Raw genomic sequence first — 66,227 nt, 5'->3', positions numbered from 1 at the left:
TACAAATGCCATCACATTGTGTCTTGTGAGTTACCACTCCTTCCTATCGATTTAGAGTAGGCAAGAATATGACTATCTTCCCGCCTAAGGATTACTTATGCTATTTTCACGAAATAATATTCATGATGGCAGATTTGACAACATGAACACGGAGACTATAACAACCAACACATGTAATGTCAGTTTGGTTATCTAAAGAATGTTTTGCATAGATACATGTAATCTAATCTGCGGCATAATGTGAATCAGCAAGGTTTATAATTTGCTACCAAAACTTGTATCTAAGATATGCTGAGCATGACATAGGGCTTGAATGAACAAATTTATGGACTTTACTAACGCCTGCACATGCAAGATTTGGGGCGACCGCATGCACAGTCCACGTTCAATGAACCCGGACTGCCCCGGCTGCTGGCAATGGCGCCGCCCTCCACCCCGCCACTGGCTGAGGAAGCCACTCGCCCCCGCCGTCGGCCCTTCCTGCCGGTTGTAGTCTGCCGCCTCGCCTCGCTTCACCACCCTCGATCCGCCATCGCCGGCCATGGGGCCCTCCCTCGACAACCCCGAACCTGAAACCTAACCCTAACCCAGCCACCACCAATGCCTTTGAGAGAGGGAGGGGGACCCGGAGGAGGACCCACTGATAGAATCTTGACAGGAACTCTAGGTGTACAACTAGCGAGTAAATCACTTAACTCAAGAAGTTACCGTGAGAGCGGCGACGTAGTATGGGTCGGTGTAGTCCAGATGATGGCGGCGCGGCCGGCGACTCTTCCTGTCACTATAGCTTGCCCACGATCGGAGGGGCCTTAGGGTATCTTTGGTGGGTTAGTGGTGGCGGTAGAACTCGTATCATGCCCCGGCCCCCACCTTTCTCCTTTTATAGCACTGTGTGACAGGGGCCGCCGACCAGTGGTCGGTTGAGAGTCCCCGATCAGGACGCGGTCAAGGGGCCCGACTCAATCGTTGGATAGAATCATATGAGATCAATCGTAACAATCCCCCCCTTGATCTAATCTTATACTTTAAGCTTAGTCTTAAATTTCAAATACTTAACTTGGCACCCATTTCATTACAGATAAGTGTATGGAGCATTCCTCGTCATAATAGTCAGCACTATCAGATTAACAGGCTACAACACACCTTTCTATTTTGAAACAAATCTTTAACTTGTTCTAGGCCCTTAGTATCCATGAATCATAGGCTTTCCCGTAAACCCATGTCGACTGTGTGTTCTCTGAACACATTGGGTGGTAAGCCTTTGGTAAGCGGATCCGCGAGTACTTGCTCGGTACTTATACGCTCAATGCTTTCAAAATGATTCTGGATTTTCTCCTTTACAACATATAACTCAATGTCAATGTGTTTGGCAGCACACTTGACCTATTGTCATAGGAGTGAATTACTTTAAATGGTTATTGCCGTTGTTCACCATTGTTGATTCCGGGTACAAATTCCCTTAACCACTTCTGCCTGTCCTTGAAGCCTCATAACAAGCTATACTATAGGTATGCATCATTGATTATACCTCAATTGTTTCTTTGGAGCTTTTCCACAACAAAACTCCAACTGCGAGTGTTAGCAACTACTGTGGATTTTACTACACATCTCGCCGAAATTCAACATTTTGTACCCACAACTATTTGAGAATACTTATTCTTTCTTACTCATCATGAGGCCTATAATACTTTGCAAAAATTGCAAGACATTCTTAACTCCATTCCAGTGATCTATATCTAGACTGGACTTCTGCCAAAATATCCTGGATATGTGAGCTACGTTAGGGTAAGTTCTTACTTATGCACTCATTAAGCTTCCAACAGCTGAAGCATATTGAACCATGTACATTTGATCGATCTCATATTGGTTCCTAGAACACTGAAAGTTCCCAAAACTATTACCCTTGACTATGGGAGCAGGTGTAGGTTTACTCGCATGCATACTTTATTTCTTTAGAATCTTTTCTAAGTATGCATTTGCAATGGTCCTAATACCCCTTTTTCTTCTATCCTGGTGAATTTCAATTCCTAGAACGAATGACGCTTCACCAAGATCATTCATATCAAAGTTTGAGGACAAGAACTTCTTCATCTCCAATAGTAGACTAACATCACTACTAGCAAGTAGGATGTCATCTACTAGGAAATGAATTTTCCATTCTTGAACTTTGCATAAAGGCTATTGTTCTTCTCATTCTCTTTAAACCCAAACTTCCTTATTGTTTCGTCAACTTTAAATTCTGTCCAGAGGCTTGTTTCAATCGTAAATGGATTTCTGCAGGCGGCATCCCATACGTTCTTTTCCTTCCATGACAAAATCTTCTAGTTGTGCCATGTTAACATTTTTCATACAAATCCCTATTGGGGAATGTCGTCTTTACATCCATCTGATGTAACTGTAAATCGTAATGTGCCACTAACGCCATTATGGTTCTAAATGAATCCTCGCATGAGACTGGAGGAAAACTCTCATTGTAACCTATTCCTTCTCTTTGCGTTACTTCTCTTTGCGTAAAGTCTTTCACCACAAGTCGTGCCTTATATCTTTCTCTATTCCCTTTCGAGTCACATTTTGTATTGTAGTCCCATTTACAACCTACTGTTTTGACTCCATTAGGATTTTCTTTAAAGTCCCAAATATCGTTGGTACTCATCGATTTCATCTCATCTTCCATAGCCTCTTGCCATTCAGATGAGTGAGCGCTTCTCATAGCTTCTTCAAATGAGGTGGGATAACCCTCCATTTGAATTTCTTCACTAACATAGACTTTATAGTCTGGGGCCTCAGCTACTGGCACTTCTTACATATGGGACTGTTGTTGCTCTTAATTGTCAAGAGACAATTGATTCTGCAGTCTCCTGTATAACAAGATCCTTGTTTACATTATTCATCTTCCTTGAAGAGCTAACAACAAGTGTTGTATGAGTCATACAGCATCAACAGGTATTGAGAAATTTGTTGCTCTTGAATCATTGAATCATTGGAGTGGCATGCAGTCCTATTTCTCTTCAAGTCTTAGGTCTCTACATATCATGCTCCCCCAGATTATCCCATCTTCTATAAAGATGGTGTATATTCAAATTTCTTATTTGGGTTTAAGCTGTTTAAACCTCGTATGCTGCCTTAATGTCTTTGAAGCTCATCCAGTATGAATACTAGATGACTACGCTATCTTTCTATCGGAACTGTGAAAAGTCCAGGAATTTAACTGTTTCTTTGCTTAGGGGTATCATTATTATAACCGTTGTACTTTGCTGACAGTCACATTCATCTTTTATAGATCTCTTTTGCTCTCAATGCATACTATGTATCGCATTATGGGGAGAGTATCTTTCTTAATTGATCTTACAATTCTTCCCCTCGAAATATGGCATGAACTTTTCTGCCATAATTTCGAAAACTATTTAGAACTCTTGTGAATGAGAAGACATTTATGACGTACTTCATTCACATGATAGTACACTTTCCTCATTCGACGTCAAGAACTCAACAAAGTCCTTTATTAGTATTACTTCTGCAAGTCATGCTTGCATGTTTTCCTTATCTTTGGTTCGGGCTTCCTTTTGTCCTTAAACTCATTTCATGTCAAAAATAATACTACAAGGAAAGATTTGAACTATTTATTTTCTAATTGATGTGCTCAGCTCAGTTGATAGATTCAACCTGTCAAGCCTTAGACTTTCCCTTTCCTTTCGATCCACGTCTAATGACTCCATCTTAGTGGCCATATTATACATTCAAAATGTGCATTCCACCATTACTAGATTACTTCGGAATGAGCTACTCAATTAGAGTGCCCACATACGACTGCAAAGAGTTAGTTAATCGACTCTCCACCTTCTTAGGATTTAGCATTGGACTTCTCTCGCTGCGCGGGATACACTAAAACACATGAGTCATCACAAACTTCTCCCGCTATGTAGGATTTTAATAGCACAAGTACTATGCCAAAACTTCTCCCGCCATGATGGATAATTCCCTATAAGGGACATAAATACTAGAATTAGCTCTCAGGACATAGGAAGTGCTTGAACATTCAATACATCAAATTCAGAAATGAATCCAAATACTCTGTAACACACATGTTTAATCTGACGTTGGTCAAATTAGACATGCATCTTACTTATTGCAACTCTTATCTTAATGATTGAAAATACATATTCTATTTATAGTAACGAAAACTTAGACATGACGATCAAAAATATTCACTTATACTTCATTTTCTGATTAAATCTTCCCGTTGGTTTCAATTTAATCAGAAAATTAATGGACTAACAATAACGGAAGCTTTTGGTAAGAGAAAACTGAATTCATTTTAGCCCAAAATAGGCTTAACTCAAACCTTTTCATTCACATAGCCCAGCATTGCGGCCGAGTAAACACAAGCGTTGGTTGGAATCAACTTTTCCTCTTTGGCAAATGCCTTAATTTAATGTTGGTCAAAAATGAAAACATAAGACTTCTCAATATCAATTCTATATCACCATTGGGCAGAAATAGAATTAATAATGATAAAACAAAACTAATAGTACAACAATTTTATCAACAACGTTGGTTAGTAGATAAAATTATCATACTCAGAAAAAATTCTTATTTTCTAATTAAATTTTCCCATTGGTTCCAATTTAATTAGAGAAATAGACTAAAAACTTCAACTTAATACATAAAATTGGCAAAATTAAGCCAAAATTCAACTTAACTCAATCTTAATACAGCGAAACCTTAAACTGAATTTGTGGATTTTACCCACAGGAAAAACTCCTCAAAACTTATTTTATTTGAGCCACTAAACAATTTCTAGGAATTATAAAAAAATCGCTGGAAAAAAAGAAATAGAAAGGGCTCAATTCTTTCTATTCCATCAGCCTGCTCGTGAAAACAGCCCACTGATGGCCCGCATACCGCGCTGTTTGGGCTGGTCAACCGGCCGTCAGGCCGCGGCCCATCTGTGTCGAGCCGCTCTTGGCCCGCTTCGCAAATGTGGCCCGTCCTGCTTGCTATTGCTCTTCTAGCTCGAGCCATGAAATGGCCCAGACTGAGCCGGCGCCGACGCTTGCTTGCCTTCCCAGGCCACAACCTAGGCCTAGGCCGGCAAAGTTTCCTCCTGCCTGGGCCAAATCTGGCCCGGCGTCTCCTGGCCGTCCATTACATCCGACAGCTCCGCATCGATCTCGCGCGAACAAAACCGCGGATGCAGCTGGCCCTTCGAACCCTAGCGTATTTCTCCTCCCGTTCCTCCTTTCTCTAGCGCCGCCACGCGAGAGCCGAGCGGGAGGGAGCGTCGCCGAGGTGGAGGAGCAGCTGAGGTTGCCGCTGGTGCGGGGCTAACCCCGAAGCCAGACGGCGCGCTCGCTCCCCCCGGCGGCAGGCTCTAGCCCCCTTCTTCGTCGGCGGCTCGAGACGGCGCCATCGCCGGCCCTCTCGCCGACGCGTGCACTAGCCCTAGGGTGAGCGCACCGCCGTCGAGTGGTCCTGTGGTGATGCCTTAGGCACTGCGCTGGCCCCTAGAATAGTGGCCGAGGTGGCGGCGCATTGGCCCGATGGCCGATGGTGCGCGCGCAGGAGCTCCGACGCCTTCTTCCCGGATGGATCTAGTAACTCCCTTTAACCCTCTTTCTTCCCTCTCTCTTCCCGGTTGTAGATCCGGCCGGTAGGTTCTCTTTTCTTTCTTCTTCCCCTTTCATTAGGGTTAGGGACTCCGGTGGCTCAAGTTTCTTCCCGGGTTGGATCCGGTGAGGAGTCCCCTTTCTTTCTTTTCTGTCTTAGGTTTAGGATTTCTTTTAATTTGAACCCTCTCCTTCTAAATTCATTCGGTTACTAATCTTCCCCGACTAGATCTACACCGTAGCACATCTCTGATACCATTGATAGAATCTTGACAGGAGCTCTAGGTGTACAACTAGCGGGTAAATCACTTAACTCAAGAAGTTACCATGAGAGCGGCGACGTAGTACGGGTCGGTGTAGTCCAGATGACGGCGGCGCGGTCGGTGGCGCTTCCCGTCACTGCAGCGCGCCCATGATCGGAGGGGCCTTAGGGTATCTTTGGTGGGTTAGTGGTGGCAGTAGAGCTCGTATCACGCTCCGGCCCCCACCTTTCTCCTTTTATAGCGTTGTGTGACAGGGGCCTGCCGACCAGTGGTCGGTTGAGCGTCCCCGATCAGGACGCGGTCAAGGGGTCCGACTCAATCGTTGGATTGAGTCAAATGAGATCAATCGTAACACCCACCTCGTCGTCGGCCATCTATCACTACCCACCACAGCTGGACGAGCACGACTCGACGGAGGAGAGGAAGAGAGAGCGGTTGAAGGTTTCGGCCTTTGGGGTGCTCGGTTTTGCACATCAGGAAGGAAAGAGAAGAGCTCGTCATACCTAGTGGATGCTCATCGCCAGCGAAGGCCTGGCGAAGGATGGCGGTGCTCACCCAGCCGTCGTTGCAAGAAAGGAAAGGAGGAGTCGGTGGAGATTTCGGCAGTGCTGGCGATGGCGAAGAAGAGGACGGTAAGAATGATGGAGGGGGCGGCGGGCGGCAGAGAGGTGGCGGCGGGAAGGTGGGCGGGCAGAGAGGTGGCGGCGCCGCGGCGGGGAGGTGGCGGTAGGGAGCGAGGGCGGCAGCGGCCGGCGGGGAGTGAGGGGTGAGGGCGGCCGGCAGGGTGCGGGAGCAGCCGAGTGGGGGTGCGGGCGCGCGAGATGGTAGACTGCAGAAGGATAAGGATATGGATTATATACTTGTACAGGGGGTTCGCATGTCAGGCGTGGGTTTACGGGCACGGGTAAGATATTTTTTATGCCCGTTAATTTTTTACCCGCAGGTACAAACTCAAACCCGCACCCGTACCCGTGGGCATAAAATAGCACCCGTATCCTCGCCCTACCGGGTTTTTACCAGTGGGCACACGGGTAATTTGTGCCCATCTTGTGCCAGAGACACCGTTTTGCTATATTCATTTGACTGGGGTTTCGAACGGAAAAGGGACGCCTAGAGGCTGTGACACGCGTTTGGCATTTTGGTTGTAAAATAAAATTGATTTCAAACTTGGTTTCGTCCCAAATTCCTAAAATATCTTAATTTTAGCACTTACTAGCAAGATGTTCATGCATTGCTATGGAGTAGTTATGTTTTTAAAACTTGTGGTATTTTTTGTTCTAGCTCCATATTTTTGTTACACTTAATGAATCTCTACACTTTTGCTGAAAAATCAAGGAAATTTTGATTAACTTGTTTCTTGTATTCAAATATTCATTACATTTATATAGTTTTTATTTAACCAACAAGTTGCTAGTTACAGAAATAGGTACAACCATATTGTACCATACGAAGGTAACCTATTTTGCAAGAATTATGTTTCTCCTACGGTTTGACCTAGAAAACACTGTTGTTGGCTAAGAGTAGCGTATGGCCAGCCTACAACAACGCTATTGAGTGTCCGACATTACTATCACCATGTGTAACTTTTCTACTCCAGCATGTATTCACTCTCCATACATGTTTCATTCTTTTCAAGCCACAAAATGATCCCTACTATTCGGTAATTAAATAGGTAGTTGTAATGTTATGTATGGGTGCAGATATGTACTTTGCAAGCCAAAATCTTTATATATACCACATATTTATTTCCATATATGACAAGTAGGAGTGGCTGATTTAATCCTCATGTTGATATTCAAATAAAATCAGATGTTATCCTAAGACACAAACAAAGCTTACTTCGAGTGACGGGGAGCTTTCTTTGGAACCTGAATGTCGCTGATTCGAATTACAACGGTGCTTTCTATTTTGAGATTTTTTAGACTGGTGCCCGATGAGCTTATCTAAGTGCAGCGTCATACTCTAAAAGCCGTAGTCCTGTTGTTCAACCCAAATAGCATGTATAGCATGTAATGCACGGGTGATCCATATCAACTCTCCTCTGCATGTGTCGATCGCAAAGTCTATTTCTGATTCTAATGGCCGACCCACATAGGCATAGGTGGTATATGAGACTATTCTCGTGTGGCAATATGTCTTGCTTTACTTTTGAATTTCATGGCATAAAATTTAAAATACATGACCTCCTCACAATTGTCTTTTTAAGCTCTAAATGACTTTGTTGTATCCTCAAATCACCGTTAGCATGAGTCGATTCCTTGTTGTTAGAGAGATATTATCATATCGGTATTGAATAACAGAGTCACTACTTTCTTGCACTGACTGACTTTGTATTTGTTTCTTGCACTGACTGACTTTGCATTTGATTGGGAGATTAGTCCATTCTAATTCTTTTGGTCCAGAGATGAATTTTTAACACAGTTAATCCACTGAAACTCTGTGCTATTTTTTTCCTTTTAATAGCGTCATGCCTATATTTTTATACATGTTGCGTCGCTCCTCAACTCCTTCCGTCTGCACAGTAAAAAAAATCTTTCACCCGTGACTTATCTTATCCAGCCCGCATCACTAAAAGTTCGCGTCGATGCAAGCGCAGCCATCGAGGGACACAGGGAGCTCGCCCCGCAGTAGGAATTTGTCCTGACATTGGAGCTCACCTAATTGAAGGAGTTCACCCCGCCAGAGGACCTCGTGTGGCCAGCGGAACTTGAGCTCCTCGCCCGCAGCGCCACTTGACCTCCCCGCGGCACCTTGGCCTTCTCTTCCCCGGATCCGTTTGCCCTGAGCGTTGATGGCATGATGGCCTCCTCGTGTCGTCCTGGCCTCCTCTTTGCCGGATCTGCCTACTCCAGCAGCCCTCGCCTGCAGCATCGCCTCGAGATTCTCGGCACAATCTCGTCGTCGTTCTTGTCCAATTTTGAAATGCACACGGCCGAGGAAGAAAGGGACTTTTTTTTTTGCAAATCTTCATAACTCCAAGGACAACGGGTTGATTAAAAAAATTTAAGGACTTTTTCAAAACTACCCAACGGCTGGAAGAAACTACCGCACTTTAATATTAGGTAGAGATTAGGTAAAGATTTAATAAGGGAGTACTTTCCTGTTTAATCTAAAAGACCTTAATTTAGGTCCAAAGTAAAGATTATTCGTGAATTAGAGGCCTGCTTAATTTATGTGCCACTCGCCCTTCAGCCTGGGCTCAAAGCCCAGCCCAGCCCTTTCGAGCAACATGCTGTTGTAGGCAAGGTAGTCTTTTTAGGCCCAAACTCCCCCCATCCAATCCCTCAGATCGAATCATTTGCACAAGTGACCGAACTGCGAGTTTGGAAATACCTTATCAGTTAGCTAAATAATTTAGCACGTATTTTTTTTTACTGTCTTTCATGTGCGACTTTGGCCCCTTAGAATATATTTATAAAATGTTACAAGGTTATGAAAGCACTCTTCAAAGCAAATGTGTGTGTGCGTGTTTTTTTACATTTCTAAACTGACTAGGTATATGCCCGTGCGTTGCTACGGGCAAAACAACTATCAAATTTAATCATATCATGCAAAAGGACCTAAATCATACAATGTCAAGTTAATAGACTTAGAAGAATGAGCTTACTTGGTGCGAGATCATTTGAAATGTAATGTCAACTACAATTAAGCATGATTTAAGAAGTAGGAATGGAAAGGCACGCCCTAAATAATAGTCTTTTAAACTCAGTTCCGAAGAGAGAAAAGTATATATAAGTTACACAAAATATTCATGGTTCGGGCAATGCTCTCTGTGGCTCTCTCTGTGCCCCACCCTCCATTTGGCTAGGCAGCTCATCATTGGGAGCACCACTATTGACATGCCATAGTTAATACAATATATGAAACCAACACACTGAACCAAGCCATTTAGGTATGGCCTTGTGAATGTAAGAAAATTCTTTCTTTCTTGACAACATATGAAAACTTGAAAACTGGCATTAATCTGCAAAATCAACAAGATTATAGAAGAAAGGCAGATATAAGTAGAGCTTATGCAACCAGATTATATCCAGAATGTTACCATGAAAGCTTTATGCAGATGCATGAACGTAAGGGCCTAACAGTGCAGTGACCAATGAGGATGGTTCATGAACTAAGGGCAACCAAATAATTTGAGTGATACAAAGTGATTTATGAACAAATACCAATATTTTGCAGATCCCAATTATGCATTAATGAAAGCAATAATTTTAACAAATGACTCATCCTTATGCCTGTGCCTAGCTAGTTAGAATATACTGTAGAGAAATAAGGTTATTAGCAATCATAAATAATAAAAAATTTGGAAAATATTACTTGCAGGCCTTGTGTCCTCCTCAAAGGAGATAGATGAGGCAACAACTTTAAATGGAAGAACAGAAACTGAAAAAACTAAAGGATTTTGCAATTTACATCAAGGAGAGGACCTCATGCAAATGACCATGGTCCTGATTGGTTTAGAAGGATACATGCAACGGAAATCTCATGACAGCCGGCAACTCAACATAGAAATGATGGTTTAGGTGGCAAGCTTCCTTGTAAACTTTAGGTGGAAACAATGATATGGAGATGCAGAGTTAACTACATCTAGGAATTACAAACAACTTTAGGTGTAAGCTCCTGATACAGAGTTAACTACATCTACATGGTAATGATCTACATGTTACCACCACTACTATGGATCAGAAATTTAAACCTGAAAGCAAACAAAATGTAGGTACAATTTGTCCAAGCAACTTCTCACTTCCTTCTTTTCTGCTTGAGACAACATCTCCAAATCCCCCTCAATAGATCTGCAGTAAGTTGATCCATGTTATTTCAATGAGCAAGGTATGCTTTCAGAAAAGTAGTATAGTTTGCCAATGAAAGGAAAATATTTCAGATGCTATTAACATAGAAAAGAAATAAAGTGTAGATGAATCAAGTACCAAAAATCAGTTCATCTACAAGCATTCTCTAATAGGTCAAATGGACACTGGTAATTTTGATGGATGCACCGGAGCAGGACCTGAAGCGTTCCGCTTCAGGAGGAAAATATTATGGAAACACATACCCTAAGTCCTAAGGCACATCCTCATTCCTGATCGCCTCAACGGCTAGAGCTCCAAAAGGTACAACACCCGCAAAAATAACTGAATGGCTGAATGGCTGAACCCACGCATTCTCATTTTACAGAGAAAGGATGCTGTTTGGCTATAGATTTTAAGCTAGGAACTGGAACACAATACATGTATTATGTAAAGCTATTCAGGAAAGAAATCAGAAAGTTACACAAACAAGATAGATAATAAATAAAGTAAATTAACAAGATTTGAAGCTACAATTGCATTCTTTAGAAATCAGAAAGAATCTAAACCTAAGAACATGACTAAGATTAATATTCCTACAACTTTAATAAACCACAGAACTGTAGGAGACAAGAGAAACATATTTATTATAGTCATTTGACAAATATGAAAAAGATAGCAATATATTTCTCAAAAGAATATAGTCCAATCCAACATATAACAGTGAAAGGCACACAAACACTTGCCAAGACCAAAACTTTGCACCACCATTCCAGATAGACAGAAGTAATCAAACATGTTTTTGTTTTTATGAATAAAAAATAATTTATGCATGCTCAATGCACCTCAAGAACTGCACAAATGGATGCAGGACACATGCATGAAGCTTACAGTTGAAACCCACAGTTTGAGGAGACTAAAATGTACCACCCGGCCAAATCAGACTGAAAAATAGAAGCTTGTTTTACAATAACTTGGATACCTGAAAGAGGCAAGAGCGGGGTAGCTCTGCATATGCAGGCTAGCTCCACATACCAATTACCTCAATGCATTTTCAGAACCACAGGCAGGAGTGGCATTTCAGAGATAACTGCATACCGGCATTTCCCCTTATGTTAATCTGTACATACAATTTATCCGACACTATTTGTTTTTCTGATAACTCACATTGCATACCGTTGCCACACCACAACCTGATAATTCACAATGCCTACCAGATAATGTATGCACACATTGGTTGAGATTATTGACACAACCAACAAGCTGGTCGGCCAGAAATTTTGAATGGTAACTGTTCTAACTATATGAGCGCTAAGCACTGCATTATTCAGCCAAGCACGCTTTGCATTAGTCAGCCATGCACCTCCAGTCATTCACAACCAGCATGGGCAGACCAAAAGATGCACTCACAATGTTTGGCATGGGGTGGTCAAGTAGTCTCGTTGCTTGCAGATGGTCGGTGTTCTTGCCCTCTGTGAGTCGGTGTGGAAGAGCGCAGGCTGCTGTCGACCTGGGACAGGAGAGTCAGTTGGATGAACGACCACGGGTGACTGGACGATCAGCTCATGATGGGAGAACACGCTCGTCGCCCATGAGGATCTGCATACCTTTATGAATATTTGATGGAAGCACGTTAATCTAACGTCAAGTCATAGCAACAGAAAGACAAAACGACATAAAATTCATTGACATCTACGTAATGTATAGAGGTGAATCAGATATGGTAAGACACAACCAATTCATCTTAATGCACTCACTATATAGTTCCTGAAACCTGAAGGTGATTAAACAGTGGGATAATTGAGTTAGGATGAAATAAACAAATTAACACCCAGGCATAGTCAGAATATTGAATTTGTTGCCAACACCATGTTTACTGAATAATTCAGAAGTTATCACCAGGCATGGAAGAAAGTATATTTGTTTGCTTCCTCCAATTGAATTGGTCCATCACGCACATGACATTAAATTTCACTTGTTTAGATTTGAGTATGTTGCCCTCCAATTCAAGGGATCAATTTCATTGCGGTCTCAAAGCTACGTACAAATTAATAGAGGAACCACCATGACACCTTGGAGACAGAAAGACCAAGATGCTATTGAAGCAAAAATACAATGCTAATCTTGCTGGACTGAGCGTGGTGCTGAACTGCTGATACATATGTATTGTGCCAGAATTGAGGGTGCAGAGATCAACAAGAGACTTTTGTTGGCAACTCACGAACAGTATTGATTTCTTGCATCTCATGAAGTTCAGGTTCATGTGAACACACAATTTGCGAGCAAGAAATGGACACATCTCACGGTGAGAACTACAGACCAAGATCAGCAAGTCATGCTGCAGTTCAGATGACCATAGATCACAAATTTCTTTACATTCATGCGGAGGTAGACAACGAACTGGACTGGATTGCATCACAGGAATAAAAATTTACACGATAGGAGTGTGTTTTCTTACCAGCAAGAGATGGAATCAATCTACGTCCGTCGGTTCTTGGAAGCATGTTGGACTGACAGGGGCCATTGGTGGAGGAGATCTGCCTGATCCCATGGTGCGAGGGAGATGAGTGGTGCGCCTCGAGCATGGGATTGGAGGAGGCCAGGGCGCAGCGGTGGTGGAGGAGGCCTGGGGCGCGGCGGCGGATGCCCCTGGGGGTGTTTGGAAGGAGGGGGCTAAACTTTAGTCCTGTCGCATCGGATGTTCGGATACTAATTAGAAGGACTAAACATAAGCTAATTACAAAATTAATTGCAGAACCTCTAGGCTAAATCGCGAGACGAATCTATTAAGCCTAATTAATCCATCATTAGTGGATGGTTACTGTAGCACCACATTATCAAATCATGGACTAATTAGGCTTAATAGATTCGTCTCGCGATTTAGCCTAGGGGTCGTGTAATTAGTTTTGTAATTAGTCTAGGTTTAATACTCCTAATTAGTGTCCAAACATTCGATGTGACGGGGGCTAAAATTTAGCCCCCTCCTCCCAAACACCCCCAAGCGCGGGGTGGATATCAGTACATCAATCCGTTTTTAACTGTTCGCCGCGTGTGAGGGATGCCCTCACGCCGCGTGTGACGGCGCGCCATCACCCCACCCCGACCTCTTTTCCCGTGACCCCCTCCCTCCCGTTCTCTCTCTCTCTCTCTCTTTTTTCTTTCCCGAGCTCGAGCGGGTCGGCTCTACCGTCGCCTGGGAGCAGGCGCCCCTGGCCGTGCCCCACAGCCAGGCCGAGGACGAGCTCCTCCTCCTCCCCCACGTCGGGCTCCATCTCCCCAAGACAAGGATCAAGCTGCAGCTGTTATTCGCGTTCTTCCTCCCAACTCCGGTGAATCAAGTTAAGGTCCGATCTTCTTCACCCGCTCTACTCCAACTTGTGACTTTCTACATCGTCCTTCCCCATCCTAAGTGAGGCTCCCCTATGGTTTTCCCCCTCCTTTCTTCTCCATTGGAAGCTCCTTCATTAACCTTCCACGGGAGCTCGTTTTCATTGATATTGCATTTCGTCCAAACCTCCGTGCATGTCGCTGCTATGACTTTTTTTCTAGAATACGCAGGAGAGCCGTGTATCATTTAATTAAGAGGAAAAAATAGATGTTTAGTTACCACGCAGGTCATTCACCGGGCGCACGTACACGGATTTGAGTTGATAATTATTACATTATTAAACATACACTCCACCTATCAGCTAGCAACTCCAAATTGTTCACCTAGGTGCTATGAAACATCTGCTCCGAAGTTCCAGCCAGCCATCGCCAGGCATCGTGCTCCTGCAGCAAACCAGTTTGCTACTTCCTCCTGTATCACGGCGAGGAGTTGTTGAGGCGATTGTTCCTATCTCCTGGCAAAAGTCCTGTTGTTCCGCTCCTTCCATATCGTCCAGGAGACCAGCACGAGAGTGGTGTCGAAGCCTTTAACCCTAGGCTGCTCCTTTTCTGCATCCACCATCATCTAATCTGAATTCCCATCATCTAAATTGAATTCCCATCATCTAAGGAAGCTTTAGATCAAACCCCACTGCAATCGGTCGCCGGAATCATCGGCAATACCATTTTCGGCAACTTGACAAGTTATTTACAATTCTGCCTTTGAGGGGAAACGTGAATATATCCTTGTTTTGTGTAGGATTTAAGTGTTCTATCACGTAATATATGCTTTGAACCTTCTTTTCCATGCATCTCATACATCATTTGCACCATCTTCGAGCATTGTTGTTAATTATGCACCATTTCATTCGTGCAGAGACCAAGACGTCGGAGCAAGAGGTGGGTGAGCTCGAGCTGGAGCCCGTTGCCGACGATGCCTCCTTTGTGAACCAAGGCAGGCACCTAAGCATCCTTTTAACCCTATTTTGGATCAATGATGTATATGTGTCTTATATGCGCATAAGTTACTATTTATGTATTTGTTGCTTAGCTCCTACTTAATGCATTATCCATCCTTCAATTAGAACAACTCTTCTAGGTAAGTATGCTTGTGTAGGTGTCACGAAATTAATTGCTTATACATGCTTAGCTTCAGTAGAAGTCGAGAGGTGGCAAGGTCACCACCACTCGCGAGTTATAGGTTGCTTGCTTAATTAATACTTGAGTAGCCATGAATGGATTAAAACTTGAGCAGCTATTAAAGATGAAAATCGAATGAATGGATTAAAACTTGAGCAGCTATTAAAGATGAAAATCGAACTTGAGCAAGTATGGTAGGGTCATATTGAGATTGGACATCACTTGACTTAGACTTGTTTGAGTTGATTAAGTACCACGGCTTTGTTGCTGAGTTCTTGAGAACTTTTTACATGCAAACCACATGCTTAATATAGGAATGGCAAGCCGAGTAGCATAAGTCGCATTTTGCCTTGATCGGATTCGGCGCGAAGTGGGATGAGGTGTGATCGGCCGTGTCCGGTGCACCTATACACTTTCGACCGTTCGCTCATAGTCGGGTGTGGGTATGCGAATGGTCGGGGGTATGAATCAACACTTATCCTCGACTGGGGTATGGTCGGTCTTGCGTCTCGTGTGGGAAAAGTGGTACACCCCTGCAGGGTTATAATCTATTGCAATAGCTGCGCTCTCGGTCATTAAGCAAGCTCTTGATACCCCGCTTTCATAGTAGAGTTATCGAATGGAGTTCATGGAAAATTGAACTCATGTTCATGATTACATTTACTTATTGCAATTATTTGATGCTTGACTTAGAGATCATATAATGTTATATCTTTTGCTTATTATAACTTGATCAAAATTTAGATGCTTTTATGCAAATTAATCACCTATGCCACTCCTTGCTACTTAACCAAATGTATTCTTCTTGAGAGTTGGGCAAGTATATAGCCATATTTGGATAAGTCTTGCTAAGTACTTTTTTACTCACGGTGCCGCCATTAAGTTGTTGCAGGTGATTCGCAGCCGGAGGCTATCTTTGGGTACTTCTACCTCGCGGACGGAGGTGCGGGTAAGAAGTGATGGCCATGGCTATAGGAAGGGCACTATCGGCATATAGTGTTAACCTTCTTATTTTGTGTTGTGTTGTAGCGTATGATGAGAGTAATGATAGAACTTTCTGCTGCAAAACTCTATGAACTTATGTATGTGAACTTGAACCCTTTTATGTAATGTGATGGACTATGTATGGATATGCTTATGCTGTGATGATGTTAAATACTTGTGCTAGTGAGGTGTTTAAATCCTGGGCATTGCTCATGATACATCTTAAGGACGATCTGAATTATTCTCCTTTAATTGAGTTTAATTGAGTTGGTCAATTAATTAAATGGGTTTAATTTGGAGGTTCCTCGCAATATCGGAACAATAACGAGCATCGGTCCATCGGATGGAGATATAACGGCTGAGATCGTCGATTGACATGAGCTCTATTTCAAGCACATGATGATTAGCATCATGACCCATTGCAAAGTCAGCATGGAGCAGGTGAAACTGACGTTGAGGTACAGCGCACGGGGAATGAAACGAAGAGCAAGAATCTAACAGCACAAAAATAAACAAGAGATATAATTTCCTATACACTAGAAAAAGTTACTCATTCCTTCCCTAACCTTCAAAATTTTTTCGTTCCCTATTTGATACCGGGTATAACTTTGGTTCCTTATACGACACTCTGTTAGATTTTTCATCTGATCGCCATTAAATACCCTATGAAAAGACGATTTTGCCCCTATGAAAGAATGTGGGTCCCACCCACCCCACCAAGAATCCACACCCTCCCGAAGTCCCGACTCCACTCGCCACTCCCACCGGTCTCCGCATACGCCCGGCGCCCGCCGGTAGCTAAGTAGCCAACAAGCTGCACCACCACGCGTGCACGCCACACTAACACGCCCACGCACACACCGCACCAAGCAAGAAAGCGGCGATGGAGGAAGGGCCGGGCGCCGCGAGCTTTCGTCTCTCAGTGTCAGTGTCGGCCCAGCAGAGTGCTTTCGCCGCGGTTTCGCCGCCGTGCCGGCTCGGCGGCGCGGCCGGGGCTGCGCCGGCGCCCGGCCGCCAGTGCTGTGGCGGCGGCGACGGGTGCGGGCTCAAGCTCACGCAGATGGTGCGGCGCCTGCAGCGGTAGGGCAGGCGGGCATTGCGCTCCGTGGCGGACTCGCCGCCGCGCGTGCCAGTTTCTCTACTCTGTACGGTCCTATCTCCTCTGTATGATCCTATCTCTTTCTCTACTCGATGCCTGGCTCTTGTTTCATCTGTTCTTCCTCTTCCATGTGCTTTCTCTCTCTCGTGTCTTTCTCTATCTGCATAGGAATGGCTCAGCACATCACGGAGCGGTTCTCGACGAAGCGGGGGTGCGGTGCAGGGAGGGCAGTGTGGCACGGCCCAGCGCAGCGGCGGTCAGGCGCGACACTACTCTCTCGGCGGGGCGACGCGAGGCTGGCAGATGCTGCTGCATCCTCGAGCTCCTGTGCCGCCACCATGCCCTTCCGGATGCTACTTGCCGGTTCGCGCGAGCTGCTTGGGGTAATTGCAGGTCGTGGCTTCCTCGCGTGTCACTGTGGCGTGCGTGCGTGCGTGATGGTGTAGCTTGTTGGCTACTTGGCTGCCGGCGGGCGCCGGGCGTATGCGGAGACTGGCGGGAGCGGCGAGTGGAGTCGGGACTTCAAGAGTGCGTGGATTCTTGGTGGGGTGGGTGGGGCCCACATTCTTCCATAGGGGCAAAATCGTCTTTTCACAGAGCGATCGGATGTGAAACCTAACAAAGTGTCTTATATAAGGAATAAAGTTATACCCGGTGTCAAATAGGGAACGAAAAATTTTTGAAAGCACAGAGGAACGAGTAACTTCTCTAGTGTCAAACATGGAATTATCTCAACAAACAAACAACATGGTCCACCTGGAAGGGATGTCATGGGACCCACCCACCCCCGCTACTGGCTGCATGAAAACAAGGAGTCTTCGGTCTTCCCCTGCCCGCGCGGGCTTCTTCCTCCTTGTCTTCTCTCGTCCTCTGCTTTCTGCTTTCGTCTTCCTCTGCAGCTAGATCATTCTCACCGGCTCCCACCATGGCCACGCCGTCCCCTCCCAGACCCTGAGCAGCGCGTACAGCCTTCGAGAATCGCCGGTGGCTACCTTGTCCGGCCGCCCATGCCATGGCGCTGCCGCGCCAGCTCTTCCTCCCTCTCCTCGCGGTCGTCCTGTCCGCAGCGGTGTGCTCCGCCGCAGCGCAGCCGACCACCGCCGAGGCTGCTCCCGATAACAATAGCACGCCGGGTGCCGGCATCAAGGTCTCGTTCCGCCCCAGCGTGGCCATCGTCGTCGGCATCTTCACCATGATCTTCTCCCTCACCTTCCTCCTCCTCATGTACGCCAAGTTCTGTCACCCCTCGTCCTCCTCGCCCCTGCCCGCCGCGATCCCCACCGCCGCCGCCGCCGCCGCAGGCAATGACGCCGCGGCGGCCGCGCTGGCGCCGGCGCAGGCCGGCGTCCCCAAGCCGGTGATCGAGGCGCTGCCCTTCTTCCGGTTCGCGGCGCTGCGCGGGGCGCGCCAGGGGATGGAGTGCTCCGTGTGCCTCGCCCGCTTCGACGACGCCGACCACCTCCGCCTCCTCCCGCGCTGCCGCCACGCCTTCCACCTCGCCTGCGTCGACCGCTGGCTCGAATCCAACGCCAGCTGCCCGCTCTGCCGGGCGCGCGTCGACGACGGCGACGCCTCGCTCGGGTTCAAGTACCCCTCCAGCGCCAGCATCGTATTCGGCGGCCACGGCCTGTCCTCCGGCCGCTTCGACGGCGACGCCGACGCGGGGAGCGGGCGCGACCTCCTTGACATCTTCGTGGAGCGCGTGCCGTCCGCGAGGTTCGCCGCGGGAGGCGCCGGCCCGAAGCAGCAGGCGGACGAGGAGGCGGCGTCGGCGAGGGCGCCGCCGTCGCCGGAGCTGGACAGGCACAAGCACCGCATCATCGTGTCGGACGTGGTGTTCAAGAGCCGGTGGAGCGAGCTCAACTCCGCCGACCTCATCGCCCTCGACACCGAGATGCTGCGCTCCATGTCCAGCGGCCGCTTCTCCTTCCCGGATTATTCCCCGGAGTACAACGAAGCCAAGCTATCACTATCAGCAGCAGGGGAGGAGGAGGCGTACGGTGCCGTGCCGACGACGACAGGGGAGACGGAGAGGAAGCGGCTGCTGGTGGACGGTCGATCAGGCGGCGGGCGGTGCAGCAGCTCCGCGGCGGTCGACGCCGCCGTGCCGGCTGCGGCGAGGATGATATCCTCCGGGGTGCGGTCCATGTCGGAGATCGTGAGCCTGCCCCGGCTGCGCGGCGCGGCGAGGGAGCGGCTGTCGGAGGAGGAGAACCGGCGGTGGCTGCCGATCGCGCGGCGAACGGCGCGGTGGTTCGCCGGCCGCGCCAGGGGGGAGGAGGGGGAGCCGGGAGCGGCGGGTGTCCACGTCGCCGCGGCGGCGCATGTGTGAATAGAATCGAATCGACGGAATGCATTGAATTTTTGGATGGGAGAAAAGTGTAAACAAACAAACAGTCGAGATCAACCGAAGAGGACAAGTCAAAAGTGAATTATGGAGCCGGGTCAGCCGATTTCCAAAATTTTTACACCTACTGTACATGCGTCGTCGTGCCACATCATGCATGCGCCGGGTCTAGTTGAGTAAGTGGATCTTGAGGAACAGCATCATAATAGTATGCATCATGCGAGAGTTGTAGTTTTTTTTTTACATGACTAATGGCATGGTAAAGTACAGCGTCGTGCACATTGGGATTAGCCTAAGTACCATCTCTACTTATTGCGTCATGCATGATTCAGCTGGTTGGGATTATCCTAAGTATCATCCCGTCATGCTTCTCGGCGCTCCGGCCAAATGCGTGCGGTGGGTAATAATGCAGAGCTAGCTGACGACGCACATGGAGATCGATGTGCACGGATGCCTTATACATTGCTCTCAAGTCTCAACATGCGCGTAGACAAGAACAGGATGGAATTCTATAGTAACATGGCCAAGTGTAATGTAGTGTAATGGGAATGTAGCTCTCAGGTAGTGCTTGGCTGCTAGCACACGGAGATAAAGAAAGCGGAAGGCAGATGGAACACGATAATGGAGCAGCCAGGGGAGTACAATGTTAGCTGCTGGGAGTAGTAGTATACTATTGATGATTCCATTTCCAGTTGGTCTGTTCGTTCATTAGCATAATTGACTATTATAGTATTAACAATAATACTACTGTGGGTTCTGAAGTTCAGAGCGAGCTTGGGCGGCTACCCGCTACCAATACCATACGAAATAATAGTGCCATATTAGGCAGCCCAATGCAACTAACTTGTTCAAGAAGGGCTGCACGTTATTGAATTAGAGTGAGCTGAAGCAGCCTGATTATGCGTGATGTATAGTTAATTAGTTTTTTGTTAGAAAATTGAATTTTTACATCTAACCATTCATTATTACAGTCTTAGCCACCTCCGGCTGATTGACAAATAAAACGACGAGGCCAGTTGCGATCGAGCTAGCAAGCTATCATTATACTGTCAGTCTTAGCAAAGCCCTTTCATTCTATTCTAATGTAACAATAGCAAAGCACAACTATCATTACAATTGCCAATCTTAGGTCAGCCAGCAGAGTATATCATTATATCGTCGAAAACTAAAGGGAGAAAAAAAAAATGCACGGTGAGCTTGGCAAAGCCCTTTCATTCTTCTGTTGTGATGTGGCAATAGCAAAGCACAACTGCCCCGTTGACTCTACCAGCTACTCCATCTTGTATGTACCATAGGGCGGGCAGGCCCCGCAGATGCGTCTACCTGCCCGTCCAAATCGACGGCATATCCTAATAGCTATGCGCATAGGCATAGCTAATCCGACCGCACGGCTGTTAAATGATACCACGTACCAAGGTACAGGAGCTCTCAGGGGAGGTGAGGACGAGATGGGCATCGAATGCCAGGCTGACAAGTCACCAAAGATTAACTCGATCCATCCAGCCTGAGCTTGCGACTGGACAAAAACTAAGCCTAGCTAGCTGCGTCGTGTTTTCGTTTGGCCCGATTCTGATGCATACGACTCTCCTGTTGTTGCCATCCTTTGTCGCCATGGACGGAGGACGTGGGACGTGGCTGGCTCTATGCAGCTACCTGCTCTTCGTGTACTCACCGCAGCCTCATCTGCACGCGGCGAGTGTTGATCGTAAATCGCTACTGCCTGTATAGGCTGTAAGACAAAATTGAATAATAGAGATACACATGAAACTTTCACAAAGAACAGTAGTAAAATGCGCGATGGCGAGTGCTAACAAACGTTCTCGCTCACTTTGAGTTCTAAACTTAGAATGGGTATTTACATTTTTATAAAATTATTTTTAAGAAACAAAGTGTTACTATTTTTTTCACTAGTAGTCGCCTAGCTACGATGAGTCACCACCACTCACCTATTGTGGTTTTGTTGCAAGATTTGCTGAACTAGTCTCTTGGAAGGGCTCATGCGCATGGTTGTTCTTTTTTAATCGTACGTGGTTGGGCCGCAAGCAGGCGCGAGCACGCTCCATTGTTGGGCCGCATCGCCCGGCGGCATTCCACACGTCCCGAGACGGTCAGGCCCGGTCCACCGCGCCCGAGCACGTCGCCGCCAGGTGGCGCGTCGAACGAAGGACAGACGATGGGCCGGAGCGGAGGAGAGGCCGAGGAAGAGGAGGGGACAGAGGAGCCGCCGCGCCGATCGAGGAGCGCCTGCCTGGTCGCCTCATTTAAGCAGCGGCAGGGCAGTGGGGAGGGGACGTCGATGCGCCGGGGACTGCTGCGACTCTGCGAGGAGTAAGACCGCTCCACTCCACCCCACTCCCTTCTCCTCTTTAGGAGCAGCAGACTTCGGAGGCCTCGCCCCGCCCGCTCCCCCCTGCTGCTCTTGTTTTGGTAAGCGAAGGCAATGAAATGCGCCCTGAACCCTTTTCTCCCCTATCACTCCGCTTGGATGCCGTGCGATTGATTTCTTGTCCATGAGGTTCGGAAAATCTGCAATGTGCGTAACCCTAGCTCCCTAGGAACCCCCCATTCATTTCCCTTTCTTTAGATGCAGCCCATGGTTTCCTAGGGTTTTCGGGACCTTTTCTCGTATTCGCAGATTTGTTTTCGTTTTTCTTATCTTCAAATAGAAGAGACGAGCCGGCTTTGGAGTTTTGGGGGTTTCGTTTCTTTTGGTTTGCTTTTGCGGTTGTCACACAGGGTTTCCTGCATCGCTTGGCCTTTTTTTCTCGTCTTCTTTTTTTTCCTTTTTAACAAAAAAACATAAAAGAGCGCGATGCGCTGCTGGTAGGTACTTTCTCCAAAACAATAAAAGGGGGGCATTTCTTTTCGTTTTTCATTTCTTTTTTTTTTTGGAAAAGGTCATTTCTTATCATGGAGCCAATCTGTTAAATGGTCAACTACAGTACACCAAAGGCTTGTCCTTTTCTCTCTTATATACCTGAAACGTTGTTTCAACAAAATATTGCATTTCGTCTTTCCATTGACGTTTGTGATTCTTCAAGTCAACACTACTGCGCAGTTTCTCCTCTCCCCTATGATCTGACAGTCAACTACAGTCACGTGTTTTTAATAAAGTTCTGCGCTTCTTCTACACTGTGGTCACTCCTCAGTCCTTGTGTTCTCCACAGTATAATGCTGCCGCCAAAGGCCCGTGGTTAGACAAGGTTAATGGCTCGTATGATAGATTGTACAAGAGAGGTTTCAGTAGAGATTTATTTTGTGTCCCAAATGTGTCCTTACTACTTAAGGAGGTCATATGGAACAAGTAAAACGAAATTCTGCATTGGCTAACATGCACAAGAGCTGAGAAACGTGTCTAGTGGCGATGAAGTGGAAGTTTAACTAAAGGAGTTGGTAAAAGAATTTGGAGTTGGACATAAGAGCCACAGCTATGGAGTTAAGTTCATGAGTTGGACATAGAGTCATAGCTCTTCCTGTCTTTCAATTTGCTACATTGGCTCATCTTATCTGAATTTTGCCTGATAAAGAAGTAAACAAAAAAAAACGCGGAGCATGTAGTGTTGAAGATGGTAGGGCTAGATGCTGAGTTATAGATTACACTTTGTGATTAAATGTTCCCTAACATGGAATCATTGTTACCCTTGTTTCCTTGCAGAGAGTGCTGCTTGTATTTATCTGAAAATGGGTTCTCATGATGGTGAGGCTGATGAGTTGCCACCACCCCCTCCGGTGCCACCAGATGTGGTGCCGATTAAAGCTGAAGATGTTGTGGGAGAATTGCCACCAAACAAGCCAGTGAAGCCTAAGAGAGTACCAATGGTCAGGCCTGGTATAGGAAGAAAAGGGCAGTCAATCCAGCTCTATTCAAATCACTTTAAAGTCTCGGTGAAGAGTACTGAAGACTTTTTCGTTCACTATCATGTATGTCTGCTGGCCAAGTTTGCCTACTCAAATTTATTGTTGCAGACCCTTGCTTGTATTGTGTATCCCTTGGCTGAATTGATTGTCTCGTTCGATTGAATAGGTGAATTTGAAGTATGAAGATGATCGACCTGTTGAAGGGAAAGGGATAGGCAGAAAGGTGATTGATAAACTGCAGCAGACATATCACTCTGAGCTTTCTAACAAGGACTTCGCATATGATGGAGAAAAGAGCCTGTTTACAGTTGGCGAGCTTCCACATAAAAACAATGAGTTCACTGTAGTTTTGGAGGATGCAGCTACTGGAAAGTTAGTTTTATTCTTCGATCTACTTCTTGCTATTTATGCTGCAGAATTGTAATTTGTATTACCATAAATTGTTTAAATTGTTGTGGTTGTAGGACTGCTGCCAATGGGAGCCCTGGAGGTAATGACAGTCCTGGAGGTGGTGACAGGAAGAGAGTGAGGAGGTCATACCAGCCGAAGACTTTGAAAGTTGAATTAACTTATGCAGCAAAAATTCCTATGAGTGCTATTGTTCAAGTCATTCGAGGCGAAGAATCAGAGAAATCCCTGGAGGCTCTTCGTGTTCTTGATATCATACTGAGGCAGCATTCTGCAAAACAGTATGTAACTATGTATCTTCACGGATGATTATACCTAGATTTAAGTATCTCCTTTGGTCAGGCTTTTATATGCCATTCATCATTGCGGCGGTTAATTTTTCTTACTACATGCAGGGGCTGTCTTATAGTGAGGCAATCATTTTTCCACAACAACCCTTCTAACTTTGTTGACTTGGGTGGTGGTGTGGTGGGTTGTCGTGGATTTCATTCAAGCTTCCGTGGCACACAGAGTGGGCTTTCCCTAAACATTGGTACGTACTCATCCTGCACCAGTACCATGCAACCGCTATCGTGTAGTGCTTACATTTGACCTTTCAGCTCATGTTAGCTTATTTTCTGAAACTCGCAGATGTTTCAACAACAATGATTGTGAAGCCAGGCCCTGTTATTGATTTTCTTCTTTCTAACCAGAAAATTGATCATCCTAACAAAATTGATTGGCAAAAGGTAAGTTAAATTTTTGTATGAAACCGCTTGAATGATCATACTAATGCATTGACATATTATTTTGATAACTCTATTTTGGATGGATGCATACTCAATATAGGCCAAGCGTGCTCTCAAGAACTTGAGGATTAAAACAATTCATGGGAATGCAGAATTCAAGATTTTTGGTCTGAGTGAGAGGAATTGCAATGAACAGACGTGAGCACATATTTTCTTACCATCCTGTTCATTCTTATCATTGCTTTACTTGAAACAAGTTCCCTAGTGCATTAAGCTTGTTTCAGATCATTTTTTGACTTTTGTTCAGCAGATATACTGTTATTAATTCTGTTCCAATATCAATGCTTAGCTTACTATTTCGCTGAGTTATTCTTGTGCTTTCAGCATGTTTTGTAATTCATGTTTGCTCGGTGAATATTACTGTCATTTATTAATTGATTTCTCATTGGTATATGCAACTAGATTTCCTCTAAAGCTGAGGGATGGCAGCAATGGAGATGGTGATACTGTTGAAATAACAGTCTATGACTACTATATGAAGAAAGGAATTGAACTGCGGTATTCTGGTGACTTTCCCTGTATAAATGCGGGGAAAGCAAAGCGCCCAACATATTTTCCGATCGAGGTTTGTTTCAGTTTTGCTTGTGTACATCCTTAAATCTCTTTGTTATTTACTAAAAATATGTTGTACGCCATGTTTTTTGTGCTCTGTTACTAGCTGTGCCATCTTATTCCATTACAAAGATACACCAAAGCTTTATCTACACTACAAAGGACCTCCCTTGTTGAGAAGTCTAGACAGAAGCCTGAAGAAAGGATGACAGCCCTTAATGATGTGAGTTGCTATCTTGATTTTAGCATGCTGCAAACATATATAACTGCATGGCCTTGATTTCTCTGACTGTAATAACTGACAGTTTATGATTACCCTAAATGCTAGGCACTGCAACGCAGTAATTACGATTCCGACCCCATGCTGAGGTCTTGTGGCATTTCAGTTGCTCCAAAATTTACTCAAATTGAAGGAAGGGTCCTGCAAGCTCCGAAGGTTGGTGACAATTCTCTTGAGCTTATGTGTTTTCTCATTCTAAACATTGTACCAGTATGATTGCATCAGCAAAATGCATCTAAGCTAATCTCATATCATGTAGCTGAAAGCCGGCAATGGTGAAGATATCTTCTCGCGAAATGGACGGTGGAATTTCACCAATAAGGTCAGCATGCTTCTTTTTGTATCCTCTAGCACTTTGATTATGAAGGATTTTCTGATGCTTTGCCAATTATTTGCATTCCCCTTTCAGAAGCTATTTGAAACCTGCTCTGTGGATAAGTGGGCGGTTGTTAATTTCTCTGCACGTTGTGATATTGGGAAACTTATCCATGATCTGATCAGAAATGCATCTGCAAAGGGAATTGTATGTTTTAGCTTTCATACAAATTCTGTCACAAATTTCTGTTGCTTACCTTATTTTTTTGGCAGCAAATGGACCAGCCTTTTCATATGTTTGAAGAGAGCCCCTCTATGAGGCGCGCCCCTGTGTCAAGAAGAGTGGATGATATGTTTGAGCAGATAAAATCGAAACTTCCTGGTGCTCCTAAGTTCCTCTTGTGCCTTCTTCCTGAAAGGAAAAATTGTGAAGTCTATGGTTGGTTTATTTCTGGTTACCATTGTTACCCTTCCATATAATTATCGTACCTTTGCAAGAATTATACCTTTTGGTTTCAACCAGGTCCTTGGAAGAGAAAGTGCCTTGCTGAATTTGGTATTGTCACACAATGTCTAGCTCCAACAAGAGTCAATGATCCATACCTGCTTAATTTGCTGATGAAGATTAATGCAAAGGTTTTTGGCATGATTTATCTTCTTTTGCACTGTATTATTTCACTAATCTATAACCCCTTTCCCCTGTTGCTAACCAGCTTGGTGGTATGAATTCGTTGCTGCAAATTGAAACATCTCTTGGAATACCTCATGTGTCAAAAGTACCCACCATCATCTTGGGCATGGATGTGTCTCATGGGCATCCTGGACAATCTGATAGACCTTCGATTGCTGCGGTAAGATGGATGCACTTTCACCCTACAGTTTTTCTCGAACAACTTCTAACTCTACAGTTCTGCTCCGCTCACATGGGGTCTGAAGGATTTGGTAAATTTAGGAAATGGTTCTATGTTAATCAGTCATAGGCATAACTTCGAACTTTGTTTAGGTGGTTAGCTCTCGTCAGTGGCCTCGTATCTCCAAATATAGAGCATCGGTGCACACGCAATCCCCCAGGCTAGAAATGATGTCATCCTTGTTTAAGCCACGGGGAACTGAAGATGATGGCCTCATTCGGTAAGAGAGATCTTCACTCTGTATGTGATATATATATATATATATTGCACGGTGCCTTTTGAATATCCTTGTTTATCTTCATACCTCGGACTTCCAGGGAATCGCTGATTGACTTCTACACTAGCTCTGGGAAGCGAAAACCAGACCACATTATTATTTTCAGGTTTGAAGTTCTGGAATTACTATTTCCTGATATCACAAAATCTTGTTGAGGAAACTCTAAAAAAGGTTACTGTGAAAGTGCATTCTTTGCTGGAATGGATCATAACCATTTGCTGGTTTTAGGGATGGAGTTAGTGAGAGCCAGTTTACCCAAGTCATAAATATTGAGCTTGATCAGATCATTGAGGTAATGCATTTGTTTCAATTTATCCTTTGCACGTTTGCTTAGTTTGCCACCAACTCATGTACTCATTGGTGCTAGGTAAATACTCCTGATTGCACATCTGTTTAATCAATGCAGGCATGCAAGTTTCTCGATGAGAAGTGGTCACCCAAGTTCACAGTGATTGTTGCTCAGAAAAATCATCATACCAAGTTTTTCCAGACTGGATCTCCAGATAATGTTCCTCCAGGCAACATTTATAACCTATTTATAAAGTGTCCTACCATTTACATCTGAGTGGGCAGTCCCCTGTGAGATATGGTACCAATTAATGTGTCATTTTGCAGGTACTGTAGTGGACAGTGCGGTCTGCCATCCTAGGAACTTTGACTTCTACATGTGTGCACATGCTGGGGCGATTGTAAGTCGTCTCTGATTCCTGTATGAAATTGTCTAGAGCTAATTGTTGCAAGTTATCTCTGAATCCAAGATTGTCTAGGCGCTAAACATTGGCTATTTGCTTGTCTGTACCAGGGAACATCAAGGCCCACACATTATCATGTTCTGCACGATGAGATAGGCTTCTCTGCTGATGAAATGCAGGAGTTTGTTCATTCGCTCTCTTATGTGTAAGTAGGGAACTGTGGTAGCTGCATTTCACTGTGACTAATTTCTGGCTATAGCCCCCTTGCTTATACTGTTGCTGTGCCCCACCTTTCAGGTATCAAAGGAGCACAACGGCCATCTCAGTAGGTAGGTCACACGATCCCAGTTTAGTTTTTGCTAAAGCATGATTTCCAGCACAGTAAACAGTAAATGACGGGGGTGTGTCTGTTTGCAGTTGCTCCAATCTGCTATGCCCATCTCGCTGCAGCCCAGGTCGGCACGTTCCTGAAATTTGAGGAGATGTCAGATGCGTCCTCCAGCCAGGGAGGGCATACCTCGGTGGGCAGTGTTCCTGTGCCGGAGCTGCCACGCCTGCACGAGAAAGTCAGGAGCTCCATGTTCTTCTGCTGATGTGCTCGTCGGTCTGGATAGTGAAAGAGTGGTGGTATGTATGTATATGTCTAGTGTAGCAGCCAACTTGGAACCTGAAGGCTTGCTGAACCTACTTAGCTGCTGAATCTGGAGGTCTGTCGAACCAGTCGTTTTGTTGCGCCATCAACATGGACGCGATTTGTCGATCCAGATGTGGATGGATCATGTTGCTATGACTCTTTAAGTCAGCTCTTTGGTTGAAGCTAAGCACTCTTATGGACCATGCCGTGTGTTGCAAATGCTCCCGCATGTTTTTTTTGGGGTCTATTTCAGAGCTTTACAGGTGCTGATAGTGAACTCCATGACAAGCCAAACGGATTTCGGTTCATTTCATTCAGGGAGATGAGAAAAACGTTAACAGTGAGTTTTCTCATTCTGTACAAACTCAACTGCTAGACGAAAGCAGCTAGGGGGACATCACACACTAGACTGAGCTTGTGGCTGCCCTGAGCAATTACATTGGAACAGCTGCAGCCACTTAAGATGCATCACACTAGACTAGCTCCTGGCTGAACAACAGCGGCAGCAGCTGAAGATCAAAGCAACCAGCACACCACTGGGAGCAAGCAAACAAACAATCATCAGAACTACTCATTTCCTTCTATGTTTCAACCCTTCCCTGTGTTGATAAAGGCTATGCTATGCTCAATCAAAGAAAACTAGAGAGAAGAAAATCAAATCAAATCAAATCAAATCAAATTCAATCCTTGTAAAAGCAAGCGGTGCGAGTTGGTCATGGATCCTTGAGTATCTCCATGACCCAATCCCTGACCCTTATGAAGCATTTCATGGAGAACCTCTCGTACACCTTCTCGTACATGCGCAGGTTCAGGTAGGCAAACTTCATGTATGTGTCGACGCATTCTTGGTATTTCTGGTACAATGCCGGGAGGGTCAGAGCAGCCACGATACCTGCAGTAGAGTCACGGTGAATTGAATTCTTTCGAGCTAAAATTCATGGTCAATTGAATTCTTCCGAGCTAAAATTCATTGTGAATTGAATTCTTTTGAGTTAGAGTTCATGGTGAATTGGAACAGCCAGGCTTACAGTTACAGATGATGTAAATAAATAAATTCAGACAAGGGAAGAAGAGCAGCTCACTCGTATAGCAGAAGGTGGGGAAGTCGGTGAGGCTGCCGACGATCGAGACGGCCCACAGGCAAAGGAAGGTCTGGCAGAAGAGAACCGAGTCCCTGCCCGTGGCGATGTCGTGGAAGCCGGAGAGGACGGCGTCGAGTGCGGCGCGCAGCAGCGCCGCCGCCTCGTCCACGGCGTGCTGCGGGACGCGCATCTCCGGGACGGGGGGCGCCGGCCTGTTGAGGAGGCGCGCGGCCTTGGCCCAGAGGAAGAGCACCGTCAGGAGGAGCAACAGCACGTCGGAGGCGACGGAGAGCGCGGTGTAGCCGCGGCCCGCGCCGTAGAAGAGCAGCCAGGAGGCGGCGGTCGCCGCCAGCAGGCAGGCGCTGACGTCGGCGCGGCCACGGCGCCACAGCACCACGTCCCACACTGCAATCAAATCCCGGATTCAATCTCCAATTCATATCCATCAATTCATCGAGATAGAGTGGGAGGTGTAGAATACCAAATTCTCCGACGACGCATGTCCCGCCGCCGCCGGTGATCCGAGCATCCATGGACGAGGGAGGGGAGGGGAACCGAGTCAAATCGAATGGAATTGGAGGCTTGGAGGCGAGGAGTTCAATACAAGAACAGCTAGTGGAGCCGAATCGAAGTACAGGACGGACGATCCATGGGCTGCTCCTCCAAAATTTCCTCACAACCAAAAAATCAGTAGGCTTCGCTGTTGCTGCCTCCCCTGACAGCCAGCCCGGGAGACGAAGAAGAGACGTGCGCGAATGATGAGCTGGAATCGACTTGGCGTGGGTCCCTCAACCACTCCACCAACAGGCAGCAGGCAGGCAGGCAGGCACCGCCCTCCCCAACCCCAATCATCCATCCTTTCCCAGTTTTCCCACCTTTTCTCTACTCCAACTCTTTTCCTTTTTTTTCCTTTTTTTAAAAAAAACTTATTTCTTCCCTACCTAAATTTGAAAGTCCCATCAATTCCAGATTCAAAAGCGTGTTTCGTGTTTGATTTCTCTTTCTTGCGCGCAGTTGTATCTTTCTACTAGCACCTATAACTACTCTACTCTCTCTTTTTCGTCAAATGAACCCAAAAAGGGTTGCTGTGAATGGTATGCCTATTTATTAAGCGCTTTCATGAGCATTTGCAGCATGCTTCGGTGAACTTGCAACCTGCCAACAGTGAGCGTTAGATGGAGGTCTTGGCATTCTTCACAGTGACAAGAGTTTTGCTGGGTTCATGTTCAACCAGGATGAGAACTTCAGAAGCGACTTGCTGCAGTCTGCTGAGGTTCACCGCCGGTACATATACGATGGTCATTTTTGCAAAGCAGTAAAGCAAAGGCTTGTTTCTTTTTACCCATCCACCCATCGTGCTGTTGTTTAAATCTTACATCTTCAGACCTAAAAACGGGGATGTTTCCTGTATTGACTGTAATTGCCCTTTTTTGCTTGGACCTAAAAACGGGGATGTTTCCTGTACTGACTCTGTATAGGTTGCTCATGCTGCTGTTGTAATCCTGGAGATTTACAGCTTGAAGAAGATTTACGCATGAGGAGAGGAATGCCAGGCTTGTTGAGAATCAGAATCCTCTAGCAGTAGTAATTTTGTTAAAACAGTTTCAGGAGCCGTGTCTTGGTTGCAACTCCTCTGGAGAAACAAGAGAGGTTTTTTGCTTGGATGCCCCAGAAAGATATGAGTTTAAAATTCAGAATTTTGAGTATTCCTGTACAGTTTGCTTTGATTTGTTGTGCACTACTCCACAACAGTTCCTGTACAGTAGTACGTTGTGCCGTCAGGCTTGGCTGCCGTGGGCGCCGCACTGCTGCATTAGTAGAATGGCAGGCCTGAAGCAGCAGTTCAGCTCTAACTCTTATAAAGTCCCTCAGCAAGCAGCTAAGCTTGTTTGAGGAAGAACGATGGATCCAATGTGCGCCACATAGCGATGCAATTTGCAAATCTTGGCAAGCAACACATAATCTTATTGGGTTATTGTATCTTTTTACCACAACACAATATAAGCATATAACCAAACACAATACAACATCACATCTAGAGGAATGAGGTGCCCTTCCCTTCCTTTAGTTTGCTTCCTTGCTTTGAGCACCAGCAGCTCCATCATCACCGCCTCCATTCGTGCCATCATCCGGCTGGGCCGCTGTAAAAGCTTGTACCGAGCCATGTCGCAGCTTCAGCAGTGTGGCCTCTGCACCAAAAAAAAAAAGCAACCGACTTGGTTATTGCAGGCCATGAAAAAGAAAGGATGGCAAAGATGAACTGAACACCAATGCATTAGCAAGGAGTTGCGTTGCTGGTTACCGTAGACGGAGAGGGGGTCGTTCTTGGCCTTGGCGGATCTGGACCTCTCGACCTCGTCGTCTTCCTCCGGCGGAGGCGCAGCACGCCGACGACCCCAAACCATTTCCATGCCCGCTTCCTTCTTCCGCATCTCCATCGCCAACTACATCTACATCTATGGATCGGCGTGAGGTGGGGGTTGGTGCTTGGTGACGTGCGTTTCCCGCGCAAAGCAGTGGAATTGGCGGGAGCGAGGGCGTGCGCGCGAATCGATTTGGTCGGTTGCTAGCTTGCTGCTTTGGGCCTCAGAACTCAGCAGTAACTCTATGGGTGACGGCCCACAACCTCTAGTTGTTTAGATAGAAGTCAGATCGTAGGTCTTGTAAGATCGCAATTATAGGATCGTGTATAATCGTATGAACACATAAAAAGCCAAAAAAATCGTAGAATTAGGCTCTTTAATCCATCCAGTAACCACGGCACAACTCACATCTGTGGCCATCGGAACAACCATGGGCAATGGGCCAATGGCCTTTTCGTAGCAGAAGAGGTGTTCGGTTCCTGCTGATCGCTTGCCCTGCTGAATTCCACGTGCCAACACTTCCCTCTCAAAAATTCACTCAAAGCTCAAGAATGTTGTACGTCAATTTTCATAATGGCACACCCCAACTATGCATCCCTCTCACAATAATTCAAGTTCAAGGACTCAAAACTCAACTGAATGTTGTGCATTAATTTTGACAATGGCACACCCCAACTATCCATGAAGCAGGATACCTCATCCACACGGCCACATGCATCAGAATTGTCTCCTTGGACAGCCATGGTACCGGTGAGATGCATGATACACGGAGCGCCTGCTCACTGGCGGAAGGAACCAGAGCTTGCGAGAAAACCCAGTACAAATTTCACCGGGCAATATATGGCCCAGGACCCTGGAGCTGGAGGGCTCCATTCCACCTCCCAAGCAGCGATCGTACTTTAACGTAAACCGAAAGCAAGCAAACAGATGGTAGATTCAACAATTACCAATGCTACCAGCCGAACAACCAAAAATATTAAATTCACGAGAGCCATGTTTTGCAGCATTCGAGTCTCGACACGAACGCATCAATCACATAATCCACCACTAGACACGTCTCTTTAACAAAATAAGAAGGCCAGGCAAGGCCTACTACCACCCACATTTCTTTCCAGACTCTAATAAGGCACCAATCCTATCAGAGGTCTCTCACTTAGCGCCATGCTTGGCCTTGGAGTGAGCCTGCAGAGCCATCTCGCTGTTGAATGTCCTAAACAAAACAAACCAGACCAGGGATCAATACATTGCTTTTTTAACAAATAAGTGAATGCACGGACAATAGAAAACTGTGCTAACTTGCAAACAAAGGAAGACCATGCCAACTTACTTGCTGCATGATTTGCACGGTACAGAACCACCGGATTTCGGGGACTTCTCCTTAGACTTGTCATTGTTCGCAGGGGTCTTTTTTGCTGGGTGTGGAGTTGCCACATGGGTAACACCCTTCTTGCCACCTGCTCAATAGAATGCACATTCAAAATTCAGGGAACCACCTACACAACAGAAACCCCAGAAGAACCCCCAAAACTAACTTTCCCTGCATAAGTCCCTAACTAAGAAGCCGCATAACTATGCACCTGTCTTTTGGCCAGACGGTGTGGCGACCTTCGCTTTCTTATCAGAAACGGGTGTTTTCAGAGCATTCTCGGCTGCTCTCTTCTTGCCTCCCTCTGGCTGAAAAATATTGCATCGATATCATCTGGTAAGAACAGATTACTCAAGTGAAAAAACAGAGTAAATCCATCAAGCAAGCGCATACCTTCTTGGGAGTTGGAGTTTCTTCCTCCTCCTCTTCACTGTCCTCATCATCCTCACTGGAATCACCCTCATCGCTAGAGTCCTACAACAGGCCAATATAAAGTTAATCAATATGGAATAGCCATCTATATGCAGAGACATAAACCATTTCCCCATCGTTCAACTCACATCATCATCGCCTTCCGCAGCAGATAAATCATCATCATCAGAATCATCAGTCTCATCCTCATCACTGTCATCATCATCCTTGCTTTTCATTTCAACATCCTTTACAGCAGCACTTGATTTTGAAGCTGCAGCCCCTGCCTTCCCTTGACTTTTCTGATCCTCCTTTGCTCCAGCTTTGCCTTATAACACACAAGTAGACAGAATAATATCTCATTGAGTCAAGAAAGAAGATTGCAAAACATAAACCCAACTTGCAAAAAACATTAACAGGTTGAATATATACCATTTGCCTTGATTACTGGATTTTCCAGCTCTTCCTCCTCATCTGAAATCATGCAGACAGGTTAATCCATGTCAGGGTGCCGCAACAAAATTCTACTACAGATAAAATTGCAGGTGTTACCTTCATCTTCTTCAGAATCAAAATCCATTGTGGAACAAGGCAAAGAGCAGGTCAAGGAAACAAATATTCCACACAGACACAGATACAAAATAAAAGTATTGTACTTTTGGAAACATAATTAATTGGACACTATAAAGGATATTCATCTCCCTCACCAGGTTGCTCAACCTTGTAACCAGAGAAGAACACACTGGCAGCTTTTGAGGTGTGTGACAGCTCAAACTCTTTGTCAAATACCAAATCAAATTGGATTTGGGGGTATTTGTCAAGTGACAGGGTACCAATGGCTAGCTTCTGATCATCAACCTTGACATACATCAAAGCATTGTCACTTTTCTTTGATTCCCCAAGAGCAGCCTGCAAGATAGTAACCATGAGTAACTCAAAGAGTGCAGACAGAAGAATCACAATTTACAGAGAGGTGTGTAGGCATCAACCTGGGAAAGGTGCAGGATATAGCCTTCACCAGGCTCACACTTAACAGTGGTTCCAGGCTTGACTTCAAGACCTGCAAAATGTAGACCAACCACCATGAGGTGATTTATACCAAGAAGAATATAATACAATGCCATTTAACAAGAATCACAGTAGCATCCTGCAACATGTCCACTAGAATCCTAAGGGCAAAAAACACAAAGTCACTTATCCAGGTGATCAATGAGAGATAATAAGTGCTACCTTTAAACAGATCTGTGTAAATGCCTTAATCTACAATGGGAAAACCTAATATCTGCTTAAATAACTAGAGCCCTCTTATGTGTTACCTACACCCATTGCATATACCTAGTAATTTTTATTTTAGCTTTTAAATTTGCACTTTTCTTTCATTAGCACAGTATGTTCTGCTGGTTAACCACAATCCTGCATACGAATGCAGCCATTGGATTGTTCAAAGCAACTGTAAGTATATATTAACTAGGGATACTGTGCCGCTCAAGACTTGCAATTTGCAGCAAATCGGATGTGAAATGACCGCAATGTAAGCCCTAAACCCTAAACACCACAAGGGCCCTCCAAGCGTCGACACAATGCAAGTATGATTTCAGTCATTAAGCTAAGACTGTCTTCCATGTTACACAACCAGACCAAAAGAAGCGTTCAACAATCACAGGCCGACTCGACAGGGGAAAAAAATACAAAAGGTCGCACGGGAACACAGAAACGATATACGAACCCTAAGATGCAAGAAGATCAGAGGCGAATTGAACTCATCAGCACAACATAGAGGGCGAAACCACATGGTACCCAAAGCCCTAAGATATCCGAACAACGGGATCCCATCGAATCGTAGCGAGCAATCGTTGGAATTTGAAAGCGCTGAAGAGGGATCGAGAGGTTACCCCAGAACTCCATCGGCGACGGCGGCGGGGGCGGAGCAGTCGCGGCGATGGAAGAACCTAGGGTTTAAGCCGCCGGACGATGGAACGAATGGTGGAAAGGAGCGGAGTCGGGCAGGCTTTTAAAAGGCGCAGAGCACGACCTGGCCGTCCGATCCTAATTCCGTAATCCGCACCATCCCGGCCGTTGGTCTTTTTCTTTTATTTCTTTTTTTTCCTTGTGTGCGAGAGAAAAGAGAGTACGCCCTAAATGGGCCACAAGGAGCCCACCAATCTACGGAAGATATGGTCCTCGCTTTATTATCGTCTTTACCTTAGACATGGGCCGTGCGGTCGCACGCTGCTGGCGACGGCCCAATGAGACCGAGGAGGAGGATTGCAAGACAAATTACAACAGAAAAAGGTTTTTCCTCGAGTAGTCGTCAGGAATTCCGTAAATTATAGCAGTAGGACTAGGAGGACAATACAATACAACCAGGGCAGCAGGCTGAGAGGTAACAGGCAAGTTCATTCCGCGGGTTCAGAAACAACACAGCAATGGACAAATGAACTCCACAGATTCAAAGTAGCATCTCACGAGGATTCTTCCGAGCCATGCCCATCAGGCAACACAACGAATTCTGTTTTCGGCCTTCCGGCTCAGATTGCCGGGCCACGCCGTCGCTCAGCGAGAATCGTACACAAGACACAGGACTATCCAATATCCATCCCCTGTTACATGCCACCTAAACCCTGTTTTCACACTCTTTCTCAGTTTCAGGCCGAGGCTGGCCAATCCTTTCGGATCTCGAAGCAGTAGCTCATGTCCAGGTAGACTTTCCCATCATCGTCCACGAACTGGAAAGCCAAATTCATACAAATTCATTACGACACTGGGCTATGCATTTCCAAATGTGTAGAAAATTCAGGAAGGTAGGCTTCAAATGTGTAGAAAATACTAGAGGGGTTTCCTTACCTTCAGCTTTGCAGAATATGAACCCCTTGCAAAGATGCCGCTTGGTGTCGTATCTTCCTCGGCCTCGTATGTGTAAGGCTCCTGCTGAGGACTGTAGGTCCCCAGCATCACCTTCTGATTTTCCACTGCCAAAAGCAACCGGGGGGTCAACTATCTTAGGCTGAGGGGGAGCATGCGCTGACTCAATGACTGGGATTTCGATATCAAAGGCCAACTGACTTCCAGGTAAGTGAAGATGAACATTAACATTCGTTGCAAAAAAAAAAAGGGACAATGGCAATTATGTTTACATAAAAAAGACCAATCATGTGTGATGCAAAATTCATGAGCCAAATAGTTAGTAGTTTTATGGTAAGCATTTACATAACCAGCACTACAATGTAATGCAGATGTCAATTAACACAAGTATCATGTAAAACTACTCAAAATTCAAGCCACCATCCTTATTCTCATAAATTGCAGCATCAGTACGTAACCAACAAAGTTGATAAACATCTATGCATATGATTGATTATAAGTCACCTCTTACTCCAGTCTTCCAGACGTTGTGTGTGTATCTGAGACCAGACACAATGTTGTTGGAGACAGTGAAGGAGAAGCGGAAACTGTAGGTGCTCCCATCCTTGAGCGCGAATGCGTACCCCTTGTCATCCAGCACAAGTGGGATCGGCAGAACCAGATCCGGTCGCTCTGGACTTAGGATGGTCAAATTCAATATGGTCACCTCTGGTTCTGCAGTCTCTGCATACATAAAGGTACTATCAGTCCAAGCATATGGAAGCTTTGTTTGATTGACTGCACTTTCCAGGCCATGTTCAAGTTAATATATTTAGCTGCACCGGAATTCTAACTCGATGTTATCTTGTCTCTTAAGAAAAATTTAAAGGTTAGCTTATTTGTGCTTTAGTGTGCCTGAAAGTGAATGAAAGAAACAGCAAGGCTGTAGTGAAAAAAAAATTATCAGATCATGCCATGGACACACCATTTTTGCTTTCTATAATGACTTTCATTTCTGACATTGCAACACATGTGCGAGCATTAGTGCGGTATTAAATGTACCTCCAAGCTTAGTGGTATCAACATCTCCAAGGAGCTGCTCTTTCCACCTCCTTAGGCTGTCATCATCCTAGGCAAATAAATCACATTCAAAGGGTAAATGGATGGGGAAGCAACAGTAATAACGGCATAGATGGTGGCCTAACCTACATACTGAAGGTGTCACATAATCGCATGACGTGATCAGGCATAACCATGTTACCTTGTCGAGCTCAAGGTGGTCCTTGAGGGGAACCTGAGGACCAAGCGCCACGGTGTGCTTCCCATCATCATCATCATAGTCGTCATCCTCAAAATCATTGGTGTCTGTGTCATTGTTGCTAATGCTCACTGATGCTTCCTTATTCTCCTCCTTATCCATGCTCCCTGTTGTCCCGGCTTCTTTGCTGTAATACAATCAAGAATGCAGATGATGATGATGAATCAAGCAAAAATATGTCGCTCCTAACATTCTAGGCAAGCAATATATGGCAAGCTAGCTTAATCAGGTAATTGTGCATGAGAGGCAAGGTGTTAAAAGCAAGGGCCAGATAAGTAAATAAATAAGAAAATAAAATCTTGGACCTTCATTAGTAGCAGCGCATCATGTCACATACTAGTCGTAGCAACATGGACAGATCAACGTGGGGTGTGTCCACATGGCAAATGATATTTTTTTTCTTTCTCAAGACGAGAGCGACGAACGGGGAACTTCATCCCTACTACTGAGACGACGATCTAGTGACAAACAGGGTGGCATCCCACGTTGACCCTGTTCCTCATTTTAGGACGAAGTTTCGAGAACAGGAAACGTGGTGTCGTCCTACATTACAGACAGCTAAGGTCTGGTCTAGTGTGCGTGCCTAAGGGATAACCATTGAAGGCATCTCACTTTACCCTGGAGTGGCGAATCACCATATATGGCAAATATTTATGGAAAATAGGCTGCACAACCTGTGCAGCAAGAAAATCCACAACTGGATGCCACAATGGAGAGGAAGGAACAATTTCCTAAAAAAAAAAAGAAGGAACAATTTGGATTGTTTGCTCAATTCATAGACACACAATCAATGCAACTTTAACAGTTATGTGTTCATACTTGATTGTATCGTGCATTTCCAAACAACACGAACTAACAAACAAAAAAGGAAGTTATCTTTACGTATTACTTATGCAATCAGATCAAAGTACAGTCTAGTACTCTAATTCAATAGTTTTCCCTACATTTGAAATCTCAAACCACAGAGTAGCTTCTCTAAATGGGTCCATATTACTTTCCGATTGATGGAACCAAGATAGAGCGTCACATTGCACGAGCTATTCAGTCTATCAACTATTGGTGACATAAATTTACTAAAGGGCAACATCTGCAGCCCACAAAGCCCATACCCCTTCTTCACTCTCCTGCTGGTTGGTCCCCCCCCCCCCCCCCCCCCCCCGCGCGCCAACCATCATCGGAATTGTTTACATCGTACGCGAACCGCACCTGCACTATCTGAGTGTCTGATACAGTACTGATTTCAAACGTGTACCACATTCCATGAGCTGTTTTATCTGCGAACTTGCAGCTTGCGCCAAGCTACTCCTTGTCGTGGACATTCGTTGATGCACATTTGTAACGCCAATTCTATCTGTTAATCATCCACCCGAGCGGAAACCAGAGGCCGTCCAGCGGTCCAGGGCAGGTGGCGCTACGTGATTCACTGAGGGAAGCTGGTGAGAAGAAACGTGGGGCGTGGAGGGGCCGCAGGTCAAGGAGGGGCAGGTTCCGATGACCAGCCAAAATGAAGATTGTCCTATGGAGGATGGCCTATGACTAGGGATGGCGACGGAGCCGTTCGAAGCTGAGTGGAGCGTGCACGCACCCGAACCCGACATCCAAGAAGAAAACCTGCCCCGCTCCTGAACTCTGATTCGGGTGAAAATCCGCACCTGCCCCTGAGCACGACTGACCTCAAGAGACAAGAGCACAGTAGCACAATATGTCTGTACAGTTTGACAAAGTGATAATCACCAAATAGGCAAAGCTACAAAAGGAACGAAACAAACAGATCATCAAGAGTTCAATATTCAAACACCAAATACAAGTTCTTGACCAGCAAAGGCGTACAGTCAAACTTCCAGAATAAGAACCACTAGTGCCAGAGTCGAGATTGCATCCTTGCTCACTTGCTAGTTCCAAACTTCAGATCAAGATGAAAAGGAAGTAAAGATATCATTAGCTGGAGGCACTATCGACCTGCTACAAAGCTAAGTATGCCACAAGATTTTTTTTAAAAAAAAATGACTTTCGCTGCACTTTACTGTGTCAGTATGTCAGATTAAGATGGTTACATTTTACAGCAGAATTGAGTAACCATTTCAGAACCACCCTGTACCTATATGCAGTGCTATCCAGGCATCCAGATCCAGCACATCACTAATACAAGTACTGCTTGCACATACATCACGATTCAGCATTCAGTAGAACTGCTTGCATATCTAGTGGCCACAAGGCAGGAGTTAGGGTTGGCGCTCAGTTGCTCACCTTGGGGAGGAGGACGAGCAGCCGCAGGTGCTGTGTCGCTGTAAGGACACGTTGGCGCGGGGGGAGAGGAGGGCTCGCCGTAGTCTCCTGTGCCAGTCAGGTTGGTCTCCACCGCCCTCGCCCGTCGGGATGCTCGGGGTGGAGGCGGGGGCGGAGGCGCAGCGGCGGTGCCGCGAAGATCGGCGTGCGGCTGCCCCACTGCAAGCTGCGCCAGTGTGCGGCTGTGCCTGTTACATGGGCTGGGCTGTTTCTTAGGCTCAGATAGATATTGAACGGCCGCCTAACGGACGAGAGGACTTCGGGGGCCCGTGGGCCCTAAACCCGACCCCGCCCGACCCGTAGCCCCCACGGGTGGAAAACAGCGAAATTCTAAAAGTAGGCAGGGTGAGATAACTTCCGGAAAGCAGAACTCTCCCGTCTTTTACTTTGTTCCTGCAGCATCTGAAGAAGCTACAGTAATTATAGTTACTCTTTGGCATATCTGGAAAGCAAGAAATCCGGTGAGAAACACGAGAGAAAGATGCCATCAATTATATTTCCAGTCAATCTTATGGTAGGAAAAAATGTGCTTGTTTTGTCAAAAAGAATCAACTGAAATTGATCCCCCCCTCACTTTTTTCTTCTTGCATTCAACATCATAGGTTTTCATTCCCTCAAAATAAAATAGATTTGCATTCAACATTTCCTCAAAATTCGAGCAACAAATCATAGGTTTTCATTTGCATTCAACATTTGGGTACGCGTGATACGAATTAACCGCATAAAGAAATTAAGTTTCTTCCCCAAAAATTTGTTTCCTCCTTCAACTCCAGAATGAGGACCAATTTAATCTGTATGTGACATATTTGAGTAAATTGCACCTACCACACAACAACTTGTCAAGTGGGTGCATATTCGTCCAACAACTTGTAAAATGCTTAATCTAATACAATAACTTGACAGGTGGGTGCGGATTGATCCAATAACTTGTAAAATGTTCAATTTAGTGCAATAACTTGATAATTGGTGTATCCGCAGTCCAAATGTTAAAATGAACAACATATTTGCTAATGTTGGATCAGTTATATATTTGCATCAAAACAAGTTATTGAGCGTTATTTGATCATTGATATTCATGTCGCAATGTCAATGTATTTGGTCAAGATGAAAACCTTTATTTAGGAAATTAATGTTATGCCTTCATATTAATTATTTTATACAATAATTTAATTTTTATTAGGAATATTTAATTCCATATTCAATATTAATAAGTTTACCTCACTGTTTTTTACACCTTTGATTTTATACATTGTTTAGCTAAAAAATAATATATTAATACGTATTAATAATATCTTTTAGGAATTAGCATAAATATTTTTAAAGTCTCGTGTACTTATTTAGAAAGGTAAAAATAAGCTAAAAAAGAGACAAACATGCTCGTATACAAATGTTGAATACAGGAGCAAAAGCTTAGAGGTTCTAGGATCCCTATTTTTGACTTTAGTCTTTTGGTAATACCAATGGCATAATTATAAATATTATTTAATTTTAACTAATGAACAAATAGTTATCTACATAGTTGAGAAGTAACATGAGAAGTAACAGTATGGTCATGATTAACAACTTTTATTAACAAATATTAAGAATGATTGACTTGAAGTAAATTCACATGTGTCCATCTACTTACGTTGTCGTTTTAACATTTGGATTGTATGCACCAATTTATTAAGTTATTGCACTAAATTAAATATTTTAAGTTATTGCACTAAATTAAATATTTTACAAATTATTGGATCAATCCGCACCCACCTCTCAAGTTATTGTATTAGATTGAGCATTTTATAAGTTATCAGACTAATCTGCACCCACATGACAAGTAGTTGTACGGTAGATGCAATTTACTCAGCATATTGAATTTCCGACGAACACAAAAGTGATACTAGTAGTTAAGATGGTTACCAGTAGTAGAAATAAAATAAACGACGAAGAATGAAATAAAATGAAGCGTCCCTGTGACCCTTGTGTTCCAAACGCACAACAAAAGAAGAGCAGCAAAGAGTGGACCGTCGTGCTTCTCTCGCGCGCAGCGGAGTGGATTGGAGAACCCCAAATTTAGGACAACCCCCTCTCCATCCCTGCCCAGCTGCGCTAGCACTTGGTTTTGGTTTCTCCTCCGCCTGCACCTTCATCTTCGCCATCATCATCTTTTTCTTCTTCTTCTTCTTCACTCGGCGATCGTCCAACCCCAAATGCATGGTATGTGACCTGCTGATCCGATCCATATCCCACTGCGTCTTGCATCCTCGTAGGGATTATGCTCAGTTCCGTTGGTTGGTCTCCTCTCTAATTAATCTGGTTGATGTTCATGCATGTGTTGCTTTTTCTGTTTTCTTAATTAATTGCGCCATGCATCTATTCTTCATCGTCTTCTTCTCCGGATCGACCGGCTGGTAGCAGTACGACGGCTAGCTAGCATGCATGGAGGCTTTGCCAGATATCTACCCCTTGACGGGCCTGCAGATTGGGTAACTTCTCGTTTGGTTTCTGACCGAGATGATCCGTAGGGATGATCGACGACGAACAATGAATTCCAATGCCGTCGTGCGTGCAGGGACATTCAATCCTACATCTCGCGGGCGTTCCTCTACTTCGCCCCGCTCAGTAAGAAGGTGTTCATTCTGGTGGACAACCAGCCTTGGCTCACGACCAAGCAGTCGCGATCGGCGAGGCTGTGGCAGTTCATGGTCACCAAGGTAACAAACCGCGTCGTCGTCGCCGCTGCCGCCGCCAAATCGAAGCATCAGCTGATAGCAGTTCAATTGCAGTACAGGATGTCTCCGTTCGCGAACTCGCGCGCCAAGCAGGTCCCGTCCCTGGCGGCGGCGGCCGCCGCTGCCTCGGCCGCGTCCGGCGGCGGCGAGAGCGACGCGATGCGGCGGTGGTTCGCGGTGGCGGAGGACCTGAGCCGCGCGCTGCACGGGTTCCTGGTGTTCGAGGTGTCGTGGCGCGACGTGCACGGCATCAACTACCTCAACGAGCTGCTCTCCGACACGTCCCTGGCGCTGGAGGCCCGGTACATGAAGAAGTGGGAGTTCTACAGCGCGGAGCAGGCCGCCGGGTGCACCCACCTCTGGTTCCTCGGCCGTGCCGCCGAGGCCCGTGCCCTGCGTGGCTACCTCGCCGCCCTCCACGCGCACTCCGACCCCAGCGAGCAGCTGGAGGAGTGCGGCATCGCGCTGCGCCGGACGTGCTCGTCCTCGTCCCTCAGCGCCGTCTCCGAGGACGACGACGACGTCCCCGGCGGCGGAGAGCCGGACCATAGCAGGCCCCGGTACTCGTCGGAGGCCGAAGGCATCGTGAGCTCGCCGTCGGCGTCGGCCCGGGCCCGGCGGGCGCGCGCCGAGTCCCCGTTCGTGGCCCCGGCGCAGTACAGCGACACGCTGATCCTGCTCCGGTTCCGGGACAGCCTGCTGCCGCTGAAACTCCGGAGGATCATCATGTCGGACATCCGGCTGCTGACGCTGCTCGAGTCCGGGCTCCCGCCGTGGGTGATCTTCTTTCAGTCGTACCCGCTGCTGTGCCAGCTGTACAGGCCGTGGATGCGGCCGCTGGCGCGAAGCCTCTACCTGCTGGCGTCGCTCGCCACCTTGCTCATCGGCTTCTACGACCTGTACAAGAACGTGCCGCTGCTCAAGTCCGCGGCGGCGCGCATCTGCGGCCCGCTCTTCGGCTGGATCGAGAGGTGGGACATGGTGACCCGGATCCAGTACCTGGGCACCATCCTCTTCCTCCGCAACCTCCGCAAGTGCCTGCAGAGCCTAGCGGCGCTGCTGCGGGCGGCGCGGGCGGTGCTCCGGACCGTGGCGGCGCCGCTGGCGGGGGCGCTGGGGCCCGTGCTGGCCGCCTGTGGGGAGGTTTGCGGGCTGGTGGCGTCGGGCCTGGCCCCGGCGTGGGCGCTGGCGGTGGACCTGGCGGAGGTGGTGTGGGCGCCGTTCGACATGGTGCTGGACAGCGTGGCGGGGTGCCTGTGTCCGCTGCTGCAGGTGGCGATGCTGCCGGCGCGCGGCGCGGCGGCGCTGGCGGGGTGCGCCGGCGCGCTGCTCTCGGCCACCTACAACTTCGGCAAGGACATCTGGGAGACCATGAGCAGCATCTTCGAGCTCAACCACATGTCGGAGGCGCAGCAGGGCGCCTTGGACATGTCGCAGATCAAGACGCTCTGGAACGATCTCTTCTCCCAGGTTGCACAGCACACAACTTTGTTTTGTTTTTCTCATCTCATCACGCTGATGCTGCAATACATAACACAACAAGTGCGTGTAGCGTAGATCTTCCGCGCCATCAGGGGCATACTCAATGGCATATCGGTGTTCTTCGCGTCCTGCAATAGGCACAGGCTCAGGTACCGTCCCGTCCCACGAACCAAGCATGCTGTATTTTCTTTCTTTTGACCAAGGAAACACATGCTCATCTAATCCATGGATGATCTTGTTGCTGCAGCATCTACAACCATGCGCAGTCGAGGCTGCGGCACATGCTCCGCGTCGCTAGGCTGGCGCCGACCCCATGTCGATGCAAGCACAAGGCGAGACGCCGTCCGGGGCAAAACAAAGAGGTGTGTCATCGAGTGTCGCCACATTTACGTGCAGCGCAGCAGCAGATTTTGTTTGTCGAGTAACTCATCCCCTGCTTTCCTACTTGTACCAGGATGATGCAGCGGCAGTGGAATGTGATGTCTGCAAGTGATCACATATATGCATATGTCATCTCAGACCCCCATACCAATGTAGCCATATGCGTACTCATAAGTGTTAACATTGTGACACATAGCAGCGAATACTTTACTTGCCATGATGAAGTGACTCAAAAGGTGAGTGATCAGCAAATTAGGCCCCGTAAGTGGTGGCTGCCATTGGCTTGTATCCGAGTAACTGCATAGGGACTCACCCACCTACATGTGGGCCTAACAGGCTAAGCGCCCACCGTTACTGCAGGGGAACTACTTTTATTGGCCTAGAGAGAGAGAGCGGAGGAGTTGGAAGGAGATTTTGAAACGAACATTTGGTTTATTTTCAGAAATTCATGCTAGCTTTATTTCGTCTTACTGACTTGATCCAAAACCATGAAAAATGAAATCATAATCATTGCCCGCAGTATAAACAATTAACTCATGTGCAAACCAGGCTAGTTCGGTCGGTAAACAATTAACTAGTAGCTTGAAAATGATATTTTTCACATGTGTTTCCTTAAGTAGACCGCCTGTGTGATTAACCATTCCAAAAACTTTTTTTTTAAAAAAAGCAATAGCAAACAGAAATCTGCGTCTGGAATTCCAGGTCCCGTCGGCCATCGATCGCTGTGACGCCGTTGGTGCTCTTCTTGATCCTACATGCCTCGCTGAAAAAGCCTGCCCGGATCTCTATCCAACGTGCGTAATCTCACGGATCCTCCTGCGGTCGTGCCCCTCACGGTCACCCGTCACCGCCATGCGGAGCTCGTGGAAGGGGGAGGGAAAGATACGAATTACGGTTTCCAAGTCACAACTTTTGCATACAAACTTGAAATTGGAAGCTTCTTTTTCTTTCCAATAAAATAATTTTGAACGTGCAGAGAAAAAAGCAAATCGCTGAATGCTTGCCTTGTTTGGACCTAAGCTTCGATTGTTTTTATGCCATTATGAGCCCTACAAAGTTTCGTCACCCGTTTTCAGCTTTATGTATTTTCGTTATTGTTTTTCCCCTTCCTCCCAAACTTCACCATTCTTATTTCCATTTCCATACATACTGAGTGTTTCTATGCACTCTGAAAGAAAATGAGAGGATAAATGATAAAAAGAAGGAAACCGGAGAAGAGATCCTCCGGTGTTCATCATTAGTTAGTAGGTGTTCATAATCAATTAGTAGTGACGGACTGGAACTTCCTGAGAAAATGTCATTTTCGCATGCAACTCTTACGTGAATCGCCTCTGTAAACGGTTCCCAAAGTTGAGAAACATTTGTTTCTTAATTAATATCTAATTAAATTGATTTTGGCAATTAATTTCATGGAGGGATATATCATGTACATCCCCATGTATAGTACATTATAAAAATATATGCAAATATTTATTGTATATCTATACTTCATCGATGAATATGTGTTAATGGTGTATATTCTAATTTACTAGTTTTGCAAAGTTTGCAACCATTTCATAAATTTTACTAGAGATGAAGATAACCATGATATATCCCTCCACAAAATTCCATCACTAAACTCAACTTAATTTAAAAATAAAAGGATTTTACTTGATTTTATGAAATCATTTCTACCTGTGAATTCATCTAGAACTCATTCTATTTTCACGTGTGGTTTTATGAAGGAACCACCTATAAAAAATGTGTTTCCGCAAGCAGCCCATAATTAATTACCTTGATTCTCTACGATACAAACTTGTGCTTAAATAGGCTCAAGCACACTTAAGCACAGTTGCAAATTAACTTAAGCATCCTATCCACCCTTTAAGCACATGTGCAAATCATATGGTGAATAAAAATACCTGTTCTTCGCTAAGCACCTCCTCTGAGCTCTCCCATTGTACATGCTCGTAAATTATAGAAGGAAAAAAAAGAATAATGAAATCACTTGGATTGATAGGGTCCTAGACTAGTACGGGAACGCGTATTCGTGTTTTGAAAAAAAAATAGTCTTTATAGATACACAAACATCACGAACATGTATGTATACCCTCCAACATTATTGGAATATGTCGTAAAAGGTAGACAAGCAACGTGATAATCAATCAATACACAGAAAAACAGTGGGAACCATACAAGAAAAACAAAGAAACACAATGTACTCCGGATGTGTGTGTGTGTGTAGCAATGGTAGCAAGTGTAGTAGTATGTAACTACGGTTAATCGTCGCTCGAACTCGGTCCTGGCGCTGGCGCTGGCGCCGGTGCCGGCACCGGCGCGTCGGACTCGCCGCCGGATCTGGTCTTGGCCAGCTTCAAGTCCGCGTAGACAACTCGGCCTTCGGACTCACCGCCGCTGCCGTCGACACCCAGCACATGGATGTTGTTCTTGGCGGAGGCGGTCGCGGCGAGGAGCAACCCCACCAGGGCCAGGCTCAGCATGGCCACACGCATCTTGTCGCCTGACATGATCTCTTTATTGGTTTCGAGAGGCCTTTCCTAGCTCCACTCGGATCGATCTGTGGTCGCCTTTTGAAGAGGAGTTGAAGCAAGTTTTTATAGTGGTGGAGGCAGGGGTCACTTGTGGTGTGGGCGTAAGAATGGGAGCCCTGCTCGTCCTAATTTTGGGAGTGTTGGCATGCAGCCCTCCATTGCCAGCTCTGAATAGCCTTTTCAGAGTACAGGTGTGCTGCATAGCATCGTTCTTGGTAGCGTGCCATGGGTCGGTGGCTTTGTATTAGTATAGCATCATCTACGATATCAAATTAGTTTCACGTGTACAGTTGACAACAAAACAATCTGTTCTGTTAAGTTTGATTCATTTGGTGTTTATGTGAAGCACCTTCTGTACAAGAACATGATCGCCGCCTCGCCGGGTGCAGTAGTTCCGAGCAGCTGTATCCTCTCGTGCGGCACTACCCCTCCCTCGTGCTCTCACCGAGTCACCGCTGCCGCCTTGATTTTTCCATGGCGTTCCATTTGCGCATTAAGTTTATTTTTTACAAAAAAAAAAGTTATTTGAATCTTAAGTTAGACGCGTCTTACACATTGTTTTATACGTTCCCTCCTGTGTTGCCACAGTTTAGTGCTTCCATTCCATTAAGAGCACGCACTGCAGTAATAGTTGCTGTTGACACACTATTTGTACACGTCTTGGATGTGACATCGTTGGTACAAAATGATCCTAGACAACGATAATACAAAAATGAGCTTATTACGTTTTGGAAAAATAACTCTCCGGTATTTAAAAATATGTTTCACCTCCAGCGCCTCCAGGAGTACACGTTCATACTCCCTCCGTTCTCGGCACTTCTAAATTCATAACTTTTACTATTCATCTAGATATATATCTAAATACAAAATATATATCTAAATATAAAGTAAAAAACTACGAATTGCCAAAACGACCTACAATTTGGAAGGATGGATTGCTAAACCACACATAATCATTAAATCAATAGTGCTGCCGTAATTGGGCCGCAAGCATATATTCCAGTAAAGTGACAAATCAGCAACAACAGTACTTTTTTTCTTTCCTCCAAGGCAAAATAGGCATTTTAGTCTTTAAACTTTGCACCGAGGGTCAAATTAGTCCCTCAACTTTTATATTGGCCAATGTAGTTCCTCAACTTTTGTTTTTGATCAAACTCATCCTTTGTGCTCGTATGAAGCTCCATATTAGCATGAAACTGATGCGAAAAGTCTTTTATACCCTTGTCTCCTTCTTTCCCTCTTTAATTTCCACCCTTAGAAGTACAATAATAGTATGATCCAAAATAAATATGAGTATATATGTGTTTGTCGAGAAAGTATGAATCCACATATCCACCCTTAGAAGTACAATAATAGTATGATCCAAAATAAATATGAGTATACATGTGTTTGTCGAGAAAGTATGAATACATATGTGGAGCATGTATACCGTACTGCGAGTACATGTCAATTTCAATTTTAAAGCATGCGTACGTACACTGAATTGTATATGTACCAAAATAATATGAGTACATATTTGTTTGATTACATATATTTAGCATATCAAATTGTATATGTACCAAAATAATATGAGTACATACTTGTTTGATTACATACATTTAGCATATCAAATTCGTATGAGCACATGCATAACTTAAAGAGTATGACTAGATACGTTTTTTAGAAATCATATTATTTTGTGTAGTTAAAAAATATTACTGCTGTGTGCATGTATTAACGAAGTATGAGCACATGAAATCATATTATTTTGTGTAGTTAAAAAATATTACTGCTGTGTGCATGTATTAACGAAGTATGAGCACATACATGTACAAGAGTCAAGGGCAAAAATGACTTTTAGCACTAGTCTCATGCTAATTTGAAGCACCACATCAACATAAGGATGAGGTTGACAAAACATGAAAGTTGAGGAACTAAATTGGTCAATCTGAAAATTGAGGGACGAACTTGAACTTAATCATCCGAGTTCAAAGACCACAATGCCTATTTTCCCTTCCTCCAACTACTGTACTCATAAGACTCCCCAACTGTACATGCCATTACAATTACCATAATTCTGCTACAAGACCCTACGGCCTGGAGAGAAATCTATGAAATTCTTGTGATTTTACAGTGTAAGCTTTCACAAAATTTGCCTTTGCAGGCATGGTTCCACTAGAAGGAGCTCTCCTCCTCTTTCTCACACGGAATAAGAAATCCTCAGTATCAAGGACATAGGAAACCTGCAAATGTGATATCATACTTAGGCACTTGAAAAATACTGATGGTGATAAAATAGTGCAGCCCCATGGTCAAAATGACAGCAGACATTGAAAGGAGTCGGTACTCAGTAGTGTCTACAAAATAGGCAAGAGTGACTGTAGATTATGCAGTACAAATTGTATGTACCTTCGAGGTTTTGCAAGATATCTTGCATTCAAGACCATTGGAAAACATGACATTGTCCATGGTCTTCAGAGAAGCTGGGGAATCATCATTTCTCCCTTGCTTCCGCTTATTCCTGGAGTAAAGATGTAAAATCATGAAAGCGAACATGGAAATTAAAATCGAGGGGTCCATTATAATGCCAGGATAGTACCTCCTAAGGAAGACATCATCAGCCAATTTGGTATCTGAACTACTTGGCAGATAATCATTATAAAGATATTGTGAAAAGGTTGGATCATATGAGACAGCAGTCACTTCAGGTTTTTCATTCCCATACTCCATGAGCTGAACAGATAATCTTGTAGGATTTGAATGCTGCAGATTGCAAAAGAAAGTGTCTGTGATCCATAGTGGGAAGATCCAAACATGCAATGTGCAAAATAATTGATGCCCCTCCCCTCCCTCATGTGTAGTAAGATACAAGGATTCTTCAGATAAACATTGCATGGTACACTAAGTAAAAAAGTGCAGGTATATTTACGTAAGACACAAGAAATATAATATAAAGATTCTGAAATGGAACTTACGCATTCAAACCGATATATGCTCTCATCATGGAGGAGGACACGTGCATTTTCATGATATACCAGATCAAGGAACCTCCCAGGAGACCTGGACTTTTCATACAAATAAAGCTGGAGAAGCTTGTTGTCCATTTCATCAGATGCTATTACTTGAAGCTGCAGACGAATAGGAAAGAAAAGTTAATAATCTAGCTATTATGTGGTAAAATAGATATGGTCTATGCGCAACTTGCCTGCTTCACAACTTTGAATATCAGTTTATCTAAAGTAAAGAGAACGTATGATTGAGTCCCAATGATGGAGCGGCAGTCATCTTCAAATTTGGTGCTGTCAGAAGAACCATCAAGCAAGCTGTATAGTGCACTGATAAACCTGCACTAACAATACATTAGCTGTATACAACAGGCGATGTTTCCATGAAGGCTGAGGATTGAGATTTGAGAATATTACTTTGAATATTGATTTGGAGAACTTGCATCCTTTGAAGCCTTCCACTTCTTTTCTGATGTGGAAGAGTTTGTCTTAGCTGACAATATTCTCTCATATAAGATCTGCAATCAATACAAGTTAGCCAAGAAGACCACATAGGCACATACGACAAACCCTGCAAGATTATTGAAGAAACTAACCTGATGTAGCCTGAACAGAACATAAAACGAATCATTTCCATAAAACACACTTGTAACTTTATCTTCATGGTTTTGTAGTGTGGCGGCGACATACTTGTAAAGTGGTTTAACAGTACTGTGCAAACGTTCTGAAAATGGCAGCGATATTCCTACATCCAGATCTTGCGCCTCTGTAATCTCTGCCCCACCCTCACTTTGGGCCTTAGTATCAGGGTCCATGTCATCCTCTTCTTCCTCATGATCTTCACGAGAAAACTCCTCGCCACCACCATATTCACTGCCAGAGGCATCTTCACCAGCCTCAGATGCATTCTCACTATCCTCTGTAGACCGCTGGGCACTCTCATCAGCTTCATCATCTGCATCAGCATGATTCTCGCTGGTGAACTTGACAACTTCCTTATGTCTACCCTGTAGAGGTCTGCTGGCTGAACCTTCCTTTAGTTTAGAAGTTCCATTTGAAGCTTCAACTTGGAAAACACCAAAGTTTTCCTCTTCAAAATCACCATTAGGAGATAATTCACCCTCTTCTCTTTCAGGCTTTAAATTGTTGTGAGACCCAGAATATTCATTAAATGGATTAACACCCACTCTATACAAAGATGTGATCCTCCCAGCTTCCCTGTTCTGTTGAAATGATAATGCTTACATTAAAAAAATAAAATGAGTTTCCTCAATGTTTTTCAGGGAACAAATATGATGCACACCACTGAAAATTCTAACACTTCCATTTCCTGTTTTCATGCTTTTTTTTTCTTTCACCACGTATGCTTGAATTGAGTATTGAAAAACAAAGGTGGGGATAACACAGTCATAGCCACAGCCAAGGAAAGAAAATAGATCCAGTTTAAGAATGACCATACCCCTATAAACGGAATTGTTTCATTCCCACCCTTAAATTCAACCACAGCCTTAGCTCCAGTAGAGGAAGTACTACCTATCAGGTAAGATTAAACCATTGAGAACTGGTAATTAAATCACAATCAGTTATAAGCTAAGAAACAGAGTAAGGTTGCTAAAAAGGGTGATGAAAATAGTCAGCCAAACCTGCTACAAGGTCCATATTTGCTCTACCCTGATTTTTCTCGCTTGGAGAAAGATCAGTGTTCCCCACTGATCCTTTGGTGGAGATGTTTTGTGCAGTTAATGCAGCTACTTTGTCAGCTGCAGGACTGGTGTTTCGTACTCTTCTATGCCGTTCAGCATTTGGTAGGTCTTCGCCTCTGCTGAAAGCTTCCTCAGCTTCATGGGAATCATCTTGAGCATCTCCTGTAGCTTCATTGACAAATATAGCACGAGAAGGTTGTACACGTTCCTTTAGAATGTTTTCATCACCATTGGCAGGCTTAACAGCAACTGTACCATTTGTTGTTGCATTATTTCTTGTCTCACCAAATGCCAAACCAACTTTTCTGATTCGGCTCTTTGCTTTTACCATACCAGTATCTTCAGTGCCATAATCTCGATGCTGAACGCCCAATATAGGCTCCAAAAATGTTGTCCAGATTCTCATCACTTTGTCAACTTGATCTGAAGAACTGCAGAGTTCTCCACAAGAGTATTTGATGATCTGGTAAAGATCTTCGTGAATGTCTGAATCTACATACTCAAATGACATATTGGGAACTATAGGCCGCCTATTGCCAGCAGCAACAGCAAGTAGCACATCATCCCCCTTCCTTTTCTTCTCATTGATTTCTTTAATCTCAGCCAATAGAACTGTGCAAGGTCCATGAGGAAGGATAATACACAATTAATAGATTATTTCAGCGCTAATGCCTTGGAACAATAGAACATGTGCATACCTTTTGCGTTCAGATTCTTTGCATCTTGTTGTTTGAAATAGAAACTACGATGGTCAAGAGACTTGTGATAATTTTTTGCATATATTTCAGCCCAAACTTTATTAAAATCTGACTGGCACCTTGACCATTCCTCCTGCTTTTGTTTAAGCCTGGTTAAAATAACTGGCAATGCCACATCAGCATTTTTGCGAAGAACATCCACGACATCAAGTCCATGATCCCCATATAGCCGCTCAATGCACCTCATATTCAAAGCTATCAAGAGAAGCAAAAGTTCAATAATATGCATGCACTTCAACAAAAAGAGAAAGGATAAAACCACCGTACATATAAGCATTTTGATGCATGGTCAATTGCACACAAGTGAATGCTTACAAGTCAAATGTTCATCGATGTGGATAGAGCTGTCTGGTTTAAGTGATTTGTCCATCTTTTCTACCAACTCCTCAACACGCTTAATTGCCGCATTAACGGATTCCAACAGCATGTCCAGCTCAAACCTGAAATTAACCATCCAACAAGTTTTGACTATGATCTTTAGAGCTACTGTAACAGAATAGCAAGACCATCGAGTACCAAGAAATGCCATAAACTAGATGTTACACCGCCATGATGAGTGACAGATTGCAGTAGCACAAGAAACAAAGGGTCATTATGCACCTTGCCTAATCTTGTATGTCAGATTTAAGTTGCAGACTTAACTGAGTAACTGACTGAAGTTCCCATAGTTAGCTCTGCACTTTTAAGTAATGGTAATCCCTGAAGAAAAACTTAACCATCTACCGCTTGTGGTCCAAAAACAGGTACCAATAAACATACCAGATTTACTAAATGTAACTATACCCCCGTGGCCGAGTTGTTTTTTTAACGTAACAACAAAACAGTTGCTATGAATGAACAGTCATCATAGCAAAAGTCCTGGTTAGTTAGGTCCTTATAGAAATTTTATCTTTTAAACATGGAAGTTGTCAACCAATAAGAGTCAGCACTGCTATGTACCAACAATTAGGCATAGTCAAATAAGTAAAAAAAAAAGAACTCCATACCTGTCATCTTCACATCTAAACAAGCTTTCTTCATACTGATTTTTGCGCATGTGCTTAAACGAATAATCTTCACTTCCCGAGGTCACTGATACCCAGAGATCATTCAGCACTTCAGCTCCAATGTCAGTCAGGTTGCTCGCAGGAGGCATTGGATGCTGGAAAGGAAATGTAAAAACATGAGATGGCACGTAAGACATTATCATAAACTACAAAGAGTTGGATCAGCTCACATTTTCAGGCAAAAGTCGGTAACTTGGAGTGCACCGCTGACAGTTTGACAGATCAAGCTCTGATATTGGTTTGCACAGGTTATATTTTTCTTTGCTAGGGAATGCAGTAGCTTTGTTACTAGCTCCTTCCTTAGAATTGAATGGCGATACTTTTTCAGGTCTTCCTCTTTCCTTATATCTCTCTTTCTCAGGATCTCCATGCCCCTCCTTGTCTCCCTCTCTTTCCACAGTTTTAACTGTCCGTGATGTTTGCCCTTCATTCCAGAATACTAACATAAACATAAACATCCCTATAAAAGCATAACAAAAGAAAATAAAAGCTTCACAGCCAGCTTCACTTACTTTCTTTTAAGATTCCTTCCAGAAAGCCATCTGCAAAGTAAAAGGACCATTTAGAGATTGAAAAATACAATATACTCAAATACTAAATCACGGAAATACATCCAATAAAGTTGCATCCACAAAAAGTAACATGTGACCCACCTATGTTTTCACAGTGTTCCAAGAATTCACTGAATCCATTCACAAGATCCGGGTAGTGCTGAAGCGGCTCCTTTACCTGAAAATCAGAAACCTTTCCATCTTCAGAAAATTCAAAATAGATTTACCTACCCTAGTTGTCATATAGCAAGTCCCGTAGATCATTAGCTACCCTAGTTTTCATATAGCAAGTCCCATAGATCATTAGCTAGAAACTAGAATCAGCTTTAAAAATAATATCATCTTGGCTTACCAATCTTTTCAATTCACTTCTTGTAATAATTTCTTGGCTGTATATGTGAAGGCAGTTCAAGAATTCTCGGTAAGCTTCAGGCTCTAGCTTTACCTTCACTTTTTCGCAAAATTGAGACCCTTGTGTGCTTGAACCTGATTTTAGAATAGCAAGAGATGAATCAAGATTTAAAATGCCGAACAGGGGAAAAGAAGGCATACATCGATTCAGAATGTAATGCTATTGATTAAGAGGAACAAAAACACATGATGGATTCCAAAGTTCATATAAACCAAGGGGCAAACATCTGTACATGGACGAAGTAACATTAGTACTATTCAAATATTCAATGTGGCAAGAGACTCACTTTTCAGTACATAATTATCATTGAATGATAACGGAGAGATGCTAGGACCCCCTAGTGCATCATCACCGGTTTCCTCCAACTTTCTTTGAGGTTTGCGGCCACATAGCCCTCCATTGTCATATTTATCATTCCTTTCATAATCTCTTCTATCCTGACTGTGGCAGGCATTATTTTTCTCCTTAGTACACCTTCTCAGGAGATCATGCTCAGGATCAGGGCGATCAACACTGGAGGCACGATCAGCTGTTGACAGAAAAGCTCGCTCCCTCTGGAAAGAAAGAAAATAAGCACATACCAGAATTGTGGGGAGTAAATTATTAGGTTCAATAATTCTGGAGTTTAAAGGTATCTGCAGGAACAAGGACCTAATAGACAAAATTATTCCATGCACTTCCATGTTTTATTTGTGCACCACGACCAACAAGTACCATGGACAACTTTTCATCGACTTATGTTTATCCTAAAACACACGTAGAAAAAAAAAGTTTATCCATATACTATTACATCTCATTAATTTCATTAAACACGGTAAGACAGTTAGTGAAACTGATAGTAAGGGAAACAGGGGAACTTTTTTATTCTTCCTAACAAAACACTTTAGCCGTGGAAAAACTCCCAGCTAACTAGTACTCCATCCATCCATCAATGTAAGGCATATTTTGATTTGAAAAAGGTCAAAATTGGAATGTTTGGCCAACAATTTGTCAAATTATGCATGCGTTCAGTGTACAAATGTTGCACCAATAGATTCATATTCAAAGGAAATTTATGATTATGTATAAGAGAAATTAAAGGCTAGAATCCACCTATGAAGACTTTGTCCTAAAAAATACAACCTGCATTGATGGACGGAGAGAGCATATAGCAATCGATGCATTTGGAACTGCACACAGATGGTTTTATTTGTAGATTCACCTTGATGGTCTGAACACTCCTAGCAGAATGGATTACGGTGCTCTTCTCATCATTTCTGACTCTAGAGATGGTGGCTGCCTGCGGAGGCGTAGGGTTATCAGGCAAGAAGTGCTTGAACTCCTCAAGCAAATCAGGATGGCCATGGAACAGCTTCGCGACCTGCGGTGGACGAGAAGCGGTGAGGCAGAATTATGCAGTGGCATATACAAGGAACATGTGGAGGGAAGGCACGGTACCTCTTCGTAAACATCTTGGATGGGCTTGTTATGCATGCGGTACATGTTGAGGATCCCCAGGAATGACTTGTAGACATGATCCTCCTGCTGGAATCGGCTCTGAGGCGTAGAGGTAAAAATAATCAGATGGATGGTTTGCAGAGGCAAATCGGGAGTGGGGCGGAGACGAATGACACGATACGAAACCTTAATCGTGTTGACAAAGCTGATGGCCTTGGCAAAATCGACGGGCTTCTTCTCGAGGTCCTCGTGCTTGATCTCATATCCCTTGGGGAGGAAGGCGTTGAAGCCGAGGATTAGGTCGGGGTAGCCGTGGAACAGGGTCTTGACGCGGACGATGACGCCGGCGGTGTCGATCTTGTTGCTCTTGAAATCGCGCATGACCTCGAGGAACTCGTCGTACTTCTGGCGCTTGTCCTGGAACTTCTCCTTGACGGACTTGAGGTAGGTGAGGGCATCGGTGGTGGTGAGGTTCCCCTGCGGCGGGGCCGCCGCCGGCGGCGGCGGCATGTGGAATGGATGGTGGGGGGAGATGGGGGAGGGAATGGGATCACTCCCCTCAAGGACTCGACTGGATTGGATTGGATCGCGAGGGCAAGGGACCCTGCCGTCGTCGAATCCAATCCACCGGCGCGGCGGCGGCGGCACCTGACGGCGCGGCGGCGAGATGGATCCGATGCCGGCCTCTCGACTGGTACGATCGAGCACTCCCTGTTTCTCTCCTGCTTTCCCCCGGTTTCTCCCCCCTCTCGGCCTCTTCTCCTCTCCCCTCTCAAAAAACCACAGCAGATAGATGATCTGCTCACGCCGGATCGCCGACGCCGCAAAAAGAGGCGAGAGGTAACCCAAACGGTCTTCCCTTCTTCTCCGACTCCGCTCAGTCCTGCGGCTCTCTCCCACCCAGGATTGATCTGGGCCGTCCGATCGGAGATCGAAGAACTGGTCCACCGCCCAGTCTTTTTTCGTCAAACAAACGAGTTTTTACTTTATCAGGTCTTAAAAAACAGGTGACCAAAATTTGCAACGTTTCAGGTGAAGAATGGTAAGATTTAAGGTTTTTATACAAATAGGGTTTGAAAAGATTGCAAAACCAGCAAAGAAGATAATTAGTGAGCAGGATACCATGGTTGATAAATGAATGGTGGTATGCAAATATTAGAGATGGGGACCCCTAAAATGCGAAGATTTACATGACGAAGGACAGTGGCGGGTCCAGCTATGAGAAAGCCGTTGCAATGGTGAGAGAAAAGGGCAATATAGATATAATGATAAGAGTTGGCAAGAGTAATACAAGAACAATATCATGTGTAGAGAGTATAGATTGCGTGAAACAGATATTACCGATATTTTGATATGGTAAAAAAAAGTTAAGCATCCTATTTTAGTTTATCTCTATTGTCCGTCAAGTGCACCGGTCAACCTTCATGCTAGTACGCTACCATAACTTGTAACTATAGCATCTATTATTATTTCACCACTCTACAAAGTATATGTAAGAAGTGTCAGACTATGAAAAAAATGCTTCTTTACTTTAGAACTAAAATAAATAATTTTTCACAACTATGGTTATCTCATCTAGTATAGCTATGTTCTCTTTTTAATTGGATGATTCTGCTTTTGTCATATAAATTTTTCATGGCAACTTTTTAACAACCAAATGGCTCAATGCTCTCCCTATCTTTGCTATCTCTCACATACCCAGTAGCTCATGTTGGGATGAGCGCAACCATCAAGCACCCAATCTAATAACCCACCACTTTAGGTGTCTTCGTACAAAAATATAATTAGTTATGATTAGTATGTCATACTCATTGTATTCATTATGCTTGCTATGTTATTTGAATCTTATTTGTCCATGTTCCTTATATTTATCGCGAGCAATAAAAACATTAGGTCCTAATAGTAACTAATCAAGTGCAATCAACTGCAAATGTAGTACCAACAAATAGGTTTTTTAATTTTTTTACCAACTTCATATTTTTCTGATTTGAATGAATTAGTTATGATTTTTTTATTAAATTATTTTTAAAATGTATAGAAAATGCAAAATCATCTTAAAAAAACATCCAAAGGACTAAATTTGTCAGGTTTTGATAGCTGGATGGCCCTTCTATCTGTTTTTACTAGTGGATTGAAAATTAGGCTTTTGTGATTGTTGGGGTGAAAATTGAATTTTTCCCTTTATAATAATATCAATAATTTTGAAAAAAAAAGCTAACACTTCCGTCCCCCACGAACGCTCCATCTCCCCATCCGCCGCCTCCGGCCGCCTCTTCCCGCCCGCCGCCCCCCGCCTCCCGCTTGCTCCCGGCGTCTCTGCCTCCTCTCTCGCTCCTGCCACTACCGCATGCTTGCCTGCCGTCACCAGGCGCGCCCCATGGTCTCTCCCTCCAGTCTGCAATGGCCGTTTTCGAAGTCACCCGCGTCCGCGTGGCGGGTGATAGATAGCGTCCTCAGCCTCCGCCATCGGAGGTTCCCACGGATTAACCGGGTGACCGGGACCCTAGCGGCGCGGAGACGGAGAGGCGCCAAAGCCGTTGTCCGCGCCTCGTCTGGATGTTCTTCGATCACTGTCGTCGTACCGCTGCTTCCGTCTTTTCCTCGGCGAGTTAAGCAGCAGCCCGTTCGTCCAGGTCCAATTAGTTGCCTTCGCCGTGAGAGCATGAACACGAGTCGTGCTCCTTCCTTCCTTCATTCCTTTTCTTTTTACCGATCAATTGGGGATGAAAGAATGGCACCAGGAAGGCAGGAAGTCGGGGGCCATGCGTGCTGAATGTTGGATAAGGTAGCGGGAAATATTACGGGTACATTTGCTCTTGTTCCAAAGATCAATTTGCAGTATTCTTTTCTACCCCTCGAGGGGTCTGGGATGCATTCTTGGTACCATTTTCATTTTGGGTTCTTTAATGCGACCTCCAATGATCCCAATGCAGAGAACTTCATTTGGCAGGAGTCATTTGAATCCAAGGCCAAGGAACATGACTAGTGGAGCTATGCATTTTGATGGTATGTGCATTCCCCTTTATTTACTCCAGTACACGTCTTCACATCACGCACAGTACTACAAATGTTTTGGAGCAACAATGCTGCTGTATTAACTATCTTTACGGGTTGTCTGATGTTCTTTCAATTACATGTTTTATGCTATCTAGATAAAGAACCTTCTTGTTTGATATACCTAAGCCAAAAAAGCTTCATGTTTTTTTTTCCTTTGGCCAACTTGACTTATTCTAGATCATCAAAACCAACTGTACACTTTAGCTCGCAAGAGGGCCACACTTTATATGAGTCACTGGTACACTGGATCTTGTCGAATGAAATGAATCTTACCATAGTTGTCGTTATGAACCAATTTTCAAACTTGGACCTGTAACTTGTGCAAGTTTCTCTTTCGTATAGGTTGTTGCATGTGCATATCTTTACTCACACTTGTACGCCTAGCCCCTTTTCAGCATTGTGGATGGAGTTGCACCTTCATAGGTTTGACTTACTCTCTGCTCCAAGCCAGTCAAACTCTAGAAAGACAAAATGCACACACATAAAACTGTAGCAGAGCTTATGGCATTCTGACCGCTTGAACTAGTGAAATACAGCTCATTTAGTTTGGGTTCTCATTTGTCTATGTTGTTTCCTTACCACTACTGTGTGTATCCTTTATGAAATCAACAAGTTAGAACCATATATTGAATATGAAACTATTTAGAACATATTTTAAAAACTGAAATTTCTCATTAATTTCAGAATATCATTCAATTCCTGTAAGAATCAGAAACGAAAAATACCTGCCTTCCAAACGGGGTCCCTTTGAAGAGAAAATCACCTTGTATTACTGAGGAAAACAGAAGGGACCACGAAGAAAAATGGAAGTGATTGGAAGAACTGAAGAAGCATCAGTATTGATCTTCATAGAGTCAGTATAGCTACTACAGCAAAATTAAGGTCTATTTTCTCCCGGGACATAAAGTATGGAGTATCTTGTTGCACTCTTTGCTAATTACAACATATAGTGTGCTTTCCTTCTGTTATGGTAGAATAGGAAACTACTTCTGAAAGGGAAACATAAGTCTATGGTGAATGAATCATGTTGGAAATTTCACCGCTGCTACTTCAAAATCATATAGGAAAATTTATATATTTTAAGAGCTGACCTGATCAACAGTGTAAACCAATTATCTCACTGGTTCATTCTAAAGCTATGGTGAATTGTAGCTGAAACTATGCCTTTTGAGGCAAGTTTATGTTCACAATAAAGACTGCAGTGCTAGTTATGTCTCCACAATTTGGATAATTTGCACATTCCCATGTGTAGGCATGCTAGTGTGGTCATGTTTTTTCCCCCATAGTTGGGTATGGTGCTCAGGAATTCCTTATCAGCAAGTAGATAGACAAATTAATTGACTAGTAACATTTTTAGTCACTGCTTAGGATATTGGCAAATCCCTTGTCTGGGATCTAGATTCAAAGAGCATGGAAAATAAAAATTAAGGATTCTACGAATATAAATGAATTGCTAATTTTTGAAAAGATGGAGCTTCCAGTTGAAATTTGGAAGCCTTTATTTCCCCCTGCTTTCAAGGGTCGTGACGCCCTAAACTAATGCTCCAAGCTACACATTTTTTTTTCTCAAACACGCAGTTCATTAAGAAGAGAGAAACAAACGTACAGAAAACACACCCACACAGAACTATTTTACAGTAGCGCCCCTTCTACACAAGGCAACCAAATGCCTTGGCGGTCTAAGAACCCAAGGCAAGCGTCCTTGACAGCAACTCCCTAAGCGCAGATGCTCCAGCCATACCCCAGAGGCCGCTCTCGTTTGCCACTGCAAGCAGCACCTCTGAGATGGTTGGCATCGCACCATTGAATACAATATTGTTGCAATGTTTCCAGAGCTCCCAGGCGACTAAAATGATCAAGGAGTTCGATCTTTTTCTCAAAGCATTAAGTACTCCCTGTGCTGCTTTGAACCAGCAGAAGTGATTATTCATGGTCTGAGGCGCCAGAGCAGACAAGTCCAATCTCTGGAGAATGATTGCCCATACCTGCCGAGAAAGAGATGCAAGAAACAAGGATATGCTGGATTGACTCCTCTGCCTGATCGCAAAAAGAGCATGCTGCAGGATGAGGCAGACCTCGTTTGGCAAGCCTGTCTGCTGTCCAACATCTGTTGTTGATGGCAAGCCAGATGAAAAACTTGCAGCCCATTGGAGCCCAAGTCTTCCAGATCCTATTCCAAGTGGCAAATTTGATAGATTCAACAAAGAAAGCATTGCAGGCAGATTCACTGAAATACTGACCAGATTTGGTGAAGCACCATCGATGCTGATTAGGGGTGTCTTCATGCAGGATAGTCCCTTCAATTAGATCCCATAAGAGCAGATATTCAATAAGCACCAGGACAGTAAGGGCACCTCTTATATCAGCGACCCATCTGTGACCTGCAAGTGCCTGCGCCACTGTCCTCTGCTTGATGGCTCTCCGAGAGATCAGGGCGAAGAGATGGAGCCAATTCAGAGACCGTTTTGCCCAACAACCAACGGTCAGATCAGAACTTGGTATTTCTTCCACTGCCTACAATCCAAGGTACATATCAAAACCTACAAAAGTTCTATCTAGACGTCCACTATGGTTCGTCTATGTATTGCTATCCGGTTCTAGATCTGACTACACATGGCAGTTCTAGGAAAGTAAAGAGCAATAAGTAATGCAGGATGCGAATGTAAAAATTGTAGAGAGATGCAAACTCCCGCATGATGACTTTTTACTGATGTACCCTGTCCATTAGGTCTGTGTTTGATGTAGGCGTGAAATCTTCTTGCTCCAAACACCCATGATGCAATTCAAAGGTGAAGTTGGGATTGGTCAGGAATAGGATCGCTCAGCAAATAAGGTGAACAAGAACAAGGAGATAATATTTTAACGGGAAAGCCCTGGTAGGAGAAAACCACAGGCGCACAACCTGGTATGGCCAATATAGGAGGAACTTATTTGGCTTAGAGGTACATACATGTATGGAGATACAAAACAACATGTAGCCAAAGATGGACACTAATTTCTTGTAATGGGGTAATCCCGCTTCAGATGTACTAGTCCTTCACTCCCATAAACCTCCTGGGGTTCATGGTTGGCTCCTTACCTCCAGGGGCTTATACCTTGTTTTGCAAGCTAGATTGCACTGACATATTGGCATTCATCAGCTGCTTGATTGCTGACACCTGTTGACCATTTCCATCAGAATGGCAAATGAGCTATATGTGGCATATTTGCCTAATAGAAAATATGCAAATGGGTCCAATTAAATTTTACTTGCCGCCTGCCAGTCACGGAATTCCTCCATTACCTTGAGCAATATATGTGCCTTTTATCATGTATATCGCTTGGCATGTTGCAGCTAAATGATCTTTGTTACATAGAAACAATATTGGTGTGCTAATTGTTAAATTTGTACCAATTGCATCTCTTTTGATTGTGCTTTCTTTGTCTTTACTCTGCTTACAATTAATTTTCTTTTTCTCTGGGAATACCCATGTACCGCAATGCCATATCTGACAGCAATACTGCTTGCAATTCTTACAGAGGCGAGAACCAATTTCTTTCTTCTTTCCTAGTTTTGATCAACATATATGACCTTAAAGGCTGCTACATGGCATCGACAAGAGTACTAAAACTACAAAACTAATGATGGCCGTATATGTGGTGAGTTCATTTCTTGCTAATCCTTTTCTTTTAGCAAATCTCTTGTTTGTTCACCGGATTTTGTTGGTCTATCTAGGTGCGTAGTCAGTGCTAGCGAGACCAGATTAATAAATCCTATGGTTTAGGTGGATAATCTGTTGTGGGACACATATGTTGGACTAATTAACAATGCAACTGAAGGAGTATTCAACTTAATCTTGGCCCATATAGATTGTGGCAGCTAGGTAGGGCAATGATGATCTGCGCCTCATTTGAATTGGTTTAGACCAGCTGGTTGTCCCTCTTGTTGTACCATGTGCATAAGTTGACATGCAGCTTACGTAGACATCAAGCAAACAGTTGGTGGCTGCTTGTGTCCCCAATTATTCTTGTGTATGCATGTAAATAGTCTAGTTCTTTGGTTGGCCTTAGCTTCTAGACTCCAATCTCTTTCTTATTAGCGCACACGGTGTGTCCTCCATCTTAGCTATTACCCTAACTGGATCATGCATTGTGCCATAATTCAGTCATCCGAGTCACTTTATTATTTTTTATTTTTTTTTGTAAAAGTCACAAGAAATGTAAGTAATAGTATGAAAGTATAATTCATGACAAATCTGCCAGTAGCATTGTGAACTTGTTAAATGCTATCAACTTTGTGTGAGCAAAGTTTTCGAGTGGTCTGTCTGAGTCTTAAATAAAAAAACGCGACGTAGCTGCATCGACGGTAGCCGTGGAAAAGATTGGGAGAAATTTCTTTCGGAATTCGGTCTTATTTCCTGGTCAAACTCTGGCAGAACCCCATCAATCGCGGCTGCTGATTCCACTGGAGTTGAGAGGGTCCAACTAACCCAAATTGCTGACTCAAAACACTTTGACTTTTTCTCTCTTGTCCTGCATTGAGCAGAAAAATAAAAAAAATGGGTACTCGGCGTCGATGATGACTTCTTTAGACTTGGATCAAGCCCTAGGCACACCACTACCCATGCATAGAATAGTAGTATAAAAAAACCCCTGAAATCTCATACGTTTCTGACGATGCAGATGTACATGTTTCGTCAGCGCTTATGCTGGGAAAGGCGAAGCTGATGGTATGTATTCAACCACCGTGCTCGGCTCGTCCATGTGACCGTACTCGTAGCCCATCCACACATTATCTGATACGCTAGCAGCCATGCATCACTGGATCCTCCTGCTGATCTATACTATAATAATAATATAACTGGATTATTAGCAGCTAGCATTAGTAGATGGTTCTGTATTTGCTACCTCATCCCTTCCAAATTATAGTTTATTTTGTTTTTTATTCTAAGTTAAACTCCTCTAATCATGATCAACTTTATAGAAAAATATAATTTGAAACTAAGAGAGAGTAGTACTAATTGCATCCTGTTCGACCTTAGTTTTGGTTAAGATTCTTATCTACGCTCAGCTACATGGAAATATGGAATCACATGGAGCACAGATTTTGAGAATTATTTGACCTAATTGAAAAAAAACTTGCTAGTAATTTAACCACACTTGCTGTGCAAATTGAATCGAACTGTTTGGCATGAAATTCCTACAATTAATAGCCACGTGATCGAAGGCTATTCCTGCGGATGCGGTGGCCAATCTCGAAACAAGACTTGCATATTATATTGGTCTCTAGAAGATCAAGATGCATATTGGTCTCTACAAGATCAAGATGCATGACGGGTGGATGGAAAAGCAAGCGATTGACTCCACCTTTTGATCTTGTGCAATGCTAGCTAAAAGTAATTAAAAACTTAGGGTTCTGGCATCTTAGTGTATAAGTACAACGTCATATATACTCAGCTGCTCAATGAATGAACGGCTTTGATATGATTCTCATCTCAGTGGGAATGGAAAGAAACAAAAAAAAAGGAGACGAGACCTTCTAGAAGCTGTGGAAAGGAAGGCCAGAAATTGAAATCTCAAGGACTAATTAGTGAGGGCAGATCAATGCATATGTCATATGTGTATGTATAGGATTGATTTTTCAGGTGACAATCTGCATGGCATGGTAGAAAACATTTTTTATGCTAAAAAAAAGGATAGCAGTAAACTGAAGGCTCGGACATAGACCATGTGAAGGGTATCTGCTAGGCAGCTACAATTCCGAGGAGAGAAGCACTTGTGAAACCGAAACTACAGATTCGATTCGTGTACAAGTCTGGCCATTATGTTATTCCAGGAAAGCAGTAAACTCTTTCCCATGTTTTTTCTAAAAAAGAAAAGAAAAGTTGGTGTGTTGTGAGTAAATAAACCGATGCAATTGCATGTGCAGGTTGACTACTACTTCCTCCGTTTCAAATTGTAGATCGTTTTAGCTTTTTTAGGTACATAGTTTATACTATGCACTTAAATATAGTGTATGTCTAGGTACATAATAATACCTATGAACCTACAAAAGCCTAAACGACCTACAATTTGTAACGGAGGGAGCACATACAATCGCGTACATACAAAAGTAATGTTTTTCGTGTTGATTAGTAGTTATTTGAAACCTTTTTTTTATGAAACCCCGTGTTGATTAGTAGTGAATGAAAGGCTTAAAAGTTTGATTGATGAGTACATTTCTGCGCCGGACCGTACGTACGTGTGGCCAATAAAGTCTGTATATGTAGGCGGAATTTCTTTCCTTTTTCTTTCTGTAATATAGTCGTAGATACGAATATTGCATACAATTCTCCGATCAGACTGAGGAGGAACTACTAGTAGAGTGGATAGAAAGTATGTGTGAAAGGATTTTTGTAACGGAACGGGAAGGGAAGGTTCTAATGGATTTCCTGCGGAGGTCAAGACGTACACCACGGGAAACAGGGGGTAATAAGATTGGCAGTAATCCCCAGCACGTCACAGGATTTGACTGGAAAGAGGGAGTTTGTTGACGCAAGGGACGCGTCTAGAATTCGTTGCGGTCGCCACGCTTGACGACGCTCTATACTCCCCAGTATACTAGTGCTGTATACGTTCATTCTTCATTTCTTCTCCTTAGTACTTTTCCGGTTCACATCAAGAATTGTTAGTACTTTTCCTGTTCGCATCAGGTACTATTACCATGATTAAGTCGTTTATTTAACCGACCATCATCTAGAAGAAACAGAGAAAGAAAGAAAGAGAGAGAGCCGTCACATCAGTCAGGCAGGGAGAGGGAGGCGAAGAGGAGGAATTTCTTGGCAACCAAGGGGGAGGGAGAGAGAAGCAGGGGAAATAGAAGGGGAGAAGTCAACCATGCATATAGAATGCCGTCCCCCACGGCTGCGACTGGCGAGCACGAGATTCCAAATCCACCTGCCTCTCTCCCTCCAGGCTCCAGCTCCACCACCAGACCAGACCATGGAGGAGGCCGGACCAACGACCAAACCACCGAGCCGGCGGGCCGGCCCCGGCCTGCACTGTTAGCCTGGCGCGGCTCGCCCTGCTGGATTTGATCCGGTCTCCCCTGGCTTGCTTGCTTGGCAACTCCCCAAGACCCCAACAACGCGGCTGCTCCTCCATTTTCTTATCGTCCGCGCGGAGCTTTCCACGGGAGAGGCAAACCAACAAGCATACACACCATAGGACACCACCACATAA

At 44.5% G+C, this 66,227-nt stretch overlaps 9 protein-coding genes and 1 long non-coding RNA gene across 12 annotated transcripts in view; 5 read left to right on the top strand and 5 right to left on the bottom strand.

Annotated features, from left to right (window-relative positions):
• Nucleotides 1-17,293: 17,293 nt before the first annotated feature.
• LOC101778890 (putative RING-H2 finger protein ATL12) lies at nucleotides 17,294-20,310 on the top strand. Its single transcript, XM_004960908.3, has one exon. It carries the CDS (start codon nucleotides 18,258-18,260, stop codon nucleotides 19,575-19,577), a length of 1,320 nt encoding a protein of 439 aa, XP_004960965.2. The 5' UTR covers nucleotides 17,294-18,257; the 3' UTR covers nucleotides 19,578-20,310.
• Nucleotides 20,311-21,797: 1,487 nt separating this feature from the next.
• On the top strand, nucleotides 21,798-28,494 carry LOC101778220 (protein argonaute 4B). The gene is made up of 23 exons (XM_004960906.3): nucleotides 21,798-22,019; nucleotides 23,248-23,513; nucleotides 23,617-23,822; nucleotides 23,915-24,139; nucleotides 24,254-24,390; nucleotides 24,489-24,586; nucleotides 24,687-24,784; nucleotides 25,049-25,211; nucleotides 25,305-25,421; nucleotides 25,527-25,634; nucleotides 25,738-25,800; nucleotides 25,888-26,001; nucleotides 26,067-26,232; nucleotides 26,317-26,429; nucleotides 26,507-26,644; nucleotides 26,797-26,924; nucleotides 27,022-27,087; nucleotides 27,210-27,273; nucleotides 27,388-27,499; nucleotides 27,597-27,670; nucleotides 27,784-27,878; nucleotides 27,971-28,002; nucleotides 28,091-28,494. Exons 2-23 carry the CDS (start codon nucleotides 23,274-23,276, stop codon nucleotides 28,264-28,266), a joined length of 2,733 nt encoding a protein of 910 aa, XP_004960963.1. The 5' UTR covers nucleotides 21,798-22,019; nucleotides 23,248-23,273; the 3' UTR covers nucleotides 28,267-28,494.
• A 99-nt stretch (nucleotides 28,495-28,593) lies between these two features.
• Nucleotides 28,594-30,177, bottom strand: LOC101776573 (reticulon-like protein B12). Its single transcript, XM_004960903.4, has 3 exons — nucleotides 29,871-30,177; nucleotides 29,390-29,794; nucleotides 28,594-29,199 (listed from the first exon to the last, which is right to left on the bottom strand). The coding sequence occupies exons 1-3, from the start codon at nucleotides 29,920-29,922 to the stop codon at nucleotides 29,021-29,023; spliced, it is 636 nt and encodes a 211-aa protein (XP_004960960.1). The 5' UTR covers nucleotides 29,923-30,177; the 3' UTR covers nucleotides 28,594-29,020.
• Nucleotides 30,178-31,323: 1,146 nt separating this feature from the next.
• Nucleotides 31,324-31,942, bottom strand: LOC105914106. The gene is made up of 2 exons (XM_012844785.3): nucleotides 31,692-31,942; nucleotides 31,324-31,578 (listed from the first exon to the last, which is right to left on the bottom strand). The coding sequence occupies exons 1-2, from the start codon at nucleotides 31,825-31,827 to the stop codon at nucleotides 31,454-31,456; spliced, it is 261 nt and encodes an 86-aa protein (XP_012700239.1). The 5' UTR covers nucleotides 31,828-31,942; the 3' UTR covers nucleotides 31,324-31,453.
• A 745-nt stretch (nucleotides 31,943-32,687) lies between these two features.
• LOC101777405 (histone deacetylase HDT2) lies at nucleotides 32,688-35,531 on the bottom strand. Its single transcript, XM_004960904.3, has 10 exons — nucleotides 35,422-35,531; nucleotides 34,519-34,589; nucleotides 34,224-34,438; nucleotides 34,082-34,110; nucleotides 33,962-34,003; nucleotides 33,679-33,857; nucleotides 33,512-33,592; nucleotides 33,330-33,426; nucleotides 33,080-33,206; nucleotides 32,688-32,962 (listed from the first exon to the last, which is right to left on the bottom strand). The coding sequence occupies exons 1-10, from the start codon at nucleotides 35,432-35,434 to the stop codon at nucleotides 32,902-32,904; spliced, it is 915 nt and encodes a 304-aa protein (XP_004960961.1). The 5' UTR covers nucleotides 35,435-35,531; the 3' UTR covers nucleotides 32,688-32,901.
• Nucleotides 35,532-35,906: 375 nt separating this feature from the next.
• LOC101777812 (rho GDP-dissociation inhibitor 1) lies at nucleotides 35,907-40,171 on the bottom strand. Its single transcript, XM_004960905.3, has 6 exons — nucleotides 39,936-40,171; nucleotides 37,632-37,815; nucleotides 37,433-37,499; nucleotides 36,896-37,114; nucleotides 36,374-36,498; nucleotides 35,907-36,255 (listed from the first exon to the last, which is right to left on the bottom strand). The coding sequence occupies exons 2-6, from the start codon at nucleotides 37,788-37,790 to the stop codon at nucleotides 36,175-36,177; spliced, it is 651 nt and encodes a 216-aa protein (XP_004960962.1). The 5' UTR covers nucleotides 37,791-37,815; nucleotides 39,936-40,171; the 3' UTR covers nucleotides 35,907-36,174.
• Nucleotides 40,172-42,844: 2,673 nt separating this feature from the next.
• On the top strand, nucleotides 42,845-44,823 carry LOC101776167. The gene is made up of 4 exons (XM_022825206.1): nucleotides 42,845-44,155; nucleotides 44,243-44,316; nucleotides 44,415-44,529; nucleotides 44,622-44,823. Exons 1-4 carry the CDS (start codon nucleotides 42,845-42,847, stop codon nucleotides 44,658-44,660), a joined length of 1,539 nt encoding a protein of 512 aa, XP_022680941.1. The 3' UTR covers nucleotides 44,661-44,823.
• A 4,011-nt stretch (nucleotides 44,824-48,834) lies between these two features.
• Nucleotides 48,835-56,812, bottom strand: LOC101775365 (paired amphipathic helix protein Sin3-like 3). Of its 2 annotated transcripts, none has more exons than XM_022825113.1 (20): nucleotides 56,157-56,812; nucleotides 55,971-56,069; nucleotides 55,735-55,893; nucleotides 54,820-55,087; nucleotides 54,474-54,607; nucleotides 54,224-54,299; nucleotides 54,083-54,112; nucleotides 53,741-54,009; nucleotides 53,511-53,665; nucleotides 52,840-52,964; nucleotides 52,465-52,719; nucleotides 51,707-52,378; nucleotides 51,523-51,596; nucleotides 50,660-51,286; nucleotides 50,481-50,581; nucleotides 50,264-50,402; nucleotides 50,034-50,186; nucleotides 49,658-49,821; nucleotides 49,468-49,579; nucleotides 48,835-49,301 (listed from the first exon to the last, which is right to left on the bottom strand). In XM_022825113.1, the coding sequence occupies exons 1-20, from the start codon at nucleotides 56,478-56,480 to the stop codon at nucleotides 49,149-49,151; spliced, it is 4,089 nt and encodes a 1,362-aa protein (XP_022680848.1). In that variant the 5' UTR covers nucleotides 56,481-56,812; the 3' UTR covers nucleotides 48,835-49,148. The 2 variants fall into 2 exon arrangements, with proteins under 2 accessions (XP_022680848.1, XP_004960957.1); XM_004960900.3 differs by having other exon boundaries at nucleotides 53,741-53,994; nucleotides 56,157-56,811.
• A 1,444-nt stretch (nucleotides 56,813-58,256) lies between these two features.
• On the top strand, nucleotides 58,257-63,654 carry LOC101775090. Of its 2 annotated transcripts, none has more exons than XR_002676756.1 (3): nucleotides 58,257-58,755; nucleotides 58,904-58,976; nucleotides 62,547-63,654. It is a non-coding gene; the product is annotated as an uncharacterized LOC101775090 (long non-coding RNA). The 2 variants fall into 2 exon arrangements; XR_002676755.1 differs by lacking the exon at nucleotides 62,547-63,654 and adding an exon at nucleotides 59,712-60,246.
• A 2,136-nt stretch (nucleotides 63,655-65,790) lies between these two features.
• LOC101774280 (phospholipid-transporting ATPase 10) overlaps nucleotides 65,791-66,227 on the top strand; it is a 6,013-nt gene continuing 5,576 nt past the window's right edge. Inside the window, exon 1 of the mRNA XM_004960898.4 lies at nucleotides 65,791-66,227. This exon is cut by the window's right edge and continues 672 nt beyond it. The gene's annotated coding sequence lies outside the window, so the exon portion shown is untranslated.

Source organism: Setaria italica, chromosome III, assembly GCF_000263155.2.
Source record: "Setaria italica strain Yugu1 chromosome III, Setaria_italica_v2.0, whole genome shotgun sequence".
Lineage (NCBI taxonomy): Eukaryota > Viridiplantae > Streptophyta > Magnoliopsida > Poales > Poaceae > Setaria > Setaria italica.
The sequence above is the reverse complement of the archived record's forward strand: the minus strand, read 5'-3'. Positions and strand labels throughout refer to the sequence as shown.

Bases quoted from the DNA above. Each gene is read 5' to 3' on its own strand.
- LOC101778890 (XM_004960908.3), top strand. From the start codon at position 18,258: ATGGCGCTGCCGCGCCAGCTCTTCCTCCCTCTCCTCGCGGTCGTCCTG.
- LOC101778220 (XM_004960906.3), top strand. From the start codon at position 23,274: ATGGGTTCTCATGATGGTGAGGCTGATGAGTTGCCACCACCCCCTCCG. The intron at 27,088-27,209 runs GTTTGAAGTTCT...TGCTGGTTTTAG, and splicing joins GACCACATTATTATTTTCAG to GGATGGAGTTAGTGAGAGCC. The intron at 27,500-27,596 runs GCAACATTTATA...GTCATTTTGCAG, and splicing joins TCCAGATAATGTTCCTCCAG to GTACTGTAGTGGACAGTGCG.
- LOC101776573 (XM_004960903.4), bottom strand. From the start codon at position 29,922: ATGGATGCTCGGATCACCGGCGGCGGCGGGACATGCGTCGTCGGAGAA. The intron at 29,795-29,870 runs GTATTCTACACC...ATTTGATTGCAG, and splicing joins ATGCGTCGTCGGAGAATTTG to TGTGGGACGTGGTGCTGTGG. The intron at 29,200-29,389 runs GTGAGCTGCTCT...ACTCTACTGCAG, and splicing joins CCCCACCTTCTGCTATACGA to GTATCGTGGCTGCTCTGACC.
- LOC105914106 (XM_012844785.3), bottom strand. From the start codon at position 31,827: ATGGAGATGCGGAAGAAGGAAGCGGGCATGGAAATGGTTTGGGGTCGT. The intron at 31,579-31,691 runs GTAACCAGCAAC...TTTTTGGTGCAG, and splicing joins CGACCCCCTCTCCGTCTACG to AGGCCACACTGCTGAAGCTG.
- LOC101777405 (XM_004960904.3), bottom strand. The intron at 34,439-34,518 runs GTTGATGCCTAC...ACTATCTTGCAG, and splicing joins ATATCCTGCACCTTTCCCAG to GCTGCTCTTGGGGAATCAAA. The intron at 33,427-33,511 runs GTATGCGCTTGC...AATATTTTTCAG, and splicing joins AAACTCCAACTCCCAAGAAG to CCAGAGGGAGGCAAGAAGAG.
- LOC101777812 (XM_004960905.3), bottom strand. From the start codon at position 37,790: ATGGATAAGGAGGAGAATAAGGAAGCATCAGTGAGCATTAGCAACAAT. The intron at 37,500-37,631 runs GTAACATGGTTA...TTATTTGCCTAG, and splicing joins ACCACCTTGAGCTCGACAAG to GATGATGACAGCCTAAGGAG. The intron at 36,499-36,895 runs GTGACTTATAAT...TGCTTTTGGCAG, and splicing joins CTGGAAGACTGGAGTAAGAG to TGGAAAATCAGAAGGTGATG.
- LOC101776167 (XM_022825206.1), top strand. From the start codon at position 42,845: ATGCGGCGGTGGTTCGCGGTGGCGGAGGACCTGAGCCGCGCGCTGCAC. The intron at 44,317-44,414 runs GTACCGTCCCGT...TTGTTGCTGCAG, and splicing joins TGCAATAGGCACAGGCTCAG to CATCTACAACCATGCGCAGT. The intron at 44,530-44,621 runs GTGTGTCATCGA...TACTTGTACCAG, and splicing joins GTCCGGGGCAAAACAAAGAG to GATGATGCAGCGGCAGTGGA.
- LOC101775365 (XM_022825113.1), bottom strand. From the start codon at position 56,480: ATGCCGCCGCCGCCGGCGGCGGCCCCGCCGCAGGGGAACCTCACCACC. The intron at 56,070-56,156 runs GTTTCGTATCGT...TCTACGCCTCAG, and splicing joins GCTTTGTCAACACGATTAAG to AGCCGATTCCAGCAGGAGGA. The intron at 54,300-54,473 runs GTAAGCCAAGAT...TCTGATTTTCAG, and splicing joins GAAGTGAATTGAAAAGATTG to GTAAAGGAGCCGCTTCAGCA.